Raw genomic sequence first — 53,861 nt, forward strand, 5'->3', positions numbered from 1 at the left:
TTAAGTCCTCATGAGTAATTTATGCCAGTTAAGATTGAAAAGTTATGTCTGATGGTCTCAGACGGTAATCGATTAATATTTTAAGCGATATTTACAATGAAAATATTTACCAGATATGACAAGTTTAAGTAGAAATGGCAATTGAAATTGAACTTAACAAAGTTTTGTCACTAATTTTATCGTACCATTCACACAGCATTTCGCTCCAGCTATCGGGCGTTAATTTGCTTAGTTTTCAGGATCTATCAATGCCCCAAGACACGCGCATGTGCAGTCCAATTTAATTAGTCAATTCTCGTTAATAGTCAATTACGATGCCTATCTTCTATATTAACTTGCTTCATACCTAGTTTTGCGAAAACGAGTTGACTATTCATTGAAGAAACTGAATTGTGAACAAAAATTGTAGTTTATTAATTTGAATTTGTTAGTTGATGTCAACATCTTTAACAATTTAACGTGGGGAAACGAATATATGAAGGAAAAAATTATAAAAGTCAACACTGATTTTACTCAAACACAAGTAAATGACAACATACGAAGACATTGAAAACGCCCCACTAAAAACAAAATCATATTAGTTTATTAGTTTAAAACGTAACATTAAAACCTACTGAAATTAGACGACAAAAATTTACAATATAAACAGACTTCATTAACCCCCCTGTATTTATCTCTAGAAGTGGATTATCCGCTCCGTCGTCTTGAGGCCGCTCAGCGGAGTTTCATTAATGCAGAGTTGAGAGCTCTCCCGAGTCTGGCTTTCACTGGCAAAGGCCGAGTCATCGGAATCGTAAGAGGGCCACCTTTTGAAGTCGCCATAATCCGATTCTGAATCAACGAACTGAAAGTGAAATAAAATTGAAATACAGGTATGATCAACACTGACATAAGCTAATCTTCCCAGAACTTTCTTGCATAATCTAATAAAAGTGCTATCCCCACCTCACCTTGCATTAAATTGTGGACTTGGTAAGGCAGTAAATGCTATTAATGGCATTTGGGAATGGTTAGAAAATGTAGATCTTTCGCTCGATTGCTTATGGTAACTATCGTGCTATTCTTTGAGATTAATCTCGAGCACATGCTTATTAATACTCGAACGAATTTGAGAGTATCCCCCCCCCCAATCGACTGAAAACGAAATTTGATAAAGAACTACGATTATCACAAATTACCATATTTAATTTTATATTCAAGTCTGTCTTTGTTTTCACAAGCATGCAAACACGATAATTCAAACAATAAATCAACCCCTGGATAGATTTGGTTCAAAGTTTGAAAGGCATGGATTTTACGGTTGGAAAAAATTAATAACTCGTGTTAATATATTCCATCTCTTGTACCGTTTGCAAAAGGAGATTAATATTTTATAACCCAGACTAACTGATAACAGTTTAAACCCTAGAATATAAGCATAGTTACCTTTGGATTATGCAAATGATATGCCAATGAAAGAACATCTTCAAGAATATCATAACTATCATATGTAGCAATGCAAAAAGAGGGAAATAAAAGTGGAGCGGTGTAGTTGATATTGTTACACGGAAAGTCGATTCCATTATTTTAATAAATTCTAACTTTGAATTACAACCGAAATGAAAGCCAAGTTACTTTTACAAGAGAATTTCAGTTTACAGAATTTTAATTTTCATCCAGCCAATATTAAAGACTGCCTAGCCAAATTAAAATCAAACTGCTGGTACAGCATAGAAATTTGGCATAAAGCAAATACTGTTGTCGATAAGTATTGGTCAACAAAGGATTATCAGGGAAAAACTTAAATAATCAAAAATTAGCGATAAAAGTCAAATAGAAAAGAGGCGAGAACTGCTTACCACCCTTGGTTTTTTGCCGAACAAAGTCTTGCCAAAATTTTTTTGCTCAAAGCTGCCCTGCTTTCCGAGCACGAGTTCGTCACAGGCGCTTCCGTCATCCGTGTCCCCTACTAACCTACCACTTTTTCGAATCCAACCGGAATTCCGGAAGGTCACGGCAATGCTGTCGCTCATTTTCGACAATCTCTCCCTAGGAAAATACAATCGACTGTTAACAAGGACAAGGATAACAGGAACGCCTGTTACGATTAAACTAATTTCAGTTCTTTTTGAATGAAATTGTTTGTCAATGTCTATTAACGCGAGATATTGGTATTAAATAAAAAAAGTCATTCCTATTATCTAAAAAAGTTTTGTAAAAGAGTTAAACACTCAGACTAGCAGATTTCTTCAGAAGAATTTGAAAACGAACACTGAAACAAACAAACACTGACAGGCAGTTCCTGCAATTTTCAGGATTTTAAGGGGGCAGAAATTAGAAAAAATTCAAGCTAACAAAGCAACATCAGCATTTGTTTATAGAATCAAGTTTATATTGCCACTAGAACAATGGCAGCACGATATATTTCATTTAGATGAATTTCGCAATCTAAAACATCGTGCAACTTAAGCTTTGTTATCAACTTTAAAAATCCGATTTTAAATACATAGAAGTTGTAACTCGCAAACAAAATTACCTTCGAGTCGCCATCGTAGTTATCTTTCAAATAGGTTAACATTAATTTCCAAATACTGTGCAGGTTGCCAGTTATTGCAAGTAAACAAAGTGCTCATTAAATGACGGAAAATTTCAACATTGTCTGTAAATGCAAAGGCAAAGCATTTCGATCATACTGCGATTCGCTATTCAAACGAACGAGTACTTTAACATTTTGATCCTCCTACGATATTGTTATTGAAATGGTTGATTAGTGTACGAATTGAACCCATTTATATAGTATTCGTTTATTGATGTATGCATTGATATATCATCTATATTTACTGTAGACTTAAATTGATTTGATTCTGGACTAATAAAAATCGCTTCTTACTGTATATTATTGCATTTAAAATAGTTTGATTTTTAGTTTGATTCCTATGGTGAATAAGGTTCTTGGCATTAAACTAGGTTCCAGTATTGGGATATTTTTTGCCAGTGCGCAATTAGGACTTATTTGCCAAGAAAAAAACCAATGAAATGCACAAAATGTTAGGCATGCTATTTTTAGTTTTTGTTCCAGAAATTTAAGTTGTTTAAAGATTTTTACATTTCTTTGAAATGTATTTCGTTTTTTCTATCGATGACTATTTTATCTGTTCGCCTAGCTGTCCACTGCTCTTTTCGTGACTCATCTCTAGCACTTGTGCCTGTCCATTTTCCCCTTTTCTTGCCAACAAAATAGTAATTACAAATTTTTAGTGTTAAATTGTTACAAAGTGATATAGAAATTAAAGACGGGATTGTTTCATAATTCTGTTTGAATTTTCATAGATTTAAGTTAATGGATATGAAGTTATTAACAATATGAAGAATTGTTACCTGTTCTGGCGACATACCAGTGTCACCATTATAACAGCACAAACGAAAAGTATGCCTAATATTACGCCAACGACCCAACTGTAGTCATAAACATCTTGGGTTGCAGCCATTTGTACTTCACATCGATCACCTTTGAAGGCATAAGAGCATCTAAAAAAGAGAATTTAGCAAGTCAGAAAGCACTTACTGTAGCCATAATAGTTAAAAGTGTGTTTATACTTACTGGCAATGAAATTTTCCACCACTGGCTATACATTTTGCTCCGTTCTCGCAATAGTTAGGAGGACATGGCGCTTCTGTAGTAGTTTCAATAAATTCTGCTGCTTCAGTGGTTGTTAATTTTACACAATCCGAATGCGCTTTCATATAGCTAGCACTGCATTTGCATACGTAACTGGTTCGAGTTGGCAGACAGATCTGACTACAACTGCTGTTGGCACAACGATTTATACCTGTAAATTTAAAAAAAAATGTAAGTCAATTTTCTTAAATTGAATTTACACTGGATTTGTTTAATGTAGTAAAATAATTCTTGGGCATATTACGGAATCTTGTTCTGGATCCTTGGATGCTACATGCGATACGAAGCTTCACAAATTAAAAATATTTGGGTCGAAATTGACTTCAAGTTTATTATTCTCAAGTTGTATATTATGATTGTGTAAATGATTCTGAAAATTAGTCTTTATCTGACGCTGGTGAATAGAATAGCCCAATTATGATAAAATTAAGTTAATAGAAGTTAAATACGTAGGAACAATAAACATTAAGTATTCTATGGAATTGAAGTTGAATCAATGATACTAATCAAAATAGAATGCATAATCTTGCACAAGAAAAATGGATTGTCCCTTGAGATGTATTTAATATACTAATTAGACGATATATCCCATTTGATATTGATTGCAATTTTGATTTTTATAATAATGAACATTTGACATTTTGAAGCGTTCCCAAGTGATTTTTGCATTTTTAAATACTTAATTCTGTCGCTTAGTTGCAGATTTGGAACTAAAAACAAATTCAAGAATTGGCATTTACGAATGTACATTAGAATGTACGAATTAGCATTTCATGCACTTTGCTGAACATTTTGTCAAAGTCGATAAAGGAAAAACCTGCACTACTGCTACTGTACAATCATGATTGATCTTTCGATTTCAGTACTCTATTATTTGAAAGCGAACGGAGTTTGTGTTGAGATTCCCACCTCACTGCAGCCATAAGCTGCAACCTCTGGATCCCAGTGTGTATGGCCCGCTAAAAAAAAAAGACGTGAACAGTGCATGCGATTCATGGCATAGAAATAAACCTGGAAAAACAAAGATTTACGATATTCCAGGTATTATAGCGACTGCTCTACCACTGGCTACCACCGAGAGCAATATAACAGCTGGCTTTGCAGCTACTGGAATAAGTCGGCTGAATCCAGACCAATTTTCCTATTCAGAATTTCTCTGAGTTACATTATATGTGGCTTGAGGACGGTCTGTAACGCATCTCAGAGTGATTCTTCAGCTTTAGATTGCATTTGTTCTAATCTGATGCCTACTGATCAAGATGAAATTTCCAAAGCAGAGCATGAAATAAATGGCACTCAACCACTGCAGGTTTTATTATCCCCAGATCCCAAAGTTTTGACCCCACATACTGTTTCAGCGTTGGAAGAACTATGGTCATTACCAAAGGCTGGCACAAGACAAGGAACAAGAAAAGGGCAAAGGACGAGGCAGACTGCTATTTTGACAGATACCCCGGTGAAGGACACTTCAGGCAGAAAAACAAGCCGTTAAGATAAAAAGTTAAAAACAATTGTGAAAATCAAGACTATGTCCTACACAATAAAACTGAAGAAAGAACAAAGAGGAAAGTGGTCAAAGACAAAATGCAGATAAAGAAAACATTGGAGCGACAAAAAGAAACATTTTTTGCAATGTTAAGTCATCTGAGTTCATTTAACCAAGGTAAAATTCTTAAAACCAAAAAATGTGCAATTTAGTAGAATTCAATTATTTAAACGTTAATTTAATAAAATTCCTAGTTAATATATATTTATTTTCTTTTTAGATAAATACCTACAGCATGTTAAGGAAAGATACAAATATATAATGCCAACCTGCCCCGCGTATGGTGCCGAAGTACCCCGGCCCCGGGGCACGTTGACACCGATGGAGTTAGCTCATTCAAATCGATATTGCTCGCTTATTTTTTTTAAACAAACTGTTATTAATTCCATTTTATAGTAGACAAAAGATGCAAGAATGTTTTGGTACACATATCAGCAATTTAATCATTACGAAAAGAAAAAGAAAAAAATTCGTAAACAAAATTAGGGGAGACTGGGGCAGGTTGACACTACTTATTTTTTTCAACAAAATTTATATTTAAGAACTTTTCTCACCTTTGGGTTGCTTTACTTTGTGGACAACCATAAGTACTTCCGATTTAACATTTCCTCTGTGTAATGTCATGCAGTTTCTGCCATCAAACTTGCTGCAACGAATCAAACTGTCGGTACCCCAATCTGACCAGTAAACATAGTCTTCGAACATTGCCATACTGAAAGGGTAATACAAGTCATCGGCCACGACAGTTCTCCTGAAATGAAATGAGATTTATGAAATCGTTCTACAAATCATAATTTAAATTCCATAAAGGACAATTGCCATTTGAGTTGATTACAACTGTTAATTTTTCGTATTAAGTTGAACGAGGGCCATTTCTTTTAGAAGAATTTTTTTATATTTAAACAGTGATCAAACAGTTGGAAAGAAGTGTTAAACTAAAGAAAGATCTTCCATCGGAACACCTTGCTATATGAATTCTGAATCACTAGAACTGTACCTTTAAATGTCAGTCCTTATCGCCCTTGATTCTAAATCATAAGAACCTTCAAAATCGCAATGGGATTGTCGAAGAAACTAATTTCTATTTAATATTAAAATAGTTACATCTCCTTATGGATACAAGACTAATTTAATTTATGAACAGTTCTAAATTATAACAGAAATAGCCAATTCCGAAGATGTCGTTTAATTCATAATTTCACAGTTTTCTAACAAAGAAATTCTCTTTAAAATGCAGTGTACATTTCTACTTGATCCCTGTTTCATCAAAGTTGAGTTTCTGTAAAAAGTCTAATTGCATTTGGGCATGCTCAAAAATTTCAATGGAAGATTTCAGTCTACTTTCTCCATCCACCGATTTAATATTAGTCCATATATGATTTATGGACACTGTACATTTTGAAGAAAGTAAAATTTCAAATGTGCGATTAACATTTCAGGCAATTCTTTTTCGACGTTTTGGTTTCATCAGGCTCTTCGGAGTCGCTTTCATAAGTTCCATTAAATTGCTACAAATTTTTAACCAGCAAGAGAGGTCTCCAAAACTTTCTCGCATATTCTCCAATAAAAGGTATTATCCTGGCGAACATCTTGCATGAAATTGGCGTACAATAGTTGCGAAATATTAACCTTTGACATGAAGTCAGCATTTTTACCGAATCTATAGCGTCATCCTTGGCGAGTTTGGCTATTAATCTCTGGCATGCAGTTAATAGTATCAAAAATCGAATGTGTTTAAGATACGTTATTCACAATCGATCGAAATCAAAATTTGACATAGAACTATAAATGTAGTCGCAAAATCCCATGCAAAATTTGATATATTTAAGTCCTTGTGTCTTTTAATTATCATGTTTACATGTTTCTGAAATTACAGACCGACAGACAATCCCTTGTTGGATGTGTTAAAATTTAAAGGTGTCTGGACTATAGATGTTTATTATGAGTATCGAATCTTATCAATGAAGCTCTCTTCGTTTTGTTTTCGTGTTAAATTATATTCGAACAGCTGGATAGGCAGACAGACTTTCTCTAAGCGGAAGTTTGACAGAAATTTACAAATTTGGTATAAAGACGGTACACCATATTTCATCCGTCTAGATCAAAGCGTTTGATGCATCTTTATCACAGATGGACATTTTCCAAAAGAGTTTCCCGAACTCGATGAGGTGAACACGTGGAGAATCAAAAACTGGAGTTCGAGTTTTTTTTTTTTGTGTGACCATTATTACACTTTCTATACTACGAATACGAGGAAGTAAAAATGACAGGGATTAAGTCGTACTTGTTCCAATATAAATACTTTAACCATTTTTGTAATGTAGAGTCTGAATGTACCTCTTTAGTCCATGAAAATCCACACATTCCATGATATTGAGCTTGGCATCCGTCCAGTAGACCATCTTCAAGATGTGATCCACTGTCACAGCTGTGGGCCATATGACTCGCTCAGTGACAATCTCCACGCGATGAGATCCATCCAATTCCGCCCTTTCCAGAAGACCAGCACCTTTTTGGCGAATCACTTCCCACAAGCTCCAGAACATAAGGCTACAGAAAATAAAAACGATCGACTTCGTTAATTATATTTTTAAACACATTGCATGGAAAAACTGCAAATATACGAATCTATTCGACAAAGACAACGCCATATGCATAATGCCTTTTCAAATAAAAAGTCGCACAATGAGTGGGCCGTAGTGAAAAAAGTTTCGAAAATGAGGAAAGCTTAGAGTTAAAAAATGTGTGTTGATTTCTTTGATCATAAAATATGCAATATCGAGTGAACTTCTGGAGTTCAAAGAGTGAAAAAATTTGCAAATGGAATTCTATACTAATGCTTATGATTTTTTAAATATGAAAGTACACTGAAGGCTAGAATTGCATTGTAAAAGCGACCTTGCCTGAAATGTTTTCATGAAGCAAAAAAAAAAAAAAGTTTATTGTATTTCTTCCAATTTCTCTAAAGGAAATACTGAATACAAATGCGAAAATGTCCCGCTTATGATGGCAGTCCCAGGCTATGTCTGTTTGAGACCATTTTCGAGTAGTGACGAGTCTAATCATAGACACTCAAGGCAGGGCACATTTTGAAAGTTCCTTTCATAAACTGGTCAGTCTAATTTCACATTTAAACACGTTAAAATAGACGAACTTGTAGTTAAGTGAATCTTTTAGTTGGAAAAAAGTGCACATATTAAAATTACGCAGTCAGAGGGTTAAATCATTATTTAAATGCGATGTTTTCAAGTCCAAATATTTTTCAAACAAAGTGAACTGATATATATTACACGATAATAATACGATATAATAAAAATATAATAGTAAATATTCTCTAAATGCTAAAAAACGAGGGATGCATTAGAAAATGAACCGATTGCCAACCCGCGGAAATCGCGAGATACGCACCAGGAGGGTTAAGTATGTTATATAATATCTGTACATGTTCATAAAAAATTTGATTAGTTCTAACTTATTCCGAGAAGTTATCTTTATTCTAATTATAAGCTAAAAGTCTGTACAAAGGCCTGCTTACAATACTCATTAAAAAATTTGGAATCAGATCTCATAAAAGCTTATTAACTCCAAAACAATCATTACAAATGGAGCATTAAAGTTGAATATCCTTTCAGTAGCATTGAAGATATATAGGCCTTAGATTTATTATTGCATACTTTCCATATACATGAAATTGAAATGAACACTAGGGATTTTATGTATTTATTACAATTTGCATTAAAAATGGGAACCTGACCAATTATACTTGGCAAAATATACATATAATATTAAATAATTTACAAATTTTGAAACTTGTTTAATGACATTTTTTAAAAATCTTCTTGCCTGGGGTTCCCATCAGATCAATTCTAGGCAGTTGTCTGATCAAAAATATAAACATCTCGGAGTCACGAACAAGTAGATACAGTCACGATGAGAAACCATTTATTTCATAAATTTCAAAAGGAATATCAAGAGTGCTCATTATGTATTCCAAAAAATTTCACAAGTTATGCAGCAGATTACTCGTAATAGTAATTAATATTGGGGCAATGCAGTATTGAAGCTTTTCCGTAAAAGCTTTTCTATACTTAAAGTTCAGTGTGTGTGTGTGTGTGTGTGTGTGTGTGTGTGTGTGTGTGTGTGTGTGTGTTGGCGCTCTACAGGCCAGACCGTTTGACCAACATCTACCAAATTTGGTACACGTATACCTTGGAGGTCGGAAATGTGCACCTGGGGTCCCTTTTCGAATTTTTAATTAGAATTTTAATTATTAATTAAAAACTAACTTTCCTGCCAAAACAATCTTCATTTTTGCCATCGCCAAATGAGTAAGGCTTCAATTTCAATTTTCAATGAGGGTAGGCTTAATATCTTTCGGTCGATTATTTCAAACGATTCTTTTTATTTTCTTCATGTTTGATGCATTTAAAATTCAACATTGTTAATTAATCGATCTCTGAGGATGAATCCGAGAAAGTTTTGTTGACAAATTCTCGAGATATTACATAAATTAAGAAAGATATTCTTTAGTGCCCATGAAGTTAAAACGCTCAGTGACTTATGAGTAATCATATTATAAAAAAATACTTTGTTTCATCAAAAAATATTATATTAATTGCAGATTAATTCTTTCCACTTTAATTTAAAGCATAAATTCTACGGGAGTTAACAGAAAATGAGAGAGATACACATTACGTTATGACTGAAGGCCTTTATAATATTATGAGTGAATTATACGACTATCAAAATTTGAAGTTTTCAAATATTTTGATGAAGCTATTAAAGTAGGAATTGCATAAAATTAATTATTAAAATTTTAACGAACATTAAGATTGGCGAACCGGCTGGTCGCCAAAGGCGGCTAGTATTAAAATAATTGCGTCTCAAAATGTACAAGGGAGATTGTTCCGAATTGCATAATGTCAAAATAAAAAGCAATTGCATAATCTAATATATAAAAATGAATTTTTGTTCGTAGTCTATGCTCTGACGTTCCATTCAACCGATTGCGATGAAACTGGCTCAACTTATTGCTTGCACCTGCGCGAAGGTTATATTTTAAACTTGACAAAAAGATAAACAGTAAACGGCAAACGTCTTTCGGAGTTGATCGCACATATATCAAACAATAAAATTGTTATGATTGATTCTAATCAATGCGAGTGAAATGAAATCGAAAATATTTAGTGCAAGCTATAATATCTCTCTTCTCATTAAAGAATAGTCATCTATACAGAATGTTGTCATTGAGCATGCACAATAATTTGTCTGCGACAATCCGAACACATTCCGAGTTTAGCTCACACATACAAAATAGAATTATTATCGATGCCGATAAAGTTATATAACTGAAATTTTCCAGTGCAAACGGTTATTTTTCTAATTATTCAGTGAATCGACAAATGATGTTTGTTATACAAGTTGTGTTGATTGTTTCAATAAAAAATATATCCCCAAACGTTCGTCACTTAATAGATATACCAACGCAGCACGTAGAAATAAGTCAATTCGAGCTTCTCAAACAAATGAGGAACGATAAGCGAGCAATAAAGCAGATCGTTTACAAATTGCAAATTCACGTGTTTCAGAATTTCAAGATCACCATGTAGCAAGAATCGAAAGACCACGTTTATATGCTACCTGCTCACGCGCATTAGAATCAGAAGACCAATCTGCGGCAAGAAGCGAAGGCACCAATTCTTAATGGAAAGTCGATTGGAAAAGATGTGCTCATTCCACGCGTTCCCATTATTCCCGCCGACATCCTTTTTGATTTCAAACGACTGCAGTTCCCCCATTCGACTTGCCTTCTCGATGACCAACAAGGCGCAAGGTCAGTCACTTCAAGTGCGCGGACATGTTTTTCACATGGCCCGTTGTATGCTGGATGCTCACAAGTCGGACAGCCAAGTTTTTACTGTAGTCGGGAAGAACAAAATATTGGTCTTCCAGAAAACACTTGAATAATAAAGTTAAAAATGAATTATTTGTACTTCCCTTTTATATATCATTGAATTTCAATGGATATATTCATTGCCGATAAAAATAAATCGTTCTATTATTCATAATTAAACAAGACAACTATTTTAAAATTTCAAACGATATTTCTAGAATTATTTCCTCTGCGGCAGCAACAAGCCGGGTTCCAGCTAGTGTCTAAATTAGTTGCAATGTATGCAATGCATTTATAAATTCTTAATTAGTTTTAAGAATTTACAAATGCATTGCATACATACGTAATTAATTCTTCGTAATGAAACTAGTTCCCAGGAAGAAATTGCAAACGCGTCTAAAAGTATAATTGTAACATAAACAAATGCAAAGAGTTCTGGCGGACATTTCTGCAAAAAACAATTACTGTTGGGGCTTGTTGAGAGGAAGTGTGTTTTGTATGCGATACGTTTATTAATCATTACCACCTATGAATCTTGTACACTTTAGTATCAAGTTTCTTGGATCAATAATTAAATCGATCAAATTGACAATTAGCTTCCGATCAATTTTAATATCATCGTAGTTAATGGTTTCTGCCCTAGTTAGATGCCTCATACAAGCAGATATGTAGACTCCAGAATTTTTTTTAATATAAAATTTAAAGACTGCTTCTACAAAAGCTTTATTATAAAAAGTCTGCCTTGATAAACTATATATTTGAACAAAGTATCAATGTTATTAAAATTTAGTTTCCATAAAATGGATTCCACTCGAGGAAGAGGCACTTATAAAAACTGCCGCAGTCATTCAGAGCCAACACATTTGTATATCAAAGTTTATGCAATTCTGTCACATTTGAGAAAACTTAACATTTGTTTTCTAGGATACACTTCTCCGAGTTATACACTTTTACGTTTTGAATTAACTTCTAATGACTCGTTTTTGTTAATAAAATAAAACTTCCATGATCATAACAAAACACGATTTAAACATAGCCAATTAGAAATGCACGTAAATTTAAGACAGGGCAGATAAAAATGCCAACAAACAAACAGGTAAAAGTTTAATATTTCTTTCCAATGATGTATGGCAACAGCTTTTTCTTCGTACTATGAACTGAATATTTTAGTCGAATATGAAAAAACTGGTCTTTCAGTTCATCTACAATAATTTTCGAATAAGAGGGTTTGGGGTGAATCTTCCGTAAGTAGAAATAACCGCAAGTTTTAACGAAAACTCTTAATAAAACTTGAAGACCTTTCACTTAAGATTATTCAGATCCAAGAACCTTTTATATGGAGCTAATTCTCCTAAAACACTTTCCGCACGATTTTTAAAAGCTCTTGCCTGCTCCAATAATGAAGTTTAATTTTTATCTTAAGCGATATTTCGAGATTATAGATTTAATAAAGGTTCGTTTTTTTAAGCGGCGTATTTTAGATTTGTATACTTACCCTGAATTGGGAGCTATATCGAAACTATTTATGTGAGGCGCTACATTTTGTATGACAGTTGTGCAATACTTCCCATCTTTGCTACAAGCTATTATGCTTCCTTCGTCATCTGTGTAGTAGATATTTTTGGCAATCCAATCCCAACGCAGAAAATGAGGTCTCACTGGTGTTGTCAATAATATATCTTGTTTATTCGCATTTAAGATATAACTGTTTATAGTTCCCTAAAAGAAAATTCATTAGTTTAATAAAGGTAATTATGAGTGAAGGTAAAGTTAAATATTTAAATTTTTGAAACTCTAAAATCAAATGAGCCAATCCGTTAAATAATGGCTTAATATATGGTTTGAAAAACTTTTCAGGCGATTCATTTTTATTTTGGTTAGTAACTTTGCAGACTAAAGAGTGTTCTTGAAATTTGTAAAATGGATTTCATAAATCTTTTGAATGCCTCAGAAAAAGGCTCACGCATCGTAAATTCATACTATGCATTTTCTATTGCAAGAAATAAGGTAAAGGGCTAAGAATTATTTTATATCGCTTACCACTAAGAGTTCTTAGTGGTAAAAGAAGAATTAGGTTCAATAGAAATTGAACGTAAAAGGCTTGAAAAAGATGTATTCAAACTTTAATATCGATTCTATAAGAATCGAGGATTTTGATCCAATCAAATATTTGATTGCTTAAGTGCTTAGAAGTTAAAATAGACATACTGTGCATAAATTATGAACTCAAAAGGCTCATTCTAACTTGTACTCTCTTGCTTAATGGGTGTATCGATTTTTAAACGTTATCGTAATAATTTATATCAAATGTTATTAAATTCAAGAAGAATGTAAAATCCATAAATATGGATTGCGGGTATACTGATCAGCTGAAATACGAGTTAATCGGTAAAAAATCATTTCAGTTAATAACGTTAGACTTCGTGGCGTCCATGGGGAATTACCGCATCTTTATCCTGGATTTAATTTTACATCATTTTTCACCTAATGTAGTTAGAGAAATGTGTTTACAAGAGAGGAAGATATGACAATCATTAAAATTTCTGAAATAAATTTAATAGAGGTTTAGAGATACACAACAGGGCATTTTGGCACTAACACCTCCATTCCTTGTCCTTCCATGATCATGTTTAGAACGGTTTTAGAAAGTGAAATTACCAATGGTTTACCATCAGTGAATTTAAAACGAGTTAAACATGTCTGCTTAACTTCAGATCAAGAGAATTAGTGAATGCATTTTAGTTTCAATCTGTAGAAATACGAATTAAAAAGTTCCAATGCAGAACTGCAAACTGCGGGGAATTTCTACTCGGAAATGAAATTTATAAATTTAGCGTTAAACATTCATGTGTCCATATATCGATGTATTCCAAAAAGACTAGTACAAAAAGAAAAAGATACTTGCATCTTTCCAGTCTGTCCAGAAGAACATTCCGTCGGACGCATCATAGTCCATTCCTCGCATATCCGCCATGCGTCCACTCACGTAAACTCTTTGGGATCGTGTGCTGAGATCGAACCCGCGAATCTGGTCAGGCAGAAGATAAACTAATGTTGCAGATCCTCCATCCACTTTGCAGTGTTTATGATCGTGCTCCAGGAAGTAGCCTTCGGCACAAGAACACTTGAAGCCCCCTTTGGTGTTATTACAGAAATGGCTGCAGCTTCCCGGAATTTCGCATTCATTGATGTCTTCGCAAGTAAGTCCATCGAACGAAAGGGAATAGCCGTGGACACAAAAGCACTTTGATCCCTCTGGAGTTTTCTGGCAGTTTTGGGAGCAGCCTCCATTATCCACACTGCATGCTTTGGAACAAAGAGGCCCCTCGTCCATTAAATCTTCACAGTCGTTTACTTTATCGCACACTTTAGACCAAGGGATGCATTCCCCGGAAAGAGTGCAGGAGTACTCTTCACATTCTAGAACTGAACATAGGAATTTATTTGAATGCTGAATTTAAATACAAGTTATATTGTTTTTAAATTTATGCAAGTATTCTAAAATCAGACAAGAGACTTCAAAAGGCAAATGCAATCTAGAGAGTACCAAAAGTTTCCAAATTTAAAATTCTGTTAAAATGGCGGGGACATTTCCAAAAATATTGAAAATCTATACAAGGCTAGGTGTTCTGAGTGACCTAAACCAGATCGAAGGGATATATACTGTGCATCAATTAATTCCTTCCTCATTTTCTGTAATACACTTTGGTCATTTCAAATGTTCAATTTTTGTTCGAGAAAAGTCATTAGAAATTACGAGAGAATGTCTCAAGAACAAATTTCTAAAATCCATTCCTGTATTTCTCATTTATTGATGATTAGAAGTAAGGATTCATTCCATCCAAACGATTCGCCAAAATACAGGTAACAAGTACACCAATGGAACGTAAGCAAACAATGGGAAATAGACGAACTTTTATCTATAAAACACCAATATTATTCATAGCAATGCCCACAAATTGGCAAACAGAGAAATTGGTTCCAATAAGCTAAATATCCGAATTCAAGTGTATACTTTTCGATACCTTAGCATATTAAGCATGGACATGGTAATTGGCTTTCTTCCGAGACTGGCCATATCACTGAAGGAAACCATTCTTCCAATATTGTGATGTTTTGAATCATTCTGATAACATCCAAGTGTGGTGGTATTACAAGGGCAAATACGTTACTATCATCCTTATAAATCATTTTTCTGTTGGCAATCCATTTATAGATGTTGGCTGTTTCAAGAAAACGTGGTTGTCCTCATGGGTGCTTCTTAGGAATTCTCTCCTCCGTCTGACAGATTTTTGATCTCGCTTTGCTGATCATTTGAAAGTTCATCTTTTCTGTGCAGAAAGTTTCAGTACTCTAATCCTAATAATTTCATGTGCTTGATGTTTTGTATTCATCTTATCCAGGTATCCACATAAAATTCCCTGCTAAAATTTACGCCTAATACTCAAACCATCTAATAAGATTTGTTGCCTCAAATGAAAGAGGCGTCATCTAATTGAATAGTTCGATATGATTAGTAGGTATGAACTAAGGTAACGTGGCAGACAATGTATCAAATCTTAACCAAATACTAGTTTCCAGCTGAATATTCTAATTAGTTTCAGCCATGTTCGTTATTTACAAAATATTGCGTCTGCGTTTCGATTAGTTACTGCGCATTGAGCATGGCCTCTGATAAAAATATTTAAAAACTTATTTTGGAAAGAAGTTTATCTTAAAAACATCCCGAAATACCACAGTAAGGCTTATTTTGTAATTAAATACGCTTCCTGAAAAACAATGCAGAAATGGTACATCCATTGTTTCCTCACTTCATAATTTCCCAGATTTATTATAAGCTCGAAATTCTTTACAAGAGAATCTTAACTTCCTTGTGCCTGTGCAGTTATGATCCATCTTTTTTGAGCAAAAGATCACTACCTATAATTTGTGGAATTATAACATCAAGTTTCACAATATTAAGTACATCTATTGTTTGTTTTTTTTCCCTGCAAAGAAAAAAAAAATCGATGATTAAATTATTACGATGCATTTTTCAGATATTAGCGGGAGAATTTCTGGGGCAACAAACTTCGATGCCTTTGTTTCCAGCATATTATAAGTAGCTCCCTCTAATCGAGAGTTTTGAATTAACATTTTGAAAGAGGACCAAAACATTGCACACTATATATTCAATACTAACTGTCAAAATGTTCCAATTTTCAGTTCAATAAACATAAGGTAATTGGGGGAAAAAAAGGTTATATTAAAAATGGATGAATTACTTTTCCTGTGAGGCGGAAGAGTCGGCCTGGCTCGTCTCGTGCAGTTTTCAGGATTCTCATCTGCTGCATCTCCGCAGTCGTTGTCGCCATCGCAGATCCAACGCTTGGATATGCAGCGTGAGTTGTTGGTACAGAAGTACTCCTCCGAAGTACATTGATCGATGGTGCGAGCTGAAAAGTTCGTTCAAGTCGATAATTTTGTACATTAATGATTTCAACTTCGTTTTGTAAATAGTTCTGAAGACTAATGGGATTAGAATAAATGGCATTTAAAAATAAACATTCCTATATTTTAAATACACTTCGAATTTATTCTGAAAGATTGAATTATTTGAATACCTATACGATAACATAAAATTTTTAATTAAATTTAATATGCTCACACTGGGTCGAAAGAAACCACGGTGTCAAAAAAATTCTGTTCCAATATTAATATGTTAGATTCAAGATATAATATATTCAGTAATAATCAAATACATTTTCACATGAATTCAAATTTGATAGCATGTTACCTTTCATTTTGTTCTATGGATTAATGCTGAAAAAGTTAATTTCATACAAAATATAATGTAGATAAAATTAAATACATTTGAAGGTACTATTATCCAATGGAAAAGTTTCTCCCCTATAATCTAGTTAACAGATTTTATAAATAATAAGAACAGTTATATATAATAATGGAATAAGTGAAAATTGAATGTACCAAATCATTTGGAAAATTATCCATGACTTTCCAAAAAGGAAAGAGAAATTGACATAACAGATGACTACCAACCAGATGGTAAGACGAGTTGAAAAGAATGAAGCAAATGGGAATGAACAGATGGGGACTATTGGGCAGGATAGGATCAATTGAGAAATTTGAGAGACGGCACCGACAGGCTGCAATGCTCCAGGGGAGATTCATTCCTTTCTTTAAGTCTAATTTATATGGATAACATAAGGAATGCCTAAATTTTCACAATAATCTTTACTAACAGAATAATTGAATATTAATCGTAAATTTTTTTGAATTAATATAATCTATTGAAAACTGAAAAAAGGAAAGACTGAAAATAAGTAAACTATATTGTAACCAAGGAGAGTTCATTTTTTCAGTACGCCCACAGTCTTCAAAGTTAGTGTTTTCCCCCAATTTTTTTATCAACTAGTTAAAAAACTCACTTTAATAAACTGTTCCACATTTCTGCATATTAGCCTCAATTTGTTAATAAATTACAGAAATTATACTACAAAATCTTGAATTTTCTTCTTAAAACATTTTTTGAAATGAGTTGGAAATTCTGAAGATAACAAATCAACATTTTAGATTTATAAATTCAAAGCGATTAAAAAAAATTAGAAATTGTTTTAAATAGATAGACTGGCATCAATACCAACAACCACAATTTTAGAAGCATATTATGATCACAGATGCACGATACCGAGACATGACGAGATTGTGTTAAGTATTTTTGGAATAAAAATAAAGTTGAAAAGCTAGATGAATATTTAACTGACAAAAATCCAACAGCGAACACAATTGGAAATCGTTTGAAAAAGCTGACAAAGAAATTTCAAAGGGGACACAAAAGTCAAATCAGTAAAATGGGGAAATGCTTATTCGTTCATTCAATTCGGATAAAATATCCATCGCTATTTTTAAATTTTATAGGAAACTGTACGCTTACTAAAACATTGTTTCAATCCAAGGCAAAATAATGCTACTCTCTTACATTTCCAATAGGTAAAAGTATACCAAATAGTATTAGAGAGGAAAAAAACTTCATTGTTAAAAGTTTTGTAAGTATGTGGTGGCACTTTAAAGTTTTGTCAATGAAATTCTTATTCAAATAAATTTGGTTAGCTAAATACGAACGAAAAACGATGTTAAGCCACAGTTTATATGGCTCATTTTTTGACAACCGAATCTTCAAAAATATCAGAAATGTATTTGAATATACAGGATATGGCCTTCCAAAAAAGGAGCGCGCTTCAATACTTAATTGGAGATAAACAAGTACTAAAAGCTATGATTGTTCAAAAGCAATGAAATAAAATTTGAAACCGAACAATTTTTTTTTGCTCTATATAAATAACTATTTATATCCTAAAAATGATTGATCCGCGTTGAATTAAAATCTGATCAGTATGAAGAGGTGATAATTTATATATGACCCCTATTCCCAATGATATTTTAGTAAGCATACAAGTTATTCTTTCCTCTTTTATAACTTAGTCTTAAAGATAAAAATGAGGTTTTTATAGTAATCTAGTTGCAGGAAAAAATTTAATTGAACAAAAGTTTCAAAATAACCAGTCTAATAATTATAAAATAAAGGTTTATTTAGTTCACTGATAAATCCTGGAGTCCCCCATAGCCTTTCACTTTTAGTAAGGATGTAAAGAATCAATCTAGCGATACTCACTGCAGTTTACCTCTTCCTCTCCTTCGCTGCAGTCTTTGTACCCATCGCATACTTCGTGAATGTAGATGCAGGTAGTGCCATCATTGCATGCAAATCGGCCTTCATCACAAGTGATACTCGTTTCTAGGAAAGGAAAACATTGTGTGGAGAAACCCAATAAATCTTGATATTAAAGAGCATGCTTGAAGTTCATCCCACGATATTTACCATTAGTTAAAAAAAAATTATAAAATAATGCTAGAATTACATTGAATTCATTTGGCTCTTCAAAACAAAGTATATCGTAACTGGATTTTAAGGTTCATTAGTGATCGATTTTCGGTTTCGCAGAAATCAAATCACATGAAGTGCATAGCTCGGATGTTGGTTCAGGCGAGAGGTTATTTTTTCAATATTTATTAAATGACCCTCAGCAACATAGGCAAATAAGCTATTTATCATTCATGGAAAAGAAATTCTTCCACAGGGCAATTAACAGAATGACACAAATATTTGATCTTTAGACTCTTAACGAGATGCATGTCCTACGAAGTGGAGTATAAACAACCAGTAGTATTTCACCAATTCAAAAACTCATCAACATTGTTCTACTGGTTTAGAGCTCACAAATTATAGAAAAAGAATCAAAAACCCTTTGCCAATTTTACTTGACATTGCGCCTTACCATACATTAATTATAAGTATTTTATTAAAGCAATCCTAAACATGCTTGCAATATATTTGTTTCCTACCTTGAATGCAAGTGTGATCCAATAGAATGGAACATTTTCTATCCCTCTAAATTTCTATCGCATCATAATACGACTATGATCTAATTTGACTAACTTCAACAGAGTCGAACAGTTTTCTTTAAAAAAAATTTAGATTAAAAGGTTTTCACGATAAAAATTTTGGTCTAAGGCCGAATAGAGACAAATTGGAAAGTACTTCGTAGAGGCAAGAATTGTCTGCAATTGAAAAGCTCACAGAGAAGCGACAAGAAGCTTTCAGTGAGCTATTTAAGCTTTCTCCTAGTCCGAGAAAAGTTATCCTTATTGTGGAAGGGAAACTGATTTATGCATTCTGGATATATGCTGCCACTCAATTGGGTTAAACCATAATATAGAATTAGGAGTAGTTTGATGTAGCTATCAATTTGGTCGAGTCAATTAAAAAACTATCATGCATTGCTTGCATCATAGATCAAGTTTTCATTAAACAAAGTTACCACATAAAACATTGAAGTCCTACGACAAGAAGCAACTTTTCGATGGAAAACGAATGAGTAAACATAAATCATTCACATAAAATCTTAACCTCAAATTGTTTAAGATATCTATGGAAAGTCGTATTGATATCTTACTATTGGCGATTTAAGATGTCGGTAGCTTCAGAATACAGAATTTAATATTAATATAGAAGCTTAAGAATGGGCTTTCAAAAAGGATAATATTCAAAAACAAATTTAAATTAGTCAAGGAACGTGGTATTCCAAATTGAAAGTTTCATACTTGTCATTTCATTGCGAAGTATCAAAACTTACTTGAACAATTCTTCTCGTCAGAACCATCTTCACAGTCGTTTCTTTTGTCACACACCATTGTTTTATCCAGACACGTACCATCATCGCATCTAAACTGCTTCGAATCGCATGTTTTGGTTTCGGATGCTGAAGGAAAAGATCACGCAAATGAGTATATTAGTATATGAAAAAAATTGCGCCATTAGAAATATTCAGAGGAAATATTCAATTATGCAGAAATATTCAGAGACAAAAATCAATGGTAACACCTTAAAAGCTAATCTGCTAATTGCAGGGAACTTGTTTGATTATGGATTTATAACGGCAATTGTTCTTAAATTGGAAATAAAACTTATTTTTGGACTCGCATTTTATACAATTAACATATCATGGACAGATTTAAAAGATGTTTAAAGCCATTGAGTTATAATATACAGAATTTATTCAAATAATCACGAAGATTACAATGTCGAGAAACAAAATTCAAATATTTTATATTAATATTGGATGAATTTACCAATGCCATTATTTTTCCAATCGAATTTTAGATTAATTTTAAGTATTGGTAATGAAATTTTATAATAACCTTTAGATTAATGATTTACAATTTGGATCAAATGCGTTTTTTCACGATATTTGAATCTTGTTTTTAGAAGTCTATAGAAAGGTGGAGCAACTGAGAATGTTTCAGCAAATAATGAATTAAATTCTTTAGGAATCTTGTCTAAAGTTGTGCATTATATGCAGTCGTTAAGTATGACCATAATACTAGTCATTTTTCTTCTATATCAGTTAAAGTATAGAAATTGAAGTTGAGCCCAGTGGGCGAGTTTAAAAAAAAAAAAAAAGATACATTTCTAATGCGAAAATAAAAAAAAGACATGTTCCTTCTTTTACCTTTGTTTTGGTGGCACATACTAATTTGTAGAAAAGCTAAGCCTTAAATGTTCAGAAAATTTCAGTTTTTTTTAATGGTCTTAAGACATTTATACAGCTGATCAATTTCTGCCATAGTTTTCATTCATATTTTCCCTCATTTCATTTTAATGAAGTTTCAATCAAACTCTTTTCATAAAATTAAAACAAAAAGGTTTACCGATGCATAAAATTTAACTGCAACCTTTAAACTAGCGGATTTTTCCGAAACTATCTACCAAAACATACCAGGATTGTGACAGAAAGTGGAAAAGACATTTGAAAACATATGCAGCATCTTCCCAACCTTCTCCACTCTTAAACACTGAATCAATGCCCGCTTCCCAGCAGTAAATTTTCGATTGATAGGAAATCATGAACTGGCACTTACAGCAGTTTCTCTCGTCTGTGCTGTCAAAACAATCTGGTGCACCATCGCAAGCCCACGACTTCGGTATGCACTGTCCATGGTCGCAACGCAGCTGGGTTTCCGAGTCACAAGCCGTTTTGTGACAATCTCTCTCATCACTGCTATCGTTGCAATCGCTTTCTCCATCGCATCTCCACAAGGTAGGAATACATTCTCCCCCAGTGCAGGTAAACTGGCTTTCCGAGCAATTCACGGGAGCAGCTGAAAAACAGAATGCCATTAAATGAATTCGTGTCCAATACCAAAATGTTGGCGTAGATTGCTGCAATTTTTATTCAAAAATTAATTTTAAGTTATCAAATGTGAAAAAATGAAGTCTATCGATTTATTAAATATTGTTGAGACATTTTACTTTAGAAACTATTTTATTTTCATAGTGTTGGTTCTTCGTGAGCTAATCGAAAGTTTAGTGTCTCGCAAAATGACTAATATTGTAGATTTTTTTTAAAAAGTCCCTTCTTGCACTGATATGTTTCCAAATTATAATGGTTTTTTTACCGATTTGACTTTCTTTAAAGCATTGTTTTTACGATTTCATTAGCATAAAGGACTAATTACTAACGTAGCATTGTACAAATTTGTCGAACTAAACAGGTTCTGATCAGATCTAAAGTTCATCATTTCGATTTAGTTTAGTTATATTAACGTCCCGTTTTGAATCAACACTAGGCCTATTTTGGGACGGACCTCGTCATTTTGAACCGCGGTCAGATGACGAGGAAGACACCTGAGCTGGCACCCCCCTCTCCACACCACACCAGTGGGAGGACGTTTGGTCAGGACGGATTTAACGTGCAACAGACACCCTCACACGACGGTTCTTCAGTGGAATCGTGTCTCGAACCTGAAACCCTCCGGTTCCGAAGCCGAGACCTTACCACCAGGCCACCGCGGCCACTTCATCATTTAGAAAGATGAGCAAAGTGAAATAAAGTAATGAGTAAGCTTTAACAGAGCAAGAAAGCATGATTTTTTCTTATAGCACATGTCGCACAATACTGAATATAAACTATCGCACACATATTGTATAATATTGCAAAACATGTTGTGCTATCTTTGTATACCGATATAACATGTTAGAAAAAATATTTGGATATAGTTGCTCAAAGATTTAATTTCAAGAATGAATTCACAAAACCATAATTAAAAATTGCAGTTTACGATAAAAGTGCATCTTGAAATTATGAAAATTAGATTAAACAACGAAATATTTGATAAAGAATCTCAATGAATAGCAACCTATTAAATTAACGATTCCGAATATTTATCACGTCATCAGTTAAATTTACGAATATAACAGATTACCAGGTGAACAATTGAATACTTTAAGAATAAGTTCCTACTTACGACAGCCGATTTCGTCCGAATTATCGCCGCAGTCATCCCTCTTGTCGCATTTCCAGGAGGCTATAATGCAGCGACCATTCAAACAACGAAAGTCGTTGCCCGGACACCTCTGAGGTGCTTCTAGAAAAAGAAATTTCAAGTGAGTATGTTGGAAGCGGGAATATATATTGCTTCAAATTACAATTTTAATATGATCAAGCAAGCGTTTTAGATTACTTTAAAGAAACAGCGAGTTTGGATTTAGAATTAGAAATTTAACGTACAGATGCCAAATATTCTGTACACGGAGTAAAAAATTTAGCAAAATGGCGAACAATTTATAATTGAGTTTGAGTATTATTTAAAGCTCTTTTGGCCATACATTGCGTTATATACCAAGAATATAAGTATTAAATTACGCAAGATATTATGAACAAACATCGAGATGTTATTTTAAATTGGTTTATGCACTTGTTTCTTCACCGGAAAATCTCATAATGTGTTTAAGCCGAGTACAGACAGTAACAGATTACCTAAAATTTTAATTTGAGGATATATCTAAATTTTTTGAAACGTTGAGAATTAAATTTTAAGCCTATCTTGAATGTAGTTAAAATTTTTGCATTTTACTTTCCATTCTCAAATATAACTCAAATGTAGGTCTAACTTGTTTCATACATCTTGATAATCCAGTAGATAATATAGAATTATGCTTATTCATTTTCATATTATTGCTTATAATCAATAGAAATTAACAATATGTATAAATGGAATAAAAGTTGAGATTACTGTTCAACGTTAAGTTATTAAAAATTCAGAAAACCAAGGTATGGAATATATTGGCAAGAGATTTGCCGCAGAAAATGAAATCACCTTGACATTTTTCATCTGAGCCGTCTTCGCAGTCCTTTGTTCCGTCGCATACAAATTCACGAGGCACACATTTTTTGCTCACCGAGCAGCGGAATTCAGAGGGCAAACATTCCTTCTCTGAAAATAGATTTTAGAGATCAGAAATAAGAATAAAATTTGCCGATTTAATCTAGTGAAATTGTTGATTTCTGACTTTAAATGTTCTTGCTTCCTTCTGAAATGTTACCTTATACTACAGACGGTATTAATTTCAGTGCAATAACTAAAATTTAGATGAATTTATATTTTTGAATAAAGTTATTTTATTCATTTAAAAAGAAAATCTGCCAATTACATAGTATCAACATTATATAATAAATCCGTTAAGAAGCAACATGCTTTATTAAAATGTTCGCATTTTCTTGCAAAATGAGAGTGGAACTAATCTGATGACTCATGCTAGCATACATCGCATGAGTATTACCGCGAAAATCAGAATAACTAGCAAACTCAACAGGCAGAGCACCTCATTTCTGATTACTTGGTACAAGGTTCAAATTCCAGCCACGGTGTTTTATACTAGAATTAGAATTTTTAATTGAGATGTTTATGGTTTTTCTAAGCTCTGGAAGATTCTAGATCTTAAATATTCAAATTGGATTGTTCACAAACATCCTGTATGTGTAAAAGCCGAGTCCCATCAATGGCGGGTAAGTTCCAAGTCTCGTGCTGTTGCGAGTTGCTTCTTAATAATTGTTTAAATTAACGGCGTAGTTCTTTATATCAGCGTGACAATATTTGTAAACGATAAAAATGGGTTGATATATGGGTTTTCCACATATCCGAGTCAAATATTCTCAAATAAGAAGTTGATTAGGTAGATAAAATGCGACATTAATATACCGAAGGATTAATACGCTATCTTTCCTACAAGATAAATATACTCTTGATTAACTTATGGCGAAAAAATTCCATTAATTTGTCTATTTAAAAGGAAAGTTAAAGAATCTGTTTAAGATGAGTACAGGATGGGCAGTGAGCAGAAGTGATCAGACTATGCCAGAACCAGTTATGCGGTATTGATCAGACTACGCTAGTCCAGACTACTTTTAGTATCGAGTTTACCTACCTACACACGCCAATCCATCTTTTCCAAGTTCCATTCCATTTGGGCAAATGCATGTTCGTCCAGTAGGGGACGTGACGCATAAATAACTGCATCCACCATTGTTCATTAAGCAGGCAGGTCCTCCTTTCAAATGAAAAAGGATTTTAGAATAATATTTATTGGGAACATTTGCAGTTGCAGTTTACATTCGAAGTATAGTACCTAGAGATCTTTTTGTTACAGGAGCTGCTGCGTAAATGACTCTCCTGGAGACCAGTCCACTTTTCATTCCCGGCAATTGGATGGTGTGAGGGTGTGATGAGTTATGTTTCAGGAGACTCAAGGAATGGTGTTTAGAATCCGTCCAGTATATGTACTTGTTATTTACGGCAACGGACATAATATTTCCGACTCTTGTTTTAAGGATTTTCGGCTCACTGAAAAATTAGAAGTTGCATATCGGCTCAAAATTTGAAAGCAAAAGATCCGATTATTAAAAGAAATAGAAATAAACAAGATGTCAGAAATGGAATTTTATTTTGTGTATAATTTTTTTTAACTGTCCTCAGGCTGTTATTGAAAACTCGGTGCTTTTCTCAGTTGCGATAAGCTGTATTTGGGTTGGAGATTTATCAGAAGTATTGGTTCTAATTAATTTTTCATGATTAAGGATTTCAATAATTAAAGTATCCGACTAGAAACAAATATTTTAATGCTTATGTTTATTGAGCATTAAAATATAATGCTCAATATTTTAATGTTTATGTTTATTATAAGGATGAAATGAATAAAAGTGAAATTTATATATGTAGTTTTTGAAGAAAAGGCATATTTTGACAAATTTTAGCATTACAAAAACCAAGATTGTTCCAGGGAAAAAAATGTTAGTTTTTCATTTTCTTTGTAACATTGCATGTGTAACATATCTTGAATGCAACTAATATCTAAGAATTATATTCAAAAATAAATGTTTGGTGCTAATATGAAATTTATGAAATTTCGGAATTTTTTTGCAACAATATTTATATTAAACAATTATAAATCCACTTCTAAATCTTTCAATGTTAAATGCATAGTTCATTACCTTCTGTGCAACATAATAAGCATAAATTATAGATTTCATTAAGATAGATTGACGACACTCGTATGTAGAATTATGAGAACACTCGTTCAGAAAATGCATTTAAAGTTCTTAAATACTTAAGTATTACTTGCAAGCCAATAGTTTGCTATAACTTGGCTTTTAATTCGCATGAAGATAGAAATATCACTGGAAACAAACTTGCCAATTTTTAGAAACTGCAAAAAATTAATTTTTATCCAAATCCATGTTTTCAACCTAGTCGGAAAACTTGATAACTTCATATGTTTCAAATAAAAAGTCTCCCCCAAAAATATTTTTAAACCAAGTGTACAATCTTTTTTGGTTGATGTAGTTTAGTATGCTTGCTAAAACTAAACGAATAAGGAATTATAAAAGAAAATACCTGTAAGAAAGGTTTCAATCTAACAAGTTAGAAAACAAATTATGCATGAAGTCACCTTCTGGGGTTCATGTAATCAATAACAGCAATAATTTCCGATTTAGGATCCGCCCAGTACAGGAGACTTGCTGACGGATGCACAGCTATGGCAACTGGCGTTCCAAGAACAGTGGGCAACAATTTGCTATTCTTTCCATCCATATCATACATTGTAATAGAAGGATCTTCTCCAACTGTGGATACAAACATTTGTCTGAAAAAAGAAGAGTGCTGTAAATAGACAGCAAATTTAGTGCTATATACAGGAAATAAAATCAAGCTTAACTTTTGCTTGCTCATGGTATAATTTAGACATGACAGTAATTGCGAGTGTAATGCTTCAATCTTTGTAGGCAGTACCAAGATTAAAAGCATTTCATATGCATTCTTTAAATGTTCATGTTTTAAATACAATTGTATTTGTATTAACTTCATTTTAAGTCGAATTCCGATAGTTTTCAATTTTTTTGTATGAGTAGACATTAAAGATTTCAGAAAAGTTGTATTCAAATCAATTTAAGGACATCTAGATAATTTAAAAACAAATTTATCTGCTGTAGCATCTACATTTGATTTTCCTATGTATTCAGTGTACAGAAATTCAAAGAAAATTTCATTTGTAAGACTTTGAATATTTAAAAAAGACGACATTTAAAATATCAATAGTGATCGATTCCCGAAGTTCATATGCAGCGGTTGGATTATAATTTGCATTTAAAAACATCTTAAACGTTATACTTTTGATATTTGGGCGCTTATTCAATTTTAAACTGAAACATACTTGAATATCCTCTTTCTGAAGAGAAAGAGCTCGAATTAGTCGATATTCCAATCAGAAAGTTAATTCTCAACTCTTAATAAAGGAGAAAGCATGTATGCATTTGAAGCTTAACCCTATCGTTACGGTAAAAAGCGCCACCGAAGTAATGTCACTGAATATGTGCAACATGCATACCTCTCCGAGCGGTGCCATAAGCGAAATATTCGACAAAGAAAGCTTGAATGCCAATCGTACTATTGAACACGTTGGATAGTAATTCTCGTACAATTTTGCAAATCCACTTTTAAACAGTTGCTTATTTTATAGAGTAAAACGCAAAACGAATCAAACCGTTAGAATAAAAACGATGGCGATTATTATTAATGTATATAAAGCAAGCTCATAAAAATTTCTATAATATCGCGGGATCAAGTGGTGTCGCACATACAGGCCATCAAGTGACGCCATATATATTCGGCACTCATGAGGAAACGGTTGAGGCAAGTGGATATGCTTCAACATAGTTCTCGATCTGCTTACCCACTATTGGTCACAAGAGCAATATCCCTCGGTTTCGACAAGTCCACAATAATGACAGAGGTCCGGGATGTTACGACAGAGACAACTTCCACCGTGCCTTTACTCGTGTCAACCCAATACAGGTTTTGGCTACTGGAATCGAAAGCGAGGCCTCCAGGACTGACAAGATGATTTACAGTCAATTCGCTGCAATGACAAACAGGAATGCACCATGAGTTAATTTGACTTTAATATTCTAAATACTTTAATACTTAATGTGAAAAATAATTTAAATATTGAAGATAAATTTTAATAAAAACCCATTTAAGTTTTCGAAATCGCGAAATATATTGATGAGGCCATGGATCAGTTGCAATGAAAAACTTCATATTTTCTATAAAATACCTGAAGCCTGTTAAATGATGCGTAGTTTCTTTTCCTATTTAGATATTACATGCACATGCCTAAACCAAATGATCGAACAATGCATTACTGAGGTCGATCTAAGGTAAAGGTAGGTTTAAGTTAAGCTGATGCCACCATAGTCTATCAATTGCGAAATAAGTGACCTGCATTTTTTTATGAACCAACGGGAGGTTTCTCAAAACTTTCTCCCTACTTGTATACAACTGTTAATTATGGCCATTGACGAAAAAATAATCTATTAATGTGCAATCTTTGACGCTTAATCCCCGAGACCAACAGACAATTAATCCCTTGACGTATTTGGTTCTATATGAAGTGTATCGACTCTTTAAATGCCAAATCAGTGTATCAAGCTTAATTCGTTTTATAGTTAACGTAATCGTATCTTCTACTGGAACGGCCAAACTTACAGACTTCCATCAAATTTTATATCAAAATCGGAGGAAGTTTATAAGCTTGGCGATATTTAGATCGCATACCAAGTTTTATACATCTAGATGATAGCGTTAATGATTGCGTTCATATTCAGAATTCTAAAAATGGAGGTTTGAAAGATTCTTCGGAATACTGAGTTTCAGTTTTACAAATATAATACTTTATTTGTACACAAGAAAATAAAAAGCAACATAGAAATATTATAGCGAATAATATTATAGTCTACATAAGTGAACTCCGATTTTATTTGTATTAAATATGAGACTAATAGCATCCAAAAGGGGATGTAAGGAATGAAAAGAATGACCCAATTTAATGGTAAAAAAGATGAAAAAATACTTTATTTGGTTTTATAAAGAAAGCACAAGTTCCACCATACTGTTTTAAAGAATAAAATTAGTGTAACATTCTTGACATAAGTTAACAGCATTTCGATGCACGCAATATCGAAAATCTTCGTTACCTCTCGACATTTTGTATGAGCAAGACGAAGTGCATCCTTCTTTAACAGTTCAAATCAAATGCATCCTTTGTTTTAGCAAGAAATTCCGTATGATGAGACTACTCGTATGGAAGGTATGTAAATTTTAACACGTCTTCTGGACACCCATGGACTGGGTTTAGTTAATCAGTTGAGACGATGCGAACATGCAATTCCTAGTCTTTCTTCCAGGAAAGAGTGCCTAAAAGTGTATTCACTGACATGAAATTCTAGATATGCGCATGCGATTGTGAATGTTAGATTTAATCAAGGGATGCACCGCTTCTAATCAATTTAAATTGTTAACGTCCGATTGATGAATTAGATTGGATTTAGTTGCATTGTCTATTCATTTACGCTTCTCCAAGCATTTTCTATGCATACATTTCTATGGGTTGTGAGCTATAATCGTATATAACTTTAGATGTTTTCTTTAATTTAACTTTCCAACTCTAAACATTTGTATTCGCAATTTTAATCTCCTGTAAATTAGTTAAAATCCGTCCTACTGTTCGATAGGAACTAAGCTACAAATACGATTTATACATGCAGGGAATTCTCTTAAAATTCAGCTCCTTCACTTTACCAGAGACTTCATGTAGAAAATTATAATCGATATTAGAATTGTCATTTTAAGGTGGGGAAAAGCCATCGTGAATACTTTTTTTCAGAATCATTACGCTTAATATTCCGAGCTACAAGAATAATATTCCAATTGTATTAGACTTTCAATAGAATTTGTTAATAATTAATTTCGATGTTACTAGAACGGAGTATTCGTTGATATAATTAACAAGCTAAAACTATGCATACTGGGTACTTTAAGCCTCAAAGATAGGCATTTGTTAGAACTTACCGTCTTACAAACGAAGTCATGTTGATCGCATATATAGCTGGTTTCTTCAGATCCGTGATGAAGAGAGTTTTTGATTTCCAGTCATAAGCCAGTTGTCCTATCATATCAACATGCGTTGTGGGCAATTTGCTGATTGCAATATTACCTACAGCTTCTGGCCGAATGTGATAAATATCGCTGTCGTCGTTCACCAGCAGCATGGGGAAGTTGTCGTTGACTGAAACAACAGTATTACTTAAACTGATGCATTTCAAGATGAATTTGAGAGCATCTTTGCAAGATGAACTACTCACTTCGGCATTTTATTCCGGTGCTGTCGAGAGTATATCCTGGTGGACATGCACAATGATGGCCGTTTAGAGGGGCAATTAGGCACATGTGACTGCAGGAGCTGGACCAGCAGGGATTATTAGCTGTAAATTCAGTTGGTAATTTTCATTTCAAACGAGATACAAAATTTAATTTCAGTTTAACGATAGAGAATAAGCCGGCCTTTACATGAAAATTGATGGAAGTTAGCTAGTAGAATTTACTAGCGACATGTTAAATTCCTTGCATTTCGTAATTCTACCTTATTTTTTTCTTGTTATTTAGTCTTGTTTATTTAGTAATAAGGTTTTCAGCTTTTTTTGTAATGTAAACATGAATTGACGATATACGGAAAGCTGAACAGTATTTCATTACTATAAAGTGCTGAATAGTATATGGAGCAGTTCTCGGTAAAAAATAGCAACAAATTTGAACGTATTAATATAAGGAATACTCAAATGAAAATGGAACCGACTTTGAAAGCGTTTTGTACAACTTATTAGAGTTGCACCGTTTAACTAATTCTGGGTCTACCGCCATGAATATTTATCATTCAATTTCTTTTCTGCCTCAGATTCATGTTTTCATCAGGGAACATCAGACCCGGTGAATATCATCATAGGCGAGAAACTTAAGGAATTTTGTTAAAGCTTTTCATAAATTTCAGATAATTTTACAAAAATTAAGTTTTAAAGTTTAAGAATATTTGCTAAAAAATTTGTATAAATATTTCGAAAAGCCGAGAGAATGACGTTTTTTGCACCTGAAAGATAAGAAATGTTAATTTTCGTTTGTTTTAAAAACAAATCTTGAAAATCATAACTGAAAGAATATTTACCAGCAGAAGATCATGGAAAGTACGAGTCTTCGATTTCATGAACACGTTAAAACTTGTAAATAAATGAAAATTTAAATTCTTCAAATTAATATCGACTTTGAAAATAAAATGAAATACGATTTATTCTATAAATCTTATTTTATGAATTTACAATCCTTTACAGTTAATTCAATTACACTTTTCAATATTTAAAAGTTTTGAACCAAACTATATTTAAAGAATCAGTATAAATAGTAAAAATTACAGTAAGTAAAAAGATTGAAAAATACAACTTTGAGACAATGTACATTCTGCTTCCATAATAAAGGATTTCCTCAGCTTTCAATTTTTTTTTAAACAGTAATATTCAACTTTAAAGAATTTTTGAACATTCAATGATCAGCATCAAATTACCTCCTGTACAAGCGATACAAATTTACTGTCTAAAATTGTGTTTTTGCATTTAAATAATGAATCTAGTTTTTTCTTTTTTATTTTTCCTAATCCGCCTCTTTTTGCTTTTATTCCTCTTTTTTTACACTAATCGCAAGACCAGGTGGCCAGACATTGAGAGAAGTGATCAGCTGGGTTGTTAAGTATATTAGACATTTGATTTCAGATGTATCGTTTGGATGTAACTTCATGTCCACGGTTCTATCAAACTAAAATAATATAATTCAAATTACTGCTTAACCTTTTGCTATATAATGGCGTGTCAGACATGTATATTGAAATACTGATTTTTTTTAGCACTTAAATCCGAGATTAAGAGAAAAGTCACACAATTTAAAACTCAAATTATTTGGTAAAGTCTCAATATTTCAAATACCCTTTGGACATTTGTTATTCCAATACCTATAATAACAAATGTCATTTAATTAGGAGAGATTAAATAAATTCGTAAGTGAAAAGATTAAGTTTAGTTTATTGTCTGCATGAATTTGACGGAGTGTCGTAGACTATCATAACGCTATTAAAAATGGTTCTACGCTATATCTGGTTTATCCATTTTCTAAATTTCGTGATATGGTAACTGTTTTTGTATTTGCCTTATAAACGATATAAATATTAAACAATCTTTTAGCTTTCAGAGAAAATGCTACTGAATATTTGAAAAAGTTCCAATTTCAACCTCTAACAAATTACTTTGCCTTATAAGCAAAAAAATTAAAAATGCCGAAATTCAGGAAAATTTTGTAAGACTATTAAATTAGCATTGTTAAAAAGACTTAATATTTTGAGAGTATGCAAATATCATTTGTGCCAGCAGATTGGAAGTCATCAACTCAAAACCCTCAAAATTGTTTAAAAAGTCGCTGCGAGGTGCCTTTATCACTTTCCAAAATATATATACGTGCCAGATTTGAAGGCTGTAGCTTAAACAGTATCTTGTAGAGCACCAACACACACTCATCTTTACCAATATTCTTTTAAGTGAAAAGTTCGAATTAGTTGAAAAGCATTATGTTCAATTCAATACATAATGTTAACTATTTAGATCAGAACAATACTTAACTTAAGAGCATAAACAAAATGCGCATGAAATCTAAGTGTAGCGACGAAAATTTCTGCACATAGCTTATAGAAATAGAAGTGCATTTTCGAGGAAGGATATTATTCAGTTGAAGTTTTCTAGAATGTAAAGATTGGTTCAATCGGCAATAAAAAAAGTAGGGATGAATATTTTACGAGCAGAACCAATATCAAAAAGTCAAATACCAGTGATCAATACTTTTCAAAGAGGGGTGTGATTCAAATCCTTGATATGGTTTTCTTGGTGAAATTTCGATTACAGGTCTTCGATCACGATATTAAGTAACAATCGATACGATATGTGAATGGGTTGAAAAGTGAACGAAACGGTTATTCTTGGAATTATCGTATCATTGAATTGCATATCAATGAATTTATCAGAGCGATTACTTCACTGGAAAATGTGAAGTCACCGCGCCACTTCATGGGAGTGACCTTGACTCTCCGATATTCGCATTTGATGATGCACTATTCCATAAAGATCATTTTTAGTTGTTTGTGACATAACTGCATATATTCTGTTCACTGCTGGCGCCATCTATTGGTAGAATATAGAACTAAAGTAAACATTTTAAAGAAATGACATATTTTTAATTCAAGTTTTTCAGAAAATGGTTTACTCTAATAAAGAAATTAAATAGTTTTCAAAAAATCAAATTTAAGAAGTAAGCTGAAATAGATAAATTAATTCAATCACACGTTACTTAAATTCGTAAATTAAGTATTAATTACGATTAATAAATTTTATATTTAATACTAATTAATAATTTTAATTAATAATATGATTGAAATAACAGATATTTGGAACAAATATTTAAAAATAACAATAGCAAAATTATTTGTTATTCAAATTCGTAGATTATGCATCTATAAAAAAGCAACGTCGTTTACTTCTCCTAGCTAGTACAGGATGATAGACATGAACTCCCATCACATGCTTCCCATTTTCTCGGGCCATCACGCTCATCTTGTGACCCGTGAACTTGTTGCACGTCTCTAGAGAGAAACTCTTCCAATCGGACCAGTACACATTGTCTTCGAATACAGATAAAGAGTAGGGATGGAATACTTCGTCTTTGATCAACACCTGAAAAATAGCTTTTGTCAGTTACCAGCCGATTCATCGATGAACTGTATAAATAAATGACAAGAATGGTAACCTTTATGTATACATTAGCAAAGCCAACCTATTCAATAACTTAACCCTTCCATAACCTACACCCCATATATACCCACTAACCAAAAAGGAATGGCGCAGTTAAACGGCCAATGAAGGCCAGTTCACATCCAGCTCTTAGAAGGCTCACAGTACAGTTACATTATTAAAACTATTAATAGTAATTTAATCCTTGTCTATATCCTAAATTTGATAAGGCTGGAGAAAGTTTCACATGATTTAAATTAACGCCCTGTTTATGCGAACTTTTCTATAAAACAAGTACTTCAAATTATAGAAGTTTACGTTTTTTAGCATCGCGAATAAAAACTATTCATTTTTATTTCGTTAAAATATAGAATGAAATTTTAGTTATTTATGCAATACCATGTACTTTTAAGCCATTATATAAAGACATCCCACACTATATAGGAATTGACCTATTTGGATAATTTCCAATACATTAGAAATTAATTTCTTCCGAATAAGGATGAAGCATGAAATGTAGAATACCATCATATAGCGATAAACAATCGGCGATGATGGCAGTAATAACGAAGCGATATACAGTTGATTAACAGGTCTAATATTAGGGAGGATTTCGCCAATGGGCATTCAATTTTATTCCTTTGATGTTTATTGAGTAGAACAGACATTTTATTGAATTATGATCAAGAATCAAAGTCCCTGTCCAAATGCGAATAATCTGTTTATATGAGCAAGTAGACACCACTTTTATGTATCGAGTAAAATCAATGGGGTATCTGATTTTGTCCCATACTATGTTGAGCCTTTTCTTGAGATCTCGATATCGTAGAATGTAATTCCATGACAAAGTATTCATGGTGAATTGAGTTAAGCCATACATGTTGGCTGTATTTGTTAACGTTTTACAAAATTAATACGAGCTCGAGTTGTGTTTTATGTTACAAATGCCATCTTTTGCTACCAAACTAATCGAAGACAAATTTTTCGATATTTTGAGTTGGGAATTATCTTTGACTTTTCTATTAGTAAAAGTCAGTGAAAATCGGACATTCGATATGTAATGATACCAGTTTTCTATTTCATTACTAATGAAGAATGTTCAGATTAGAAAAATCGGAAATTTTAGAAACGTACCATCAGAATATACGTTTCCATCGGAATAGGTAGGTTAAAGGATATCCTTATTCCTATCATATAATCTTTATGATAGAAATTCTCTTTATATCCTACTTCTAACCGAAAATTGTTATTGATTTATAGTTTTGAAAAGCACACAGCAATATAACTAAAGTGATATTTGATTTAAGAAGTTATTAATTTCGGCTTGCTTTAAGATGAATTTATGGAAATTATTTGGCCAGCTACGAGTCTTAAAGTCATTAGCCTTCATAGATATGAAACATCTTACGATAAAAAGATGAAATTTTGATATTGCATATCTAGAACTAGTACCAACCTTTCGTGTTTTTCCATCCAGAGTTATATACTCTATGGTTTGCAACTGAGCGTCAGCCCAGAATAATCTATTGGTCGTATGATCGATTGCAATACCGTTGGGCCACACAACATCTTTCGAAACCAGAGTAACGCGACGACTTCCATCCATGCCACTCCTGTAGATTCCGGCAGTTTCATTGCCCCAATCGGTCCAATAAACAAGCCTAAAAATTTTAAAATCTTGTACAAGACACTTTCTTAAAATACAAAACTAAGATCCTAGAGATTAATTGTCTATGGACATTTAAAATTCTGGTGAAGTTTTGAATTTGAGGATTTAAAAACTTGGTGTAATTAACAAGAGTCTGCTTACAAAAGGGAGGGAGCATTTCAGAAAAATAAGGAAAACTAACATCCACTAATATTAGCACAAGCCAGGTACCACAATATGCTGCACAATATTACATTATTCATTATACAATATTGCGAATATTGTTTAATGTTATACAATATTGTACAATACATGTGTGCTACTAGGGAAGTACATTTATACGAATGAATATATTCAGCACTTGCATAACTAGAGCTATTAATGCAAAATGGAAATAAGCAAATTCGTATAAATTGACCGTGTACAGATAGCACGTTGTAATCTGTATAATGCCAGGTTATAAATTTAAATTGGATATTTGATTCCTAGATTAACCTTCAAAGCAGAAAAGTGTCTTAATCTTCTATCAATTGGCACTCGGAAGTGCAAACAAAATTAGAGCATTAACATTTTTATATGGATCAAGTACTAGTTATTCAACTGCAAGCGTTCTTATTTTAGCAATTGATAGTATAAGATATTATATACAAGAAATGGGGAACAGTCATAATTTGGATAGTTAAAATTTGGATCGAAATTCAAATATTAAACATGCTTATGAAAACGATTTTCCATCTGTGATATATTAAAATCGTATAGTAGCAAGCCGTTTAATTTACTAATCAACAAAGCAATGATTAAAACGAAGTATTTAATGCTGCACATTTAAGCATAATAGTTTGTGTGAGAAATAAAAAGCTAATGAAATTGTTAGAAGATTTTAATTTGAACTAACGTTGCTAACTTGAGTAGTAACAAACAACCTTAGCATTTAACAATTACCAATTATCTTTGTGTAATGAACTTCAAATAAGTCGCTAATTGCACCTTCCTGAAGTAATGACACCTAACTTGCTTAACTAAATGGTTATCCAAATGCCTACTTTCTACTTAACTTTAAGGAAGAAAACTTCGGATTTGTAGCCTAAAAGCTTCAGCCAGAAATTTGTTTAATGAGAAAACAATGTGCAAAATGATCAACTTTGTCAAGGGAATTTTGCACGAAAGAAAAAAAAATTACCCTTCAGGTAGATCTAATGCAAGTGCTCGTGGCTTTCCAACATTTGTACTGTGTAAAACGTGACACATTGAGCCGTCCATTTTGCACGCCAGAATTTGTTTTAAACCAGAATCTGCGAAATACAGATTTCTGGCAACGTAATCGACTGCTATGTCTTCAGGAACTAACAGACCTATTAAAAGATAAATAAGAATTTCAGTTTCTTCTGCGTCTCGATCTTACTGAAAATACGAAAAGCATTCTAAAGAAATTTACCGTTGTTTAAAACTACGGAAAAACCAGTTCCATCAATTTTCGTAGCATAAACAGAAGACCTGTTGGAAATTTCCACCCAATAGATCTTGGATTCGAGTGGATCGGCATCTACAGCAGCAGCTCGAAATACAGCTTTGTGGATGGGGAAATATCGTTTTGTGCGTAGGTAGATGGCTCGTATTTCTTCCAAGGTTGAAAATATAAGAAGTGGTTCCGGATCTAGAGCAAAAAGAACACCGATATTTAAACTTTGGACATTGGATTGAATTGAAATATCGCTTAATATTTTCTTAGGAATGTAAAATCAGAAGATTTCCAGGTAAAATTCTTTCAAAATGCTATAAGAAGAATTCCAAGTGTAATAGAACTTCGTACATTCGAAGTAATCAGAGGGATCAACTAAAGTACCAGATGATTTTTGCCAGTGGCAAACTTGGACAAAGAAAATTACACAAAGACACTTATCACAATTGACAAATTGTTATGAATTTTGGGGCATCAAATATTTGATTATATAAATACTTCTAAGTTGTTTTCCGCTTCTTAAAGTTAATTTTTAACATTATTAATGATTAAAAATACAACCAGTTTTCTTAAAATCGTTAAGTATTTTAAAGCCAACAATTATTTTTTTACTTTTCAGTGCTTAATTTATATTTCATTAGTCTTATTATAGAGTTTGGAAATAAATTTCTCCAATTCACTTCTGAATGCTTCCATAAATATGGAATTAAAATTAAATTAAATCTATTAACTGATAGTTAAATTTTGAAAATATTAAAATAGTACATATCAGAGAACATAAGCATGAAAAGATTCAAAACTTTACACAACAGTAAATGAGAGAAAATCTATAACAAGAATCCATCATTACAAACATGAAACAAATCAGACGAAATATATAATTTACTAAATTTCCTTGTATTCAAAAGGACTTGCAAATACTGAATAAAGCTTAATTTAATATTAAGAGAGCCAATAGTATTAAATGCTGAAATTTTCATGTAAACTTAATCAAACGTTTGATTTTTATATTATAGTTGCATCCCACCGCACAATTCCGGTAATTGAAATTTTGGTTCTCAGATTGCTTGACAGTTCGGTAATTAAGCCAACTAATTCGTAAAGAAGCTCAACCTTTTGATTATGGTTGATCGAAAGCCTATTGTTTTAAGACTAGTAATTTTGTCAAAAGAAAGAGCCCAACAAAAATGCCTAATGCAAAATTAATTCCTTCCATTTGACGTTCGACTACTGTATTAGAAATCAATCGGAAACTGAATGGAAGCGTCTGCATAAGGAAGCGATACTGCCTTATCAAACCCGATTTGAAATCGGGTATCAAATATGAAGGTAGGCAAAAATTACTTTACAGTTAGGCCATTGTTTTATCTCCTACGTAGATGGTCTTATAAAGACCGTTCCAAGATTTTTAAGTCAATTCAAAGAGAAAAATTCTAAAAATTGCACAACAGCAACTTGCCACTCCCAATTCTTTAATATTTCTAACTTTTGTCTCTTTTTATGTTACCCCACAGGAGGTTTCTTGGGAGAAATTAAATTTGTAAGCCGTGATTAAATACGAGCTTAGGATATAGTTTAATACAAACATTTAAAACATTTTAGTAGCAAGAGCTTCATATTTGGAATAATTAAAAAATAACCATTAGATTGAAAAATTGAATCAACAATTCTGTGTTCATTATTAAATCTCTGGAGTTGCATGTTTGAGTTTATGTACAAATATATAAACATGTTGGTAGACTTTCGCAACGAGTGTAACAAAATTTTTTTCACAAGATGCATATTTACTTTTACATGCAAGCCGATATAATTAGAAGCTCGAGTTACATAACATTTATGATCCAAAAACTAAAAATTACTGAAAATGTAAATTTTATACATACCTGGAGCTTTGCATGTGTTATTGACCAAATCATAACCATCCATACAGGAACATTCGTACGATCCAATCAGATTGGTGCATTCTTGGCTACAAAATCCTTCGGTCAAACATTCATCGATATCTAAATTAAGAAATGCTATTACTTAATATATTTCAATATTGAAAATTTGCTCCAACAAAAGCATATGTAGCTTGGATCAGGTGGCACGAGTATCGATCATGCTCAATAAATTAACACTTCAATAAAAGGCGAAAAGATGCCATTTAATGAAGTGTTAAATACCTGGGTAAGAGACTAGTTCTTGGTACATTTAATATTTTCTCTGAAATGGAATAAGAAATTGTATACCTTGCTTCTAAACTATCAAAAAACTCATTTAATAGTCACGTAACGTAGAATTAAACTGTTTTGGGATAAGTTAGCTTTACATCACCGATTCCTATAATTTTAGTTCGATAAAGATCTCCTAAATTAAAAAAAAATTTCAAATGAACATTCCCTGTCAAAAACATTTTTTAAATATCACAAAATTTAAATCCTTTCGTTCAGTTTTATTTTCAGGTTTTTAGACTATTTTAAGGAACATCGTATTTAACATACGAGGCAGAAACTACAATTTTGAACAAGAGTAAAATTTATAACTATGTATTAGCTATTTTTAAGTTCATTGCATTTTAAAATTCGATTGAATGCTAAAAAATATATAATGTAATAAAAATAGGAGGCATTTGGATAATTCGAAAAAGTTCAAAACTGAATAATATTTCTCAAAGTGCTAAAAGTCTTAATCTAGATCTTCCTGGAAAAGTTTAATAGAAAGAAGTTCGATCGATTTTATAGCCAAAAAAATGATTAAAAATATTTATAGTAAACAAATCTTGTATTTCTGAGGAGTTCATACTTTGGAGCTGCTTTTAAGGAAAGCAAAGAACTTTGAGGGGAGAAATTTCAAATATGAAAAGCATAAATAATCTTAAATACTTAAATATTCTGGATATTCTTAAAACTATATCTCTAATTTAGAAAAAAATTAAAAATTCATTTCAAGTTTTAAACAATTGCAATAGTACTTTTTATCTACAAAACTGCGAAGCAAGAGCTGTAACTTATTATATAAAAAAATTTACTATTTCGTGATTTGTTTGAAGCTACACAAGTTTATCTATAATTGACAGTTTATTATGCTGTTAGAATATTGAAAGGAGTTTACCTGAACATGTTCTATTATCATTCTGAAGGTTGTAGCCAGCATCGCAGAAGCATTCAGGGCCATTTGGAGTTGGTCTGCAATTCTGGGTGCAAGTAGCATTAGAACAAACGTCACCTAAAAATGCGTTCCATGAACTCAAAATATTTTTAATAAGTCATTTTATGATGAAATGACTCGTGTTTAAGAAAATGGAACGATTACGAGATTAATATATTCACTAATACGATTAGCCCAATATTCGGACTGTAATTCAATGCTCCTTCACTGCCATCTCTGAACTGTAGTAAGTAGTTATCTAATTAGATGTCCCGGTATAATTATATAGAAGCGAATCACAAGCGAGTCGCGCGGCAATCAATATGAGCAGTATTCCACTGTAACATATCGAGCATGCACCTGTCATTCATTTAAATTGTCAATATAGTATGTGGATACACTGGCTACCAAAAATTAAAGTACAACTTTTCGTTTGTCTAATTTGAAAATTAATGGACATACAAAAAAAAAATGAGGAAATAAATACTAAACAGTTCTTTAATGGATACAACAGAAATTTTTTAATTTAACAGAAACATGATTTACAACAAAGAAATGGAAATGACTACATTGGAAAATAACTACATTATTGGTGAAAACAATTTTATGTGGAAAAATTGTCCGGAAAAATGACAAAAGTTTGTTCTTATAAGGAATGTATCCGTCATTACCTGCTATGCATTGGTGCCATCTGCTTTTCATACTGAAAATTAAGTTGGTGGACACTGAAATGGAAAGCTAAATATCCAATATTGTAGCTTATAATAGCTGGATATGTAATATAATATAATGTTGACGGAATAGGAGTACATTACAAAGACTGGGCAGTTAATATATTGTAAAATCTCTCATGCTTGCATGCACGATATTTATAATACACATAATCCTGCTCATAAATACTTTTAAACAAAAATGAATCGTTTCCAAAATGCTCAATCGTGTGTTAAATCGACGCTAAACGGCTAATTTTGAAAATGCACTGAAAGACTTCGCAATGTCTCATAACATGGATCCGTTTCAATCCGAGCATTTTGTTCTAGAAGACATGCTTCATATTGACACCGAGTTACAACACCTACTGGAGATCGTTAGTTTTTTCTATCAGAAGGAAGAGAAATGTACGATGGGGGCGCGAAGACACTTTCACAATATAGGTTTGTCATTAGAGTTTCTAACGAGTAATAATTACATCAGTTCATTTGAGCGGGTGCTTGTCACTAGTCTTATTGTAAGTCATTCTCCATCGCTTGCAGCTTTAGTACCTTAAAAGAAAATAGAAGTTTAACAATACTTCAGTAATCAGAAAGATTTGCTTCGAAAGGAATGAAGCTTGCTATTTCCTATGTTTAAAAACGGGTATTAAAATATTTGCTGGAGATTGATGCTCGCATCTTCAAGAGGTCATTGCGAATATCGATTTCTAACAAGTGTAACAATAATGTAGCATCAGTCAATGTTGTTTTAATGCCAGAATGCTAGATGCTCAAGGCAAAGGAAATGCTAAAATACAAGACTAGTAAAATTTCGATAATTTCTCTAATATTATTCGATAATTCCCATATTGAGACATGTATAGACAAAGTGTTCCTTACAATGCTTATTCAAGTATTTTACTGTAATTATGGTGGCAACACTGATGTTGAACACCTACAGTCTTGTGAAAGCGATTTCAGATTCTGCCTACATGCTTTATTTTCATTTAATGCGAATGCTATCGCTTTCAGCATTTAGTACATTCAGTAATCAACTTATAGCATCTCCAATATTGGTTACACAGTCGTCGATAACATTTCTTGCCTATATATTACACGTAATGTATTAACAAATTGAAAAAGATATTTAAGAATAATTTTAATTAAAACAAATATTTTCAGACGTTCACAATTATTTGATAGACATTTATTGTTGATTAAATACATAAATGAAATTTTATTTAAAAATCCTTTGTTACTGAAGCGTAATCGTATTTCAAGGATTCCAAAAACATCGACGCATCGGCAATATTCTAGAAACATTACTTCTCAATAATTAAATTTCAACCGTAAAATTCTTACCACAGTGGTCCCCTTCGTCACTTCCATCGGGGCAGTCTTTTTTGCGATCGCAAACTAGTTTTTGATCAAGACAAGTTCCAGAAGAGCACGTGAACTCCGTCTCGGAGCACAATTTTTCTTCTGCAAGAAATTAAAAAAAAATTGAATTTGAATTCCTAGACAACTTATTTTGAAAACGAGCCCAGTGAAGATTAATCTGAGGATCAAAATGTTTCTAAATGTAGTCATAATACAAACAGCAATAAAATAAATTTTGTAATAGTAGTAAATAAAATAACTGCAATTTTGATGGATTGAATTTATAATGCATCTTCCAAAAAGTACGGCTATTAAGAGAAATGGCACATTAAAGCTGTACGGCATTTTACAAATGCTAATCAACCTTTCATTGATATATATGTATCATACTGAAAATACAATTTGATCCCAGGTTTTTCTAATAACCTAATACAAATTTGGCATTTCTAATAAAAGAACATTTGATTTAATCAAATGAATATTGACAAGCCAGGAGAATCGCGATTTAGTTCTGCAGCTGTTTAACCATAAAATATTTTGAAAGGTTAAGATTTAACACAAAAATTTGAGAATTTGGTTACATTTGGTCATGAATCTAATAACTGAAGAATTATAGCTGAAATGGTAGTCGGAATTGTAGTTATTTGTTTATTGAATTCTGTATAGCTCTCAAAAGCAGGACATTTGAGGGTTATTCAAATACAAGCACTTAATTACAATGACATGCTTAGTCATAAGTGGAGGCAGGAAATTCTTTATGAACTTCATTATGAGGTAGATGAAAATAGAAAATAAATGTTTCGAAACACGTTTAAATTCCGCAACACAAAACAAACACGAGAAAACAGACACTCGCTTTGAATACCATCTAATAATGACCTCTAAGAAGGATCATGGGAAATATATCTTGATGTTAATAAAGTAACGCCATCTGTTGTATCAAAAGGAAAGGTAGCCGTTATGTAACTACTACAATTGTTTAATTATTTGCACTTAAATTATTTAAGGGCAAGGAAATCATATTTGAAGCGTTGAAAAAGAATATACATCTGAATGGCAAATAGTGGGTTGTACGTAATACATTAGAGATTTAAATCGCTTAAATTAATTTTTTGTTGAAATTTTCATTTTCAGAAAATAAAATTAATAAATACTAATTTAATTAGAACTTTAAGTCTAAATTAAATTACGTAAAAAAAGTCAATTATAAAACTGCAAAGCATTTTTTGGTTTGTTCGAGGAAAAATTTAATAAATTACATGCATTGCATTTCCTTTCCTACATTCCATTCATTTCAATTGCGTTTCCTGTCATAAATATACACATCTGAAAATCAGACTTCTAGAAAATTAAAAGTTGAAGTTTCTCTCGACATTTTAGAATTTTCAGACCAGATTTAAACCTAATCGCAGCATGATGCCCTAGTATTTTTTTAAAATAGTCAACTTTGAGAATTTACGAAAAATTTTACCTTTTGGACAAGATTCTTCATCAGATCCATCAGGACAATCTTTCTGGTCGTCGCATTTCCATTTTGAGGGTATGCAGTGATTATCTTTGCACTGGAAACCATCGCACAGAGTATCGTTCTCTGAAAAATGGTCGATTATTCAATTTAAACTTGTGGGGTAAAATATTATCCACTTAAAGTCAAAGTCCATTTAAAACTAAAACTATTTTAGTGCAAAAAAAGTCATTCTTTTATTATAAAAATCTAATGCTCACATTATCTGGATCAAATTTATTGGAGTTTTACCTATTTAGATAGAATCAGTTTTGCTCGTTTTTTTAAATACGAGCTAGAACAAGATATGCAAATAATTCTAGATCAAAATTTAATTCAATAATAAGTAACTCACATATCCGACTATTTGAAAGTCTCATCAAGGGCAAATTATAGAAAGCAAATTTAAAATGCAATGAATGCGAGGCAGATCTCGAATTCGAATACAAAACTAATTTTTAATCAGATGAGAATCGTTATTTATAACATCCGATAAAAGCTAAACAGCCTTATTTAGAAATTCTCTAACAAGAAATGATTTCGAGAGCATTTATACAAGAAAAGATATCGGTATTTTTACAAATATTGACTTGATACGATTTAATTTAAATCGTCTGTTGAAAGATTTGGAACTAATTCAAGTACTATAAAAGCAGAATTCAGCTAAAATTAGGATTTTTAACCTTGAAGAGTCGGTTATTCGAGTACTTTTATGATACCCTAGCGTGTTATAGAAATTAGAAAACCGAAAGGATCGAATATATTAACAAAAAATTTTTATCCAAAAAAGAAAACAGTTAAAGTTGCCAACATTTTTGTAGTTAAATATTTTAGAGCGAAATATATTAATGCACTTTCAATACGAGTTATTGACTGGAAAGAATTTTGTACGTTTAATCCTCAAAATACATTACCATATTCAAAAACACATTTACTTAGCGTGTATAACTGTAGCAGTCATAATCATCCATATTCCTTCAGAAAGTTAAAAATATTTAATAATTTAAGATTGTTAACTGGTCAGTTTCATTGATTTATTCCCATGCTAGCTGCACGAATTTGCTTAAATTTCTTGAAATGCGAATTAAAAATAAGCATTTAAAAAAAATTAGCGAAAAAGATTTAAAGGATGTCTTACTGCATTCAGTTTCATCTGAACCATCTTCACAATCGTGTTCGCCGTCGCAACGCCATATTTCAGGAATACAGTGTCCATCTATTAGGCACTGGAAACTATCGCTTTCGCAGGGTTTGTGTAGAATACCATCTTCTGTAAACGAATAGCTAAATAAGCGATGCTCAAATAAATAAAAAACATCTTCAAGAGAATAATAGAATAAAGTTTCCTCTAGATGCAGTTAACAGGCAACATATTTTGGATACACAACTATTGTGGAAGAGGAAAAGCAAATCAAAATTTCCTGTAACCATAGATTTAATTTCAGAAATTTAAAACTGGGAATTAGGATCCTATTAGCACAAAATAGTGTACGATATCTCTACGATGTTCTTCGATATTCGAAATGTTGGCCAATATCGCGAAAATATAATAGCAATGTCTTTGGACATTGTGCCAATAAGGGTAGCAACTTATAAAAATCCATTTCTATCTTAACTTGATGTCTTTCCAAATGTTCGTTGCAGACAGAAGTACTCAAGGTTGAATGGATTCATAATTTGTTTTAAAATAAATTTGAAACAGCAGGATTTATAGATGGTGCTGGTTGTTCAGCAACAGGTGGGATTTCAGTTGATTCGTTTGGTCAAATCATATTCACCGATTCAGATTTGCAATTCGAAATATTATCAATTAATATAGATGCAGCTTTGAAGTTTATAAGTGACAATATGATTTCATTGGGAATTTTGAGTTGATTTGCATCTGTTGAACAGGGAGAATCTATCTGCCTATCATCGGAATATGTAGACAGCCAGCCGTTGAGGTTTCCTCTGATTTTTCCTGAATCTGATAAAATTTGATCAAATATATGTTGACTTGTTTACGTTTCTCTTAAAATTGGTCCAATCCTGTAACCTTTAAGATAATTCACAGCCTGAGAATAGGTCGAATAGCAAATATTCCCAGTAGGATTGATACAAAACTTGAATGCGTATCTCTAGGAACTGTTTAAAGAGGAATCTTGTAGGGTTGATTTCAGCCCTTATCTGTCCCAAAAGATTTTTTTTATTGTTGCTGCATCATTTTTATTGTTGATAAATAGATCATTTGTAGATATTTGAGCTTGGACAATTTTTTTTAAAATTTTATAAGAAACTCGTATTTTAACTGAAAACCTCGATTTCAAATTATCAGATGAATAAGAATAGGAAAAGGCACGATTTCCTTTGCCTTACATTGCAGATTGCCGTGATCTTTTCACTGTAACTGGAACAAGTAAGAGTTCCGTAGTTAAAAGCTTTTAAATGCTCAAAACGCTGGTAATTGAAACAGCAGAACAGGATTAGAATATTTGATTACTAAATTAATCTTGCTTTGGAGAGCCAGGTAGATTCGGAGAATAGAATGACTGATATTGTTTTGCGTCAGTTTTCCCTCTTGCTTTTTAATACGAGTTCTGATATTTTGAATCACAACTCCGGAATCATTTGAACTCTTGTATTGGTTCGTGGAAAAATCTTAACACAGGAAATGATCTGTTTAGGTGTTTCATGTCGAATGTTCACTAAAAGCAATTGTTATAATTTATTTTTTTATTTTCACAGTTTGTTGAACTTTCTTCTTAGAAGAAACTTGGACAGCAACTCCTTAAAACGAAGTCTTTTGCTGGGTGTTACTTCTCCATTATTGCTAGCGATATCTTTTATTAAAAAAAATGGTGAAATATGAAACATTTCATTGTGAGGATATACGGTTCTGCATAAAAAGAATCGGAAGGCTGTGGAAGATGTGCACATGTAGTTGCGATGCCCAATAAAGGAAAAAGGTTCCTCCCCCATTACGATATCAGATGGTTCTTTGGTAGACCAATGACACCAACAATAACAGAAACCGGTCCTTGGTGCTTCTAGTCTGGGCGCTTACTTCATTGTTAACTCTGGATCAACCACGGGAGGAGTGATCCTCATCGTCAAAACAAAGAAAACGATTCCAACACTTAATCACTCAAGGGACTATCATTCTGCGAACTAACCGAATTCATTCACCAGAGACCATAGAGCCTAGTAGATTACGCGGTCCCTGGTTCCACAACAAGGACGTGTCTAAAGTGTCGCCACGTCGGTCTTAAGTTATCAGATATAAAAAAGCAAACAGAGCGAAAACAGCTCCTCATGGAGAGCCATCTCTTACGGAAGAGAAGCAGGGAATGTAGAATGAAATATAGACGAGATATAGGAGGATAGGATGCATGGATATTTCGACAATAGTATACACGTGCTCACATAAAGGCAAAACCCTTAGGGAATTATTTATAATCAAACTCTTACATAATGTAACTCACCATATCAACTAGGGTACTGGAATCTATAGATATTTAGCTGAAGGAGGTTATGAACTATTTTCACTTGTATCCGCTCAAATTTCTCAATTCTATATTTCCACCAATACCTCAATTTCTGGATGAACTATCTATTGAAAATTTAGTTTTACGAATGAAATCTGTAAAACAAATACTCCGGCTAAATATCTTAAAAACTGAATATGCCATTTACTTTGTTAAATAGCAATTTTAGCGAGTCGTAGTACGAAAATTTCACTATCGAGAATTTGTCAGAAATTTCTCATACTTGTAGATTTTTTTAAATATTCGCAGCAGCACGATTTTTAAAGCTCTATACCGTTCATCTATTTCTGTTCCTCATGATAGATTATACGGCAACTATTACGAAACAAAAAATGTATCCAATATCGTCATAATGGTCAACAATAACTCCAGTAAGTAAAATATTGAGAGTATTCAACAGGACATTAATATAGGACATTAAATGCTAAACTATACACATTTTTAAAACTTAAAATGCTAGAAAATTCGATCGAAGCTAAAACCGACGTCATTGAGAAGATTTTAAATTTTAAGGTAGTGTAGAAATGGATTTTTATCCGATAGTGTGCTTTGAAGTTGTTAAAAAACATTAAAATTCCAATTAGTTTTCATTTGAAAATTTTTTAAGTTGATGAAATGTCCTTTCACAGAAAACGAGTGCTTTTGAAGTAACTACTTAACTCTAGAATTGGCTATGTTCCATGTATAGTGTTTTGAATGATTTTTCTTCATCACATGTAACAATTTGCAGATCATGTCAGCCTTAACACGTTATGTTAAGAGTACTAAAATTAAACAAAATGCTGGATAAAGTCGAAACTTTTCAAAATACAACTTAATCGGAAAATACACTAGGCATGATTTTTCTACTGAGCTCGTACAACAAACTCAAAAATTATAACCCTACTAAAAAACTAATTTAAAACTTTCTTCATTTGTATTTCTCAGAGTGCTACTGCACATTTCAATTTTTATATAAAAAAAAGACCATTGCAAATTTAGGAAGATTAGTTGCAAACAATTTCAGGCAGAGCTATCGAAGCCGTTTAGAATAAAATTTAAGAACGAGTTAAACAATTTGCTTAATTTTGATATCGCAGTAAAAGATTTCAAGGAAAAGGTAATAGCTCAATTTGTATTAAATTAAGGCAGGTAGTAATTTCAAAGTAACACGGTAGGTAGTAATTATTTTAATCTATACAATTAATTGTCTCCACCTCGTGAACCATCTGCTAAGTCGAGAAGGTTATGCAATACCGAAAAGAAAAATTGTAAACTCACGGCGGTATTCATAGATGTCAAGATTTAACACGGAAATCAGATGAGTGTAAGAAATGAATTTGTTTAGACATTCAACAAAAGTTAACTATTTTTAAAAAAGAGAGCAAGTCCAGCACTTGGCCTCGATTAAAAAGAAACCCGCTTAAATAAAAAACGTCTTTATCGAGGAACTTGGTGCTATTTAAAGCGCCATCTAATCAATACTAAGGCCGATGCACCCATAAAATTTTAGTTCAGCTACTAAATGCATCGATAAATCAGTTTGGAAACAATTGTTCAATTAAACTCAATCGTAATTTGAACAATATATTACCACTCGAGCTACTGTCACCCATGGATAGAAGATTTAAATCTGAATTTGAGTAATCTTTAATCTTAATTTAAACTCATAATTTTAAAACATGAACTTGAAATTCCTGCAGTATTAAAATAAGACTGGAGTTCTTTCCAGAATTTATTCTAATACTTGAATGTAAAATGTACTTGGTATACTTATTTAAAAAAAAAAAAAAAAAATGGAACAGTACGGATTATCTCTATATAGATAGGACATTCGATTTCTTTTGGCATATATCTGAATATAAAAAATAAAACAGATCTAAATTATCTAAATTGAAATATAAATATTTATCATCGCAATCGATAAAAAAATTCGAACTTTTGCAGATATGCCTTGGTTCCTTTAGAAGATAAATACATCAAATCATATTTTCTGAAAAATATAAGAAAGCGTGTTTAGAAGAAGCAAATCAAAGGATTGAATATCGAACTGTGTACTTCAGAGACTTGTAGAATTTTTTTCCAATAGATTCCAATCTTCCAACATCGGGTTATTTTTATTGCTATTTAAATAATAGAATGTGATCATTTTCCATCAATTCCACGCTCCAGTACGGGAAAAAATTTCGAACAATTTGGATTTTTTTTTGTTTATCGCAAGAGCTAAGGTTTTGACTATACTGGGATAAACCAAGGTTAAAATCATGTCAATGTACAATAATCAAAAACGGATATACAAAATACACAAGTTTACAAGAGTACTTAAGAGAAAACAAGATTTACATGAGTGCATAAAACTTTATACTTTAAAAATACAAAAATGAGCATGTGGGGTCTTGCCAAGTAAAAAAGGTAACGGAGTGTTCGAGTTTTGAAAAATAGCTAACGCTGAGCATTGAAATTTGGACATTCTGACAGTATATGCTGGACACGCATTTGACATGTTGAGAACATAGGTGGTTATTCATCCTGCAACAAGTGAACATGGGCGAGTTTAGTATGCCCAATACGCAAGCGGGTTAATACCGTCTGCTTTTCAATTCGGTAATGAAAGCCACAGTGGCTCATGAGGTTTATTAGTGTGTAGTTTGTTATTTTCAAGGTCTCACTGAGAAAGAAAAAATGTCAAATAGAAGCATAACGAAAACTAATGGGGAAAACTCGACGAATAGTAAGTAGATGAATTTCTTACCGCAGTTTTCTTCGTCTTTCATGTTGCCGCAGTCATTTTCACCGTCGCATCTCCACAGGTAGGCCACACATATCTCGTTACCACAGTCAATCCAATCATCGGGACAGCTCGAGTCTGGAAAATACATCATTTGAAGAAGGGCATTTGTTAATAAACTTTAACTTCGGTAAAATACTAAAGCCGGTTTAAAAAGTTGTTCCATGCTTGATTTATAGTTCCTTTATCCTGGAAATTAAATCACGCATCCTGTTTGGGGCTTGTTAATTCAATTACCAAAACGAGTAAAAAGATAACCAGATATTAAACATTTTTTTTATGTAATTGCTGTTTTTCTTGTACGTTTAAGTTTTTAATTCTATGAAAGAGACATATTCATCGCAAGTATTAATGTTCAACTCTCTGACGACTTAATATTTTTAAAATCACCATTTAGATGCGATATTTGCAAATAAGTTCAAATATTTTTTCAAATAAAGTGAACTGATACTATACATTATACAATAATACGAGAAAAATCTAACCGTAAAAATAAATTGCGGAAACGCGTCATGCAATAGAAAATAGACCGATTGCCAGACCATGGAAATAGCTGTATAAGCAACAGGAGGTTTAAACTGAAATATTAACTTTTTATTGGCTTTGATTATTATTTAAATGTTTTTTAGCAGTTGGATTCTTATTTGCGATCAAACTGATGCATAAAAACTTGCAGTTTTAAAGATTTGCGCAATAGAAACACATTCACTTCTTGTTTCAAATCCTTTGCTTTCAGCCTCGAGTCGGATATATCGAATGATAGAATTTTATGTTTGAAACTGTAACCCAAAGTAGATAATTTAGAAATTGAAATTTGTAGCGTTTTGCTATCTTATGCATATTTATGATTATGGATTGAAGTGATTACAGAATACGTTATCTAATTAAGAAGCTCGAACAAATCACGGAATTAATGGAGACATGTTTAAAATGTTTTGTTTTTTTAATAAAAAAAAATTGAAAATCGTTTGCAAATAAACAATGGCAATATTTATCACTATTAGCTTTGAACCGATTTTGGATGCAAAACTAGTAGTTAAAATATATTGGATTCGATGAATATGCAATATTCTGAGGTATTTATAGACATAAATGATATACATTTCCAAAAGTTCTACTGAACTCAAAATTTGTTATTTTCATCATTATACCAAAACATAATTATAAGAATGAATATAAAAATATTTAAATTTCAGGGCAATTTATATTGTCAGATAACTTATACAATGGACCGCCATGTTCTTGTATTATACAGCCTTCAAATTATCACTATTTAAGCCTATAAACCGAATTTAAATTATTTAAGTCTGCTATCATTCTAAATGAAAAGTTACACATAATCCACAAACACTTGCAATATTCTATGGATTCCGAGATAAGTCAATAAGATGGCATATTTTTGAAATCCGAAATGTCATCTAATTAAATAAAAAACGCAAAACATAAGAAGTTAAACTTGACCATTACAGATTTTAAAGTAAATACCAATTTGTAATTCATGCAAATAATTGTAAAATAGTCAATGAAGTTTGTAAAAAGCCCATTTTCTGTACATATTTAATCTTAAAAAACTTATGAAAAATTCACAATTAGATTGTACAACAGCAATTCATTTCAGTATTAGTGTTAGATGAGTCAACTCGTTTTTTAAAAATTTTAAATAATGAGTGTTTAATTAAGTAATTAAATAATAAATTTTATTTTTAAAATTAAGTTTTTTTAATTTCATTTTTTATTTTTAAATTTATTTAATTATTTCTAAAAAATTAAATAATGAAAGCTTAAATAATTAAAAACTTGAATAATATATGAAGTGAATAAATAAAAAAAAAAGAATAAACATGAATTTGATGTTTACAAATCTTAAGATGTTACGGAAGAATACTGCATAAAATATCGAATAGCAACAGAGGTTCGAAGTTTTAGTAAAATAGAAGTAAAAGATTCAAACTGATTATTAATAAAAATTTTAAAATGAATTTTAAAAATCATTTACTCCATCTTGTTTAACACTCCAAATCTATTAAAAGCAAATGTAGGTCGGTATAGAAATTGTTTTAACGTTAACATAAGAATTTAGTTTATGTACACAGAAATTCGTATCAATTATATTGTATTAATAATGAATGATTTCATTTCGTACGAAATGCTGATTGAAAGCAAGGACTATTTAGCTTTAAATCACATCATTAAGATTAGTTATGCTTAAGTTAAAGCTTTGGTGTACTAGCTAACATATACTGCCTGATCTAGTACATCCAATTATAAGATTACTAACATTTATAAATCGTTAATTAAAACTGATTCAATTTTTTTTAAATGTTTGTAGAAATTTATCTTTGATGCTTTTTAATTTCTGCCATAGATCAAATAAAAATGAAATTCGTACAACAGAATACGTTAGGAAAATAAAATGCCGATCACACATTATTAAAAATTAAATTTAACAATGAATTTAATAAATAAAAATAATGCGTTCAAAGCATATGTATGTCGGCTTACCTGCAAAGTTCTCGTTAAAAAGTGTTAATACGATTAATATACAAAAAATAAATCGCGTCATCGTATCACGCGAAAAAGAACTTCGTGCCAGTTGTTTTAACGCGTGAAATCTTCTGGCTTTCATCTTATATATACGCGAAGTTCCTGGATCACTGACGTCATCAAAATATATATTTAAGCGCCGATAGTTTAATAAAAGCTTAAAGTACGATTTTTAAAAAATTAAATTGTAGTTATATTTTCTTTGAATTTTATTTCTATGCCATCAGATGATTAGCTCAGTTTAATAAAGTCAGCATACGTTTTCGAACTAAATCCAATGGAATTTCATTGGAGTCTGTTATTTTAAGTTCAATAAGCTTTTTAATAGCCTAGTAGATAAAATCATGCTTGTTTTGCTATGTATATGAGATGATATGAAAGATTGTGAGTTCGATCCTGGCCATATTGATGCTTTAGCTTTCAGAGTATTCTGTGAATCTTTCTCAAAACAAATGGTTATTCGTAAAAAACTAAAGTGCAGCCTACATTCAGAATAATTGTAGAATCAATTATTTCATATAAATATACCATGTTAGATGAATATGTATTGGTTAGTTTGTTTCTATTAACCCGGTATTGCTTAATTTCCGAATTTGAAAATCGAAACTAGACGATCGTTCAGACTTATGAAAATAAATATAATCAATCCCAACTGTTTGAAATAAAATAATTCTTCTTCCCGTGATTATTGACATTTCATCGACTTTTAAATGAGTTATTTTGATTAGCAAATAGATAGCTGAAAGCAAATGATTTTTTGTGAGCAACGCAAACTCGCAATGGTGATATAAAATTTTATTAATGATTTTAGTTTTGTGGACAAGAAAAAATTTACATTTAATATTACACTTAAAAGTTTAATTATTCAATACTAGCCGCCTTTGGCGACCAGCCGGTTAGCCAATCTTAATGTTCGTTTAAATTTTAATAATTAAATAGCTTGAACCGGAGTTTAACCCCCTTCTTCACCAAGTTGCGATAACGCGCCAAAGCTGACAATCTTTATTATGCACTATGATTAAACATCTGCTCCTTTGCTTTTGAACATTTCGCAAGGCCGTTGTTGGCGATTTTTAAAAGCAGAGGGTTAAACTCCGGTCGTACCATTACATATTTTACGCAATTCCAACTTTAATAGATTCTTCAGCAAAATATTTTAAAACTTCAAATTTTGATAGTCATATAATTCACTCATAATATTATAAAGGCCTTCAGTCATAACGTAATATGTATCTCTCTCATTTTCTGTTACCCCTCGTAGAATTTATGCTTTAAATTAAAGTGAAAATGATTAATCTTCAATTAATATAATAATATTTTTTACTGAAATAAAGCATTTTTTTTTAATATTATGATTACTGATAATAGAGTCACTGAGCGTTTAAACTTTATGGGCACTAAAGAATATCTTTCTTAATTTATGTAATATCTCAAGAATTTGTCAACAAAATTTTCTCAGATTTATCATGAACAGATCTATTAATTAACAATGTTTAATTTTAAATGCATC

General features: G+C 32.1%; 1 protein-coding gene across 2 annotated transcripts; it reads right to left on the bottom strand.

The window, feature by feature from the left end:
- Window positions 1-561: 561 nt before the first annotated feature.
- Window positions 562-52,415, bottom strand: LOC129988803 (low-density lipoprotein receptor-related protein 1-like). Of its 2 annotated transcripts, XM_056097074.1 has the most exons (31): window positions 52,310-52,415; window positions 49,772-49,885; window positions 44,655-44,786; window positions 43,484-43,603; window positions 41,995-42,114; window positions 39,905-40,018; window positions 38,695-38,814; window positions 36,788-37,006; window positions 36,533-36,704; window positions 35,161-35,365; window positions 33,452-33,647; window positions 30,195-30,314; window positions 29,902-30,118; window positions 27,725-27,910; window positions 26,444-26,638; window positions 25,124-25,338; window positions 24,923-25,045; window positions 23,815-23,931; window positions 22,963-23,082; window positions 21,577-21,816; window positions 20,292-20,417; window positions 18,770-18,892; window positions 16,362-16,532; window positions 14,003-14,523; window positions 12,593-12,816; window positions 7,542-7,754; window positions 5,759-5,955; window positions 3,581-3,809; window positions 3,358-3,507; window positions 1,839-2,028; window positions 562-844 (listed from the first exon to the last, which is right to left on the bottom strand). In XM_056097074.1, exons 1-31 carry the CDS (start codon window positions 52,368-52,370, stop codon window positions 677-679), a joined length of 5,418 nt encoding a protein of 1,805 aa, XP_055953049.1. In that variant the 5' UTR covers window positions 52,371-52,415; the 3' UTR covers window positions 562-676. The 2 variants fall into 2 exon arrangements, with proteins under 2 accessions (XP_055953049.1, XP_055953050.1); XM_056097075.1 differs by lacking the exon at window positions 1,839-2,028.
- Between the last annotated feature and the right edge of the window lie 1,446 nt (window positions 52,416-53,861).

Source organism: Argiope bruennichi, chromosome 10 (assembly GCF_947563725.1).
Source record: "Argiope bruennichi chromosome 10, qqArgBrue1.1, whole genome shotgun sequence".
Lineage (NCBI taxonomy): Eukaryota > Metazoa > Arthropoda > Arachnida > Araneae > Araneidae > Argiope > Argiope bruennichi.

Excerpts from the sequence above, each read along its gene's own strand:
- LOC129988803 (XM_056097074.1), bottom strand. The coding sequence starts at position 52,370 with ATGACGCGATTTATTTTTTGTATATTAATCGTATTAACACTTTTTAAC. Across the intron at positions 23,932-24,922 it reads AGATGGATTGGCGTGTGTAG|AGAAGGAATGTTTGCCCTCT; the intron begins GTAGGTAAACTC and ends ATCTATTTTCAG. Across the intron at positions 845-1,838 it reads TCGGCAAAAAACCAAGGGTG|TTCGTTGATTCAGAATCGGA; the intron begins GTAAGCAGTTCT and ends TTTCACTTTCAG.